We start from the raw sequence: 72,089 nt of genomic DNA, 5'->3' as shown, positions 1-72,089 counted from the left end.
AAAACAGAGTAACTCTGCTTTATTGTGGATCTGCCTGTGCCATGTCTTCTGTCTGGTACTTTAGTAATAGCAGACAGAGAAAGATGAGACATGTTATTTTTCCTCCCTCGTGTCTCTAAGCACTTTTGCAGTTTACAATTACAGTCAACTTCTACCAAGGCAATTAAAACAAGAGCTGGCAGACACACTGAAATCTGCCCCTCATACACACACACACACACACACACACACACTTTCCACTCTGTCTCTTGTTTTAAATGGGAGCTGGCAACCATCGGGACATCCCTCTCTCTCTATCTCCCTCTCTCTTTCTCTCTCAGTCCTCTTCTATCCCACACACCCTCAATCTCTCTTGATTACTTCTCTCCTCCTGCCATCTCTTTTTTCTCTGTTCTGTCCCCTTCACCTCCCACCCCACCCCCCTTCCTGCCAATGCCAATGCCTAATGGCTTTGAGCAAGGCAGCCTGACCCCCCCACTCCCACCTCCATCTGAGAGAGATTCAATTGGATTGGAAGCCAATCAATCACGCGGAGTATCGAGCTGTGATTGGATTTGGCCGGGGCTGACGGGGTGAGATGGGTGGGTGGTGGGGTTCTGGTTTGATTTTAGCTCTGCTCCAATGAAGGTAGATCTGATGTATTATTGCTATGGACGTACAGACAGGGACTGTGTGTGTGTGTGTGTGTGTGTGTGTGTGTGTGTGTGTGTGTGTGTAGGTGGTAGGGTGAATGGAGTGTGTGATTGTGGTTGACATGTGTCATGGTTTGAGGTTTTGAAGCAGTGCCAGCTGTGACTGATGTCTGCAGACATCCAGCACTGGCTATCTGTCATAGAGATGTACTGTACTCTTTGTTTCTTATGTTACATTCTACATTCCAGACATTAAGATAATGTGATCAACAGGGACCGCAGAATGAGCTGAATTTTCTACAATACAGACATTTCAAGAAAATTCTACACAGGTTACATCGCAGGCTTTTTCTTACTGGTCAAATTTTGTTTCCCACAAATTGTGCCTTGTCATAACTGAGAAAACTGCACCCACTGATGAAGACTGAGAGATGTGGTTGAAGGCTAGCATTCAGCATTACTATTTCCAAGTTGAAAAGAAAAATCTTTCTTGATGCTGGAAACCGAGGTAAAACCATCTTACAACAAGGTCTATTTAGCAGCTGTTCTGGAGCTTTTGATTATATGATGTAATCTTCCTCATTAGACTGAGATTGCCCAACTGTTATAGATGATAGATTTAAAAAAAAACGTATTTGTCCATGTTGTCTTAAAAACTTAAATCCATCAGATGTGGAAGATGTGATATAATCAAAAGCTCCAGATCAGCTCTTAACACTTACATACTGTCCATATTTTCATGATTAGTTTCTACACCAATTGACATTCATAAATTCCCCATCAGTCCATACATGTGTGATTAATCCTATGGAAAAATACATTCACAATCACTATTATTATTGTCCAGGAGAACATTTTATAGAATATGATGAACACAACAACATGTTTTAATGATGATATTTCCATTCATTCATTGTCTCCCACTTGAATTCTTTAATAAACACAGGTCAAATTTGTACATTTGCATATATAAAAATGTGTATCAGCTGCACAAAAATGAAATAAATTTTATTTCCATGTTTGTATATTGTGGGTCACATTAGGAAAAGTCAGGCTAAATGAAATGTGTATATGATGCTTTTACAGCTCTCAAATGTTAAAGTGGGTCAAATTTGACCCTGAACAGTGTGTAAGGGTTAAAGCAGGGGTGTCCAAACTATTCCACAAAGGGCCATGTGGCTGCAGGTTTTCATTCCAACCAATCAGGAACACACCAGGCTTGAATCATTTAATCAATTGATATCAGTCTTCAGACAGTTGATTGGCTGAATCATGTGCTCTTGATCGGTTGGAACAAAAACCTGCAGCCACATGGCCCTTCGTGGAATATTTTGGACATGCCTGGGTTAAAGGCTCTGTATGTAGGAATCAGAAATTCCTTTTGCTTAGTGACACCTGTGGCAGTTAATGTTGCCACAGACAAACACACATACTGTACAGAAGCTCCTGCAGCACTGTGGCTGCTGACTGGTGAGAGTGAATCCATGCTGTCCAACCTGTAAAAATATGTGTTAATCAACTACTCAAACCTGACCCAACCTGCCAACTTTTTTTTTCTTTTTTATAAACTGTGTTTACTAAACACTGGTAGGACCAGTGAGTTGTGGCCACAAAGTGATGCACGTTGGCCAGGAAACAATGCACTGTGACTGAGAAGCAGTCTTTGTTGTGTAAAGTGTGCTGATCTACCAACGGAAAAAACAAAGGGTAAAAAGATATGTTCTAGAACCTTCAAATGGATATTGTGTTGAAGTTGTGTCAGTTTACAGGCTTTGTGATACAGGCATTGGTTCTGGCATAGACAATAGACAATATGAGACATGGTATATGGAAATGAGGATTATGATATAATAAGTCAAACTCACATTTAACATTGCTTTTCATTAAAGTTCAACAACCTACACACACACACACACACGTACACACACGTAAATGAGGCCTTTACTACTTACCAGTGTGAATGATGGTATTTTTTTTTTTAAGTATCAGTATCTTGCCCAAGGAAACTTCAACATGTGGCCAGGAGGAGTCAGAGATCGAACCACCAACCTGCTGATTAGAGGACGACCCACTCCACCTCCTGAGCCAAAGCCATACCACATGATGGCTGCATTATGTCTGAAGAGAACTCTATGACAGTTATGATGCTAAAGCACCTTTCTCTCTCTCTCTCTCTCCATCTCTCTCTGTCATTCTCTATCTCTCTCTCTCTCTCTCTCTCTCTCTCTCTCTCTCTCTCTCTCTCTCTCTCTCTCTCTCTCTCTCTCTCTCTCTCTCTCTCTCACTCTCTCTCTCTCTCACACACACACACACACACGCACACACACACACACACACACACACACACACACACACACACACACACACACACACACACACACACACAGAGAGACATTCACATACAAGAATCCAAATAATTTCACTTTAGACTATCAAAAAATGAAAGTGTAGAAAATTGCTTAATTTGGATTAGGGGTGTATTATGTGCTCATTAATCTATTTTACACATATACACACAGACAATCTAACACATACACATACACACACACACAAATACACACATTTTAGCTGTTCTGACACCAGCGGTAAGCTGTAGCCACAGATAATGCTGTAAGGAGCTGGTCAATACTAATTCACTCACCCTAACCTGCTTAGCACTGACCACTCTCTCTGGGTGTGTGTGTGTGTGTGTGCGTTCAACCCATTTAGTGCTCCCCATACATATTTCTTTGCTGTAACATAAGGCGCAGCTGTAGACCAGATCAATAGAAATGTTTCTTTGTTAATGAAGATGTGTGTGTGTGTGTGTGTGTGTGTGTGTGTGTGTGTGTGTGTGTGTGTGTGTGTGTGTTGGGCTACGTGTGTGTGTGTGTGTGTGTGTGTGTGTGTGTATGTGTGTGTGTGTGTCTGTGTGTGTGTGTGTGTGTGTGTTGGGCTACGTGTGTGTGTGTGTGTGTGTGTGTGTGTGTGTGTGTGTATGTGTGTGTGTGTGTGTGTGGGGGGGGGGGGTATCATTAAGCTGACCGCTGCATCTGACCACAGTGGTCAGTCAGTAGACAATTCATACAACCCACAAAAATTCACCACCAACACACACACAACCCCATGCACACACACACACACACACACACACACACACACACACACACAAGGAAGTCTGTGTTGTCACTCCAGGTCAAGGGCATCTAACGACAACTTGTGGTATCAGGGATCGAGAAGAGTAAGAAGAAAAATGAATAGAGAAATGGCAAACTGATGTTTTTTGTAAAGCAGTGTGAATGGTACAAAGAAATATTTTTGAAGTGTAAAGTTTCAGCTTGGAGGAAAATGTGTGTTTATCTTGAGTTGTATGAATGTACAGTGACACACTCAAAATGCTAAGTGAGCTTTCTACTCTTCTGACCACTCAAAGCACTTTTACACTACAAGCCACATTCACTTATTCACATACACACACTCACGCACCAATGGTGACAAGCTACCACTCAGGATGCTTGAGCAGCCATTGGGAACAATTTAAAAAAGTAAGTATAAGGAGTTAATTTAGTTGACTTTACATTTCATGTCAACTTGGGAATGTTGGGTCTCTTTCATTTAAATCTAGGGAGTATGGTCTAGACCTGCTCTGTCTGAAAAGTGCCTTGAGATAATAATTGTTGAGTTGGATGTAAATAAAATTGAACTGAAATTGAATTGAAATACTGTTATATTTTATTTTGTGCAGCCCTGCTTCCAAACAACTTGATTTTCTCCTCTATATCATCATCATCATCATCATCATCATCATCATATCTGTTACTGACAGTCTGTGCAGTATCATTAACATATCTAATTCATACTTTGCTCACATAAAGTGTTGAGTATGCATGAATCCTGACGATCAATATTTCATTTGTGCTCCATTTGCACAATCGCTGCGTTTGTGTGAAAATGTGACGTGCAGGTGCAGTGTGTCTGCTGGTGTGTGTGTACTGTGTATGTATATGTGTAAGAGTGTAGGTGTGGTATAGGGGAAGTTAATGATTAAAGTGTGATTAGATTTGGATCAGGAACACTGTGCATGTGTTAGCCGTCGCAGGTTGAAGTTCAGATTTGAAGGCCGAAGCCTCACGTGGTTTGAGCAGCACTTATCTACACCATAAATCTTTAACACAGTAAATTTTTGCTGATTAAAAATACTTCAGTTATTGTTTCTTTAAAAGACAAGAAGTAATAAAGACTAATAATTCAATCAGTCCCATCTTGGCTTGTTAGGATGCATTACTCACCCAGTTTGTCCAAATCAATGTATGTCAATGTATGTTGTATCTAAAGATCCCCTCCATGTTTTAAGATAAAAACACTCTGCTTTGAATAATAATTTGTATCAGACTTTTTTTTTTCATAAAAATTCTAATTAAATTACATGTTGAAAAGTTCTTAAAGTTCTTCCTATATGTTATATATCATATGCTAATTTAAAAAGTGTTCCTGCTGGACACAAGATGTCTTCTACTTCACTGTGAAGTCCATTCACAGTGTTTGTGTTTCTACATCACACTTGTGTAAGTTGCATACTGGATTACAGTTGGCTTCCAAACTAGTTGTGATGTAACATATAATGTACAAATAGGTACACAACTTCAATTCAGATCCCTCTTCAGCAGATGAATGCACACACATCATTGCAAACAGAAGCTCAAACATCACAGTTTGAGCCAATGAGCACAACACATGTTTAAGTAAAGCAGGACTTTAAACATAATGGAATACAGTACTAAAAAATGACAAATTAGCAATATTGTTTATTTTTCTGAACACAAACCTATACAACCCGTTCACTGTTTGCATTGCAGTAATCAGAAATTGGGTCCAATATTAAAAGCCTGCTTGATTCAATGTTTTCTTTAGTAAGGGTTAAAGGGTCACTGATCCTGAAAAGTGAAGGTCATGTTCTTTTTTCTGCAAAAAAAAAAAACACATAGCCAAAAGAAAGAAAGACAGAAGGAAAGAAAGAGGACTGATAAAGTGAGAGTGGTCATCTAATGTCCTCCCCTCCTTTTTCTTCCCTCCATCCCTTCATACTTCCCTTACGACATGCATCAGTGCTTGTGTATGTGTATGTATGTGTGTGTAACAGTCTCCATTGATCCCCTGTCATCCTGATCACATTACAACCCCCCCCCCTCCGATTAGATCTACATTTTTATTTTTCCTCCATAGATGACAAAAAAAGACGTGCACAGGATGGAGCGGTGGAGAAATGAGAGGAGAATTCTAGATGTCGGATGAATACGGAGACCTGGAGGGGTCACTGGATGTCAGCTGGGAGGGAAGAGAAAGACTGATGAACTGATCGGTGGTCACTAACTTTAAAGAGCAACGCAAAATATTTGTGGAGAACAGAATCAACATTTTTTTTTAAATCTAAAACTAAATAAAAAAAAGATTGTGAAAGATGAATAATTGTCTAAATGAACTAATGATTGTTTTATGGAGGAGCTTTAGTAAAGGAGCTGCATTCACCTGTGAAATCACACATTGTAGCTCCTGATTACTAAACCAGTGTCCTCCAGCAGCCAATAATATCTCTTGTTCAGACTGATTGAAACATTTGACCTGTTCTGCCAAAGCTGTGTAATGCTCTGTATTCTCTGTAATGTTATCTGACGTTACAGATTTATAGACTAAATTCATTTACACTCCACTGAGGATGAGATAAGAAGCAGGTAACATGACCACGTTAATAAAAAAAGCTAAGATAACATAAAGTTATCTATATTATTATTATTATCTATATTAAGTTCTGTGGGTGTGGATGTAATGTGAACGTTACTTTCAGTTGGCTATCTTTCTTGTTTTATGGAGAAATGAGCTTACAGCCTCTGCTGGTTTTTAATGGCGGAGCTCTTTCAAACAGATGGCTCTTGGTTGACCTGTGGAGGACTCGTCTACACTACATCATCTCTCTGGGGTAAACATACTTCACTTTAATACTATTAATAATCCTATGTATTATCATTACAGTCTGTGGCCACTCCAGCCCGCAATCCCTAACACACACACACACACACACACACATAAACTGCATGAATACACACTAGCACATACAAGTACAGGCAGCAGACACAGTAAGTGATATAGATTACAACACTCGTCACTCCCTGCAGAATAAGAGTCACGACCTTGGACCAAACGTCATTAAGTAGATGTGCCATTTTTTTTGTCTAGCGTACTCTTAACTTCCCCCTCTCTGTACACACATTAACAATCTGTTTTTGTTAATGTGTAAAATTTAAAATGATGTGTTGTATGTCTTACATGTTAAATAAAAAAAATGTAAAAATACATGAATAAGATTAAGAAGTGAAATTAAAAATAAATGAAAGTAAAACAACCTCAAGTCTTTGAGAACTTGATAGAGAACCAAGTGCTTTCTATTTTTAATGTAGCTTCAGCAGAGAATAATGAAAAACAGTCATTACATGTTTTGTCTCTCCATTATCCTCCACTGTGACAATGTTTTATGCAAAACATATGGATGATAATTATTATTACATATATACTGAGCTCACTGTATGACATTCAGCAAACACATATGTTCTTTATGTTTCAATTCCAAATGTGTGTGTGTGTGTGTGTGTGTGTGTGTGTGTGTGTACTTTTGCAGTGTGTTGGACAATTAATACACTGTGTTATTGCTCTCTCTCTCTCTCTCTCTCTCTCTCTCTCTCTCTCTCTCTCTCTCTCTCTCTCTCTCTCTCTCTCTCTCTCTCTCTCTCTCTCTCTCTCTCTCACACACACACACACACACACACACACACACACACACACACACACACACACACACACACACACAGAATCACCATTATTATCAGTGCACCAAAGGTTGTTCTGATTCCTTTCATGTGATGGTAATAGCAGTCACTACAAATAACTTTTTAAATTAACTTTTTTAAAGACAAAAAAAGCAAGTAAAAGTCTTGTAGTGTAAGAAAGTCTTGTAAATACTTTATAATACAGGCTGGTACCTGCTAGGTAATGCTGCCTGTTGCACCTCTATTGGTGGCTTAATATAATTGTCCGGTGATGTTTATGGGAAGCCAGACTGAACACTTCTGTGGGGATCAGCTGGGGATCAACAGTCACTGATGAGCACTAATAGTATGTACACTTTCTCTTTCCACCTTGGGAAGTTAATAAACTGGTATTAGATTTGTTTGTGTGTGTGTGTGTTTGTCTTGGAGTTGTCACGTTTGTACTAACTTTTTTTTGTAGATGCTGCAGCTCCATTAAAGGTTGTAGATGATCATGGAGATCTCTGCACAGTGATGAGGAGACAATCACAAACTCAGGATGTCTTGAAACTTTATAATTATTCAACCATCAGATAAAGTTATGTTATTATGTTATTACAGTTGCATTTTTAACATCTTTACAGAGCAACAACATCAGCAGTTCCCAACACAGCCCAAACTCTCTGAGAGGAGAGAGACCCCTCCTCCAACAGAAGCCACAGCTTTACATCACTGACAGTGTGTTAATGTGGCTTTATTTCACAACTTCATTTAGCTGCTGTCTGTGCTGCTGTTATGGTTATTGGCTTTAATTCTTTCACCTTCCATTCTGAGAATGAGACTGTTACTATGGTGAAGTCACTGGCAAAAACACTATAACATCATAGTACTTTTCCCAACCTATACATCCATGACTCAGTTTAACATGATGGTACTTTTCCTCACCTTACTCAACATAAAAACACAAAAGTGTCTCAAGAAAGTTCTGAGTCCTTTAATAATTAAAATATTCTTCAGGTGATAATCTGACTTTGTAATTGTTTTTATGAGGTTGTTGAAATTCTGGTCACACAAATATTTATGGTTTATGGTGTTTGTGGTATTTAACATTACATTAAACATTGTGCTGACTTTTAATCATTCTTTCTTGGCTCCATAAACAATAACTTAAGTTTTATCATCTGGCACATTCAGTTGACTTCCTCAGTGCTTGTAAATTAGTGTGTTGTCTACATAATTACGGTAAAATATTTTGTTTTTTCTATAATCTCAGCAGGTGGGAGCATGTAGAGATAGAACAAAGGATTATTTAAAAAAAAGGTATGCATGATCTACGCTGTCAAATGACTTCTCCTGGTGTAATCCCAGAAGTCCACATTTTGCATGTGACAGTCCAGCTAGGTTCAGCATGTCCCATAGCAGCCCCCCAGCACACAGTGTGATTGATCCTTATGAATAATTGACCCAGGGTGACCTTTCAGCCTGTTTGCCAAAGTCTTAGAGTAGATTTTGAATCCACACAGAGCAGTCCATCAGGCCTCCTTCTGCATTTCTCTCAGATCACCCTACATGGGGAGGAGAGTCAGCACTGCTCATTCACCGAAAACGTCAAAACTAGTCCAATTATTGTCTAGATTCTTTTTTATGGTTAACAGGAACAAACAAGAGCGCAGATAGAGAGAGGTCTTTTGGCGTCAGTTGTGAGATTTGGACCCAATATCTAAAGCACGTTCATTTCCCCCCTGATAACCTTCCTTGTGGCTCTTGTAAATCCATCTTGTAAATTTATTTTTAACAAAAATAAAGTTGCAGCAAGTTGAGAGGCTTGTATCAACTGTGTGAACAATGCATCAGGCTCAGGGTAATCAATCAATCAATCAATCAATCTTTATTTATACAGCACCAAATCACAACAATAGAGCAGGTCTAGAGTAGAGCAGGCTTTTAACAGAGGAACAGAGGAACAGACACAATTGCAGATAATGCCTTCTGTTGTCGGTTGTGAAATGTGGAACTAGTGCAATAAATCTTCATTTAACTTTATTACACTCACTACAACGGGGGAGCTCAATCTGAATATGGTAGGCTATTCAGAAAAGCACAAATAGTTGATTTATATGAATATTTATATCGTACAAATATTCAAAAAGGTTGGGATTACTTAGCTGTGTCTCTCTCCCTCCGCTGTCTCTCTCTGTGTCATGCATGTATAAATAGTTGCAGGTCTGTGTGTCTGTTGGAACTGAGTGGTTAGAGTAGTCATCTGTGGTTTGGGAGACTGTGGTTGGAGACCAGGTGTGGACAATAGATTATTAAAGAACACTTCATTTTAAACACTTTAATATCCTTAAATCAGAAGTTTAATAAAAACCAAAACAGGATTGTTACACCTATTTACACTTTTAATAGAATATAGAGTTTTTGTTTTTGCATGATGTGTGAAATGTCTGAAACATAAAAATTAAGTTATAAATGTGTAATGTGTACAAACATTCTGATCCATAGCAACAGTAAACTGTGATATGAAGATGTTTTCAGGACTGCAGTGACTCTAGATGGTTAACTGCTCTGCTATCTCTAAGTGATCAGAGACATGCAGCATATGAATTTATAATATTAATAATAATATCCATAACTCCTCTAAAAACCCAACAATCTAAAACAAACTAATCAACGTTGTGACGGCAGAAATAATTAATTAAAACCTTTATTTTAAATTTTTCTTTATCTCTCACTTTTCTATCCTCTTTGTGCCCTCCCCTCTATTTTATCCATCTCCCTCCCCACTGATAATCCTGCACTCTTCTTCTACTATCCCTCCCTTCTGCTGTCTTTCTCTTCTTCCTTATTTGTCCATCTGTCTCAGCCTGGCATGGCCATTAACTCATAAATCCAATACAGGCCACCTCAACACTATCTATCTTCTGCCGATGCAGAGCGGGGATGGAGGGAGCAGAGAGGAGGATCAATGGCTCTCCTGACTGTCAGTCCGCTCACTCGTTTTCACATCCATCTACCCATCGGCTCCTCCACCTCCTCCTCCCTGCCTTGCTCCCATCCTCCCCCCTTTTTTTTCTTGTTTTGTACCAAACCCAGTGCTGACACAGCGCCTACACACACACTCACAATTATAATCAGATAGGCCCCAATAAAGTCTCTAAGAGGACATCATTTAACCAAACTATTTTAACTTGCTATATTATAACATATATTATATTTAACACATACTGAGGATTGTGAGGTTCTATCTGGACATACAAGCATAACAGAACTACTTGTTGTAGTGTTTTTAGCTTATATTATTTTAAAAGCTTACAGGCATACATTTAATTTCATTATTTAAAGATGGAGTAATAGTTTTAGTGCTTTATGATTCTTAGCTAATAAAACGCTAAAATCCAGTTTTCATTTTTCTCATATTCTGGAGTCAAAATCACACTTGGAAATCAGTGTGGGTTACATTTAAAATGTCATTAAATCACATCATAACATACTTAAATGTGTATGCAGATAGACCTTACACCTTAACAACAAAATGTCAATACAATGTGGTACAGTTCAAGTATAAATGGATCAGACTAAATGTGTAAAACTGCAGTGAAAACACATTTATCACACTTTTGTAGGATTTACCTTCTATCTCTCTGTAGAAGCATCCTAGTAACAGTGTATCTGTACGTTTATTCATAAAGTGTCATTAACCTTTGTGTTGTCCTCCCGGGTCAAATTGACCCCGTCTGTTTTGACTGTTCCTTCTTTCCTCCCTTCCTTCCTTCTGTCCTTCCTCCCTCCTTCTCTCTTGCTTTCCTCCTCTCTCTTTCCTCCCTTCCTTCTGTCCTTCCTTCCTCCCTCCCTCCTTCTTTCAGTCATTCCTTCTTTTCCTTCCTTCCTCCCTCCCTCATTTCCTTCCTTCTTCCTCTCTTCCTTCCTTCTTCCTCTCTTCCTTCCTTCCTTCCTCCCTCCTTTCCTTCCTTCTTCCTCTCTTCCTTCCTTCCTTCCTTCCTTCCTTCCTTCCTTCCTTCCTTCCTTTCTTCCTTCCTTCCTTCCTTCCTTCCTTCCTTCCTTCCTTCCTTCCTTCCTTCCTTCCTCCCTCCTTTCCTTCCTTCTGCCTCTCTTCCTTCCTTCCTTCCTCCCTTCTTCTTTCCTTCTTCCTTGACTTGAGGGCAACAGGAGGGTTAAAGCAAAAGCATTTAACATACCATGTGTCTGTTTTCATTGGTAGTCTACGAACAAATACAAGTATTTTATTATCACCCATGATGGATATGAACACTGAGGTGGGAAGCCCTTAACATTGAAAATGGTTTGACCTTAACTTAAATTTATAGATAAAGTAAAGATTTAGTTTGCCCAAAAGAAGAAAAAAAAAACCTTTCCCAGGGTTAGGAAAAAATATGGTTACAATTAAAGAAAGCTACCACTACTTATAAGGCTGAGATGGGACACAGCCCCCAATCTCTGGCATGAAAGACAGATGTGCTACCATAACCCTAACCTCCACATTTTTACTTCTCACACACTACTTTGTGCATCTGCAATGTATATCTTTGCAATGCATGCAATGAGTGTATTGGACCACATGTGCTTCACCAAACCAGCTTCAATGCACCTTGGCATTGATTCTACCGTGAACTCTACTGGAGGGATGAACACCTTTCTTCCAAAAGATATTCCCTCATTTGGTGTTTTGATGATGATGATGGTGGTGAGGAGTGCTGTCTAATACATCGGTCCAAAAGCTCTCGGAGGTGTTCAGATTGGTTGTGATGTGTTGACTGTGAAGGCCAAAGCATATGATTCATTTGAATGATGTAGCTGTGTGCGTGTGTGTGTGTGCGTGTGTGTGTGTGTGCGTGTGTGTGTGCGTGCGTGTGTGCGTGCATGCGTGTGTGTGCAAAGCCAGTCCACTTTGACCAACTTGCAATTTTCACCAGTTTTGACATGTGCGCATGAGCATTGAGTATCACAACCTCCTCAGAAATGCTATGATGTACTACTACTACTACTACTATTATTATTACTAATAATCATCATCATAATAATAATCATAATAATAAAAGTTATTTTCTAATATCTTGAAAAATAATAGGTTCCTTGTTGGGCCCCTGGAACTTTGGTGCTTCGGCCCTAATAATTAAAGCTGCAAGCAGCTGATACACTGTGTGAGTGGGTAACATATGTTTTCCTTTGTACTCATTTAGGCTTCACTTCCTGTTGCCCTCAGACAGTACTATCTGAATAAAATACTAATGCAGCAATACTTCTACCAGAAGGCAACTGAAATGGATGTACATTTTCATGAATATTGGAATATATTGGATGTTGTATGTCCACCAGGTGGTGCAAGAGAGCACCCACTAATTATACATCATGTCAGAGTCATTTTAGTGCAGGGGCCACATACAGCCCAATTTGATCTCAAGTGGGCCGGACAAGTAAAACCATTCCATAATAGCCCACAAATAATAAATAATACATATATTATAACTTTACTATAATTGACAACATTTTGCGTGTTCAATATATGAATATGACCACAATATGTATTCATTGTTTTTTGAGACAATTCTATTCTGGTCAGGGTGGAAAAGCAGCAGACAAATTGGAATTACTTGTCTGTAATTTTCATACCTTTCAAAGTTATCAAGAGGGCCGGATGTTTGACACTCCTGCTGTATGATTTGTGTAAACCACACCATGTACATTTCATGTAAATCAGCTGTTTATCACATAAGTCTAATTTACTGTTGTTAGTAGGAAGCATTATGACTATGACTCAGTACTGACATGTAAATGAGTTCTGGCATGGACTCCAATCAAGCAAGCCAAATTTGGGGCAGAACAGATAAAGTCCAGTGGAGTAACGACATCAAATTTACTGGCATGGCAAACAGAAGGCGTTCCATGAAAATGTAAGATTTTCAATTAAACTCTTCTTCAAAGCACTTAAGATGACGACGACTAATTTAGAAGTCGGTCGTGTTAAGTCTCTGGAAGGATTTGTTAAAGTGCAACCTCGCAAATTGAAAAAGTTGTGCAAAAAGTGAAAATGAAAAAATGGCTGACGAAATTTGGGCCAATTTAGATGATGTACATCCAACAATATCCTGTCAAAATTTGCCACATTGCCACATCAAAGGCGTTTGATGAACTGTCAAGATTTTGATAACTTTTCATCACAAATTTCTTTACATGGCATTGACCAAATACGAAGTTGCTCAGGTTAATTCTTTAGAAAGAGTTCATTTACATACAATGTCAGGACATGATACATATTCCTTACCACATTTCCTTCATCTACATCAAATCTCAAGGTAAAGCTTTTAATGTACAAGTCATTTTTACCACACCCATCCTGAAGATACATACATATCACATTTTCACCACTTCTGAAGCATGTGCAGTTACCAGCACATTTATGCCCTCACAATTGTGATTCTTTTGGACATAAAACAATAATTCCTTTAATAATTCCTTCGAATAAAATACTATAATAAAAAAAAACAATAGGTTAGGAGGAATGATTACAGCAAGAAAAATATGTTTCTCATCCACCTGGCACGCACACACACACACACACACACACACACACACACACACACACACACACACACACACACACACACACACACACACACACACACAGAGCTTTTTCTCTACAGGATACTCTTCACCTTACATCAATCCAAATGCTTTTCCTAACAAAATGCTACACAGCCTTAATAACATCAGTCACATTAAGCTGCAAATGCACTCTCTCTCAAAAACACACGCGCACACACACACACACACACACACACGCACACACACACACACACGCACACACACACTAACAGGCCTGTCAAGCCACGTCAACTCAGTTTTTATTCATCAAGACCAATATCACAAATCACAGATTTGCCTCTCAGGGGCTTTACAGTCTGCACAGCAATACAACATCCTCTGTCCTATCCTGCACTCAGATAAGGGAAAGCTCTACACACCATATCTTTGATGGGGAAAAAAAATGAAAGAAAGAAAGAAAGAGGTTCCATTGCACATTTACGTTCTCCCTCCCTCTCTCTCTCTCTCTCTCTCTCTCTCTCTCTCTCTCTCTCTCTCTCACACACACACACACACACACACACACACACACACACACACACACACACACACACACACACACACACACACACACACACACACACACACACACACACACACAGACACAGACACACACACACACACTCTGTCATATCAAACACACCCATCATGCTCTTGCAAAAGCTACCCACACTTGATCTCTCTCTCTCTTTGTCACTCACACACACACACACACACACACACACACACACACACACACACACACACACACACACACACACACACACACAGGTCGTGCCCTTCTCGTGTTTCCTTTGACACATGGTAATAGATTCCGCTGTAGCTCTACGCCTCAGCTAAGTGGCCTCACCTTTCACTGAAAACAAATCACTCTCTCACACACAGACACACGCGCACTTTTCCCCCTCCGGCTCTCTCAAACACTGTCTTCCTCTCTTTCCATTTTCCATCTCTCTCTCTCTCTCCCTCTCTTTCTCTCTCTCCCCCTCTTTCTCCCCTTCTCTCTCCCCTTCTCTCTCCCTCATCTCTCTCCCATGGGTGCTCTCCTCTTCCTCTCTGTCACTCAGCCCACCATCCTTTTATTTCCATCATATCTCTCCTTTTCTATTCCCTCCTCTTTTTCTCACTTTCTTTTGATCTCTAGCTTTTGTTGCACACTACATGCTTTAGCACTCAAAGGGTTCAAATGAATATTCTTATTTTTAGATTTTTTTTTTTATGTACTTACCTAAATGTATGTTAAGAGAGATAAAAAAAAATGACACATGTGAAGGTTACATTATCAGGATTGTTGTACAACACAGACATTATAGTACATATTATCATCAAGGAAGCACAATATATACACAAAAACTTTTATGGCTGGTTTTTGTTATCCTCGACCCAATTTTTGTCATTTATATTAAAACATTTAGTTTTCTTTGTAGCAGGAGTTATATTTAATATTTTATTTGACTGATTCAAACACATTCTTGAGGAGCTAGACATGCTTATAAACACATGAAACTTTGCACATTCCCCAGAAGTGGTGAAAATTGTTATCTTATATGGATCTAGGGCTTGACTGTGGTAAATTAGCTCAATAGCACACCCAATTTTCAAAGTCAAAGCACCCACCTTTAAAATATACGTACATGCACGAAATATGGTAAGCCGATGTAACATCTCCAGACTTACAAAAAAGCTTCTTGGAGCCATATTCTAACTCCAACAGGAAGTCAGCCATTTTTAATTTAATGTGCAATTTTTGCTAAATTGTTGCTAGTTACAGGTGTTGTACTTTAATAAACTCCTCCTAGAGAATTAACCGAAATGACGTCAAATTTGGTTGGTGTCATCTAAAGAACATTGCAATGCTAAATTGCAAAGCTTTCAAGTTTTTATGGAACACCATTGCCATGGAGACGCGACAAATGTCAATGTGTTGTCATTAAAGAGGAGGTTGTTGGAACTCTAATGTACATGTCAAATCTGTCTAAGATGTTTATTTGGTGCCAGGCATGCTAAACCATTACAAGAACATTACTATTATGTTGTTGTTGATGTTGTTGTCTCATTTAGAAAAAAAATGTCTATATAATTATGATAATAATAATATTACATTTTATAATAACTTATAATGCAGGGTTTTTTTTCCATTAAACAGTTTAAGGTGTGAAAATCATTATATTCCATACTATCTGAAAGTATTGTATGTGTCATGTTCTTTTGTTTCTCCGTATGGGTGGAACATTGGTCCTGCAACATGGAAATATTCTACATTTTGCATATATTTGGAAACTGGATATTCACTGGCATTTCAAAAATAGTTATGTGGGCTTGAACAAAGTTTGTTTGCATGAGTTTCAGCTTCTGACTTTCAGAGAAAAATGGCAGAAGTTAGAGTCATGCCTACAATGACAGTTTGACTGACTTCATATTTACTCTTCAGCTATTCAATAGTATACACAAGCTGACTGTTTTGTTTGATTGGTTTAATATGTTTTAATATGTTGGATTTATTATGGTTTACTATTTCGGATTCCCATCTTTATTATACATGATGGTCTGCCATCATTTCAGGTTTTCCATGTCCAACAGGGTGTTCAGATTTCCAACAGAATCCTATAACCTTAAAAAATCACATTAGACATTATGTGTGTACATTATGTGAATGTATTTATTTTATGACCACTGAAAATTACATTTTCAAAAAGAAAATACTTTCTAATTTGAGGCATCCAAATGATTGACTGACAATGGCTCCAACCTGGAAAAAAAATCTTCTTTAGCACTGAATCTTTTAGTTGTTTAAAGATCAATGAAATGAATTCAAGATCATCTCAGTAAGATGACACAGATTATCATTATCATCACATCAAAAACAATGAGGTTTTATGAAATCCAAATTATTTTTGCAAGCCAAAATAAAACCTCTATTGTATTATATTCTTATATTTACACTTTTGAGATTATAAAGGTTCAGGTTTAGGTTCAATTCAGGTTTAAAAAGTTCCAAGAGTAAAATATGTTAACTATAAATACAGGACAGTTTGTAAATAAAAGAAATCAGCAATAAAACATGTGTAAGAATAAATGCATATTTCGTAAATTTTATTTAGAATTCCATGTAACAAGCTGCTTCAGTGGCCAGGGGATGAGGGTTGGATGTCTGCAGCACTGAGGCCATCTATAGGGGAAGCCTGCCCTCTAGAGGGGACTAAAGAAAAAATTACTGCGGGGAAAAAAGTCATATGCTCTGATGCTTTATACTCACTGTTTGAAAGATGTTTGTTTTGTTTTTTAGAAAGGTCAGTTAGGGCAAATATATTTACACCAATCTTCTTAATCTCCTTATATAACACTGAGGTCAAATGTAAGTACTGTAAAAACAACACAAACAACTTTATTTTAGTGTGAAATGTTATGACTTGTCCCAAAGTGATCCAGAATAAACAGGAATGGAAATATTGAAAATTGAAAATTGAAAATTATTCATGATGTCACAAATCCTGTTCCTAGATACACAACTTCAACTCAGATTTTCAGTCAGCACAGAAATATTTTCCTTAAGCAGATGAATATGAAATAAACTATGCTCATACAGTACAGGGAAAAAGCTTTAGGCACTTTAGATGTTTAGATTCTTATCCATCATGTAGAGTGTGATCACAGTCATAGGGTAAACAAAGCTTTCTCAAGCACATTCAGTATTAACAATTCACTTTTCAGTTTCGTGGCAACATCTAGTGTTCAAGTACTGGTATTGCAACTGTTTGGATGGATTAAAATCAGTGAATGTGATGAAACAGTTAGTCAGGATATAAATGTTCTTACTGTTTTTGTTATTGATCATTTCTTTAACATCAGTGTTGGACCTCATTAATGTTCTAGTGACTGAAAGGGAGCAAATCCCTGCAGCCAGGTTCCAACATCTGATGGAAAACCTGAAACCAGAAGAGTGGAGCAGTTACAGCAGTAGTTACTGCCCAAGAGAAAAGAAAGCATTGCTGGTTGGAAGGGAAACAGCCACAAATATGTTGACCATACTGGAGCGACTAATGAAAGCTCTGTGTTTGCTTATGCTGACCTTTCCTTTCTACTTCTCTCTGAAGGAGACAGAGAGATGGGGAGCAGGTGACATGTATTCAAATGAATGAACCAAACTAGCCATCAAGGCTAAAGTGTAATGTGTGTAATGTGTGACGAGGTGAGGAACAGACTGTGCCGCACATGTTCACACAGGATTGGTGGTTAAACAGCTAGAAGTTAAAGAAAAGACTCTACTGTATGAGAGGAATCTCAAAGAATTAAAATCTAATCCCCAAAAACAAAATTATTGCTTATACTTATTAAGCAATGAATCATTCTGGTGTGATTCACTGCTTCCAGCTTCTCAAATGTGACTATTCTCTACCCTCAGCATAAAATGAATATCTATTGGTTCTGGGCTCTTGGTCAGACAAAGCATGACATTTTGGCATGTTTCACTATTTACTGACATTTTTAGAGCAAACGATTAACTGACAAGGAGCGCCTTGGTGAGTGTTTACTGTGCGTACCACATAATGGTGGCACCCCGATTCGATTCCGGCAAGGGACCTTGGCTGGGGGTCATTCCCCGCCCTCTCTCTCCCTGTTTCCTGTCGGCCTCTAAGCCATGCACTTTTTAATTGAATGAATCATTTTAATTAATTAACAGAAACAGGTCACTGAGAGAAGTGATCAACAAGGCCAGCACCACTGTCATGTCCACCCTGCTCCCACGAAAAAACTTTCACCCTTAAACAGTTTTAGGAATCAATGCCAGCATCAATAGTATCCAGCTAAAATACAATAAAAATAAGATACTTATACCGGAACAACACTAATCTCCCCTTGCCTTGTAGGAAATGGCTCATCAAAGCAGTCCTTTTATCAGTTCTAGATTACGGTGACATTATCTATAGACATGCCTCTGTCTCCACTCTAAAACCACTGGACTCTGTTTAGTTACTCCACCCATCATTGCACTTTATATGAAAAGGTGGGCATTTTCATTTACAAAGTCTTGAAAGGCAACATGCCATCATACATCAGCACTTTATTTAATTGTTCTCATAGTAACTACTTAACACGTTCAAGTGCTTGATGCTCAACGTTCCCTGGACTAATACTGAATTCAGTAAAACCACTTTCGGTTTATCTGCTGCATCTTCCTGAAATACTTAACAACAGACACTCAAACTCAACACAATCGGACCAATTCAAAAATTTGATCTCCAGCTACTCCACATTTGTATATAACTGTTTTAACAGTGTTTGTTTTGTTGTTGTTTGTTTCTTTGTTTTTCTGTTCTCTCAACATCATTGAAAATGAGGGATTGCCCTCAATGATCCCCTCGAGATTTAAATAAAGGTTACATTTTTCCTTAGACCCAACATATTCTTCCAATCCAGATTAAATCCATGTCAAACTTTGACTCCTGAGGGATACCACACAGCAGTCCTGTTTCCAGCTTCTGATTGTAGCATTCCATCTGGCCACTGGACTGGGCGTGCAATCTGGAGGCTAGGCTTGCTGCAGCACTCCCTAACGCTGTTATGGTTATTCTGAGGTACGTATAACTCATACTATGTTCAATGATATGATTATTCTGTTGCTTCAGGAGACCCCTGGGCCAGCCAGACCTAAAAGGCCTCATCCTTCAGCTTGACTGTTTCCTTCACAAAGGGAGTAGATAAGCAGGTTCTTTGGTTGTGCACCCGACAGGCACCAATGAACTTTGTGCCACAACTGTTAGCAGCTACCTCCACAATTGAGATACTGAACATGGCCCACTTGGACTCCATGTCCCCGTCCTTCACTGCTATGCAAATTCCTCCAGACCTCGTGGACACAAGCTTCCACCAGACATTCCCAATCCACCCTCACTACTCATTTGGGTCTCCTGGGTCCATGTGGTAATCCCTCCTAACTTGACTTAAAATCTGAGGGTCACCCTGCCCATTGTACAGTATGATAGTAAAATATGGGGTCCACTCAGTCATCACAGCCATACCAATTAGAACAAACATCCAATTACTTTACATGCAGAATTCTGCTGATCATTTTACAGGTACATAGAAAAAACAACAACAAATGCATGTAGAGCAGAATAAGGCAGATACCCACTGATGACATTCAAGAGGTAGCACTCCATTGTTTTCATCCATTTATGAGTAACTTAAACTTTACTGTAAATTCAAGACAAGAAGATCTGCTACTAATACATCCTCTTCAAATTAGATCACGTACTGTATATTTCTTCCTTATTCTGTTATTAAAGCTAGAGCAAATTTCTTTAACCGGGATTAGAGAATAGGATGACCCACTTTTAAAACATTTTTAATTGATCATTACTATATATATATATATATATATATATATATATTTTTTTTTTTTTTTAAGCCAGGGTGCTGGAAAGGATGCTCCGGCCGATTGTAGAACATTTGATTCAGGAGGAAAAATGTGGATTCCGTCCTGGCCGTGGAACAGTGGACCAGCTCTTCAATCTTGCAGGTTTACTGGAGGGGGCATGGGAGTTCGCTCATCCAGTCTACATGTGCTTTGTGGACTTGGAGAAGGCTTACGACCGTGTCCCTCTGGGAGGTGTTGCGGGAGTCTGGGGTACCAGGGTCGCTGCTGCGAGCCATTCGGTCCCAATACGACCACTGTGAGAGCTATGTCCACATCCTTGGCAGTAAGTCAGACCTGTTCACAGTGGGTGTTAGGCTCCGCCAGGGCTGCCCCTTGTCTCCGATCCTGTTCGTGATTTTCATGGACAGGATCTCAGGTCGCAGCCGGGGGGAGGAGAGTGTCCAGTTTGGGGACTTCAGAATTGCTTCTTTTGTTGTTTGCGGATGATGTGGTTCTGTTGGCTTCAACACATCAGCACCTCCAACTGGCACTGGGACGGTTTGTAGCTTAGTGTGAAGCGGTCGGGATGAGAGTCAGCACCTCCAAATCGGAGGCCATGGTGCTCTGCCGGAAAAAGGTGGATTGCCCCCTCAGGGTTGGGAGGGAGTTACTGCCCCAAGTGGAGGAGTTTAAGTATCTTGGGGTCTCGTTCACAAGTGACGGTAGGAGGGAGCGTGAGATCGACAGGCGTATCGTGCAGCATCAGCAGTGATGCGGGCGTTGCACGCAGACTGTCCTGGTGAAGAAGGAGCTGAGCCTTAAGGCGATTTACCGGTCGGTCTACGTTCCAACCCTCACCTATGGTCACAAGCTTTAGGTAGTGACCGAAAGAATAAGATCGCGGATACAAGCAGCTGAAATGAGTTTCCTCCGGAGAGTGACTGGGCTCAGCCTTAGAGATAGGGTTAGGAGCTCGGACACCAGGGGGAGGCTAGGAGTAGAGCTGCTGCTCCTCGCCATCGAAAGGAGCCAGCTGAGGTGGTTCGGGCATCTGGTCAGGATGCCTCTTGGATGCCTCCCTCTGGAGATGTTCCAGGCACGTCCAACTGGGAAGAGCGCCCAGGGTAGACCCAGAAAACGCTGGAGGGATTATATATCCCTTCTGGCCTGGGAAAGCCTAGGAATCCCCCAGGATGAGCGGAACAACATTGCTGGGGAGAAGGATTTATGGGTCACATTGCTTAGCTTGATGCCACCGCGACCCGTTCCCGGATAAGTGGCAGAAAATGGATGGATGGATATATTTTTAAGTTTATTCCATTCACTTGTTTTTTAATGCTGAATTGTTATATATTTAAATGTATGTATATATGTACATATGTATAAATGTGTGTATGTAATAATGTAGTTATGGTTGTACATATGTGTATTTATTGTATATATTTTAGTACTTATATGGTTAATTAGGAGTATTTTGGGGAAACTTGTTTAACCCTCGGTTACCAAAACAGTTAAACAAAGTAATTGGATAATTTAGAAAATGTATTGAAGAAAAGTGTATTTATGTGGGTTTGATTTTAATAATAATATTAATTAATAAAATAAATAAATAATTAATTTTTAAATGTATTAAGTAGACAACCGTTATAAATAACGGCTGTATTAGAGAGTATATAAGCCTGTGTCACCCAGCTGTCAAGGCAGCAGCTGATCCAGATACACAGACAGATACAGCAGAACCCAGATTGATTTGATTAGAGAGATATAAACCTGGAGCAGTCACCCTACTGCTGCTCATCTGCCGTAGTAAATTCCCGGTGAGTTTGAATATAAACCCATTAGTTGTAAATATAGCAATATTCACTAAAAAGAAAAAGAAAAAACGTTAGCGCTAGCCGCGCTAGCATTAGCAACGGTTAGCAGCACTTAGCCACCACTGATGTTGATAGCAGTTGGTGGCTGTTGATAGCTAGCGGTCCTAGCGTTAGCGGAAGTTAGCAACGGCTAGCGTTTGTAGCCGTTTATAGCCGTTGGTGCTAACAACCCTAACGTTAGCAATTGGTAATTAATAACCGATTAGTAGCTATTTTGAGTTGTGTGTCTATTGAAATCAATTTGTATATAAGTCCATGTTAAAGTTGTATTAGTTGTACTGTAATCATCATTGTATATATCTTAAGTTAAATTGATATAACCTGTTTGTAATTCTGTTATCGATTTTTAATGTCTTAATGATTGAAGAGAAAACATGATAAGATAAGAAAAAACATTATAAGATAAGGAAGAAAGCAAGTTTTATTTTGTTTAGTTTATTAAAATTTCAATGAAATGATAATTGGTAAATATAGAACAAGAGTGATTTTGGAAAAAAAAGAAAAGGAAAAAAGTTTTTGAGCTGTGTAGTGATTATTATTATTTTTTGGCTTTGTGGGTACAAGGCCAGGGCCTCATTCTCATCCTCATCCCCATCCTCATCTTCAATCTCGTCCTTGTCTTCACCCTCCTCATCATCCTTGTCATCCCCTCCATCTTCATCATCCTCGTCATCCCTTCCATCCTTGTCCTCCCCTGCATCATCATCTGCATTACAAATTCTTCAGCTCGGCTGGTTCCAGTAGGGACATTACAGTAGGGCTGAAGTGGCGAGCCAACCCTGAACCAGTGGAAACCTTTTATTGATACTTCAGTTTTTTTGATATTGTTATTGTTGTTATTATTTTGTTAGCATTTTATTTTGTTGAATTAGAAAGGAAAAAATAGGGTTGAACGAACCACCTGTTGGGTAGAGACCAAAATAGAAATAAATAGTTTAATTATAGCTTAATTAGTAAAAAGACTAAACAAAGACATTTTAATCATTTAAATTTAGCACTTAATATCAAATTAAATTAATAATTTACAATAATTAGATACTCACCCGACAGGTGGATTTCATTGTATGTAAAGAAAAGAGGGAAAAGTCTATTTATTTTTGTATTTGTTTATTTTTTATACATGTGGTAGTGTCATTGTTGTCTGGTAAATGTTATTTTGAGAAAAGAGAAAGATAAAAAAGAACTGATTAATGAAATTAAATAAATTGTGTAATTACTAATTTTAATCATAACAGTTTGTGTTTGGTGTCCAGATGCTTTTCGATACCCATTTCTCCTGAGCGAATTTAGACTTCTGAGACGCTGGTCCAAATTGTATGTGAGTCCTCTCTCGTGTTTTAGAGAGGCTATCTAATTTTAAAAAAAAAGGAAATTTACTTCTGGTTGTTACACTTACTTCTAAATTTTGTGGATACACTCTTAATAGGCGCAAGTGTGAATGTAAATTTATGTGTGTATATTTGTTTGTATATGAGTATGTGCAAACTGTTTAATATATGTGTGCATGTGTATATATGTGTGGAAGTGGGTGTGCCCATACATACAAGGTTTAAGTATGTGAACTATAACTTTTCTTTTCTAACATCTATTCATTTATTTTATTTGTCTTTATTGCTGAGACTATAATGGGCTATGTTATGTGTTGTGTTTGTTTTCAATTTAAAAATCAACAAACAAACATTGAAAAGAAATCCAGACACCCTCCATTCCAAAACCCTCCAAACCCTAAAGCTGAACCCAGAAAATAATCCCCTACTGTATATCAGTTGGTGCTCAGACTAGCTGCCCCAATTTCAGACACAGAGTGAGTGCACTTCAGTTACCACCGGCTCTCTGAAGAATGTAATAATTTTACTCTAACTGCCTGTAGCTATTAGTGCTGGTCTTTTTCAATATAGTTGCAATAAGGCTCATTTGAATAGAAAGGGCCAATTTTGCACCAAATGTATGTATATGATCTCATTTACATACATGCATCCCTCCATCATGAGTATTCAGTAGTGGGTTATTTGTGGTGGTTATTGGCGAGGTGCTGTGCCATCGTCACTCTGTCAACTTCCTGTCTGTGGGATTAGTCGTCACAGTGAACAACGAAGGAAAAAAAGAAAAAAACATTCTTCTCGTCTTTTGTCGTTTGGACATGACTCTCAGCCTTTCTGTGCCCTTTGATGTGCATCCCACGCTTCTTTTTACAATGTGTGTGTGTGTGTCTCAACCTTTCATCCAAGTTCAAACTGACCTCAGGGTACTGTGTGTGTGTGTGTGTGTGTGTGTGTGTGTGTGTGTGTGTGTGTGTTTGTATACATGAGTTTTCTACGTCGTTTTTTGTTTTTAACTGTTGAATGTTGTGTTTGCGAGCTTTGTGTCTGTGTGTGTGTGTGTGTGTGTGTGTGTGTGTGTGTGTGTGTTGTGCGTGCATGTGTGTGTGAGTATGTAGTCAGTGTGGCTCCAGGCCCTCGTGCGTCAGAGGGCCTTTCTTTTTCTGTGGCCCCTGAGCAAACATATTAAGAACTACCTTATCACTGCTTATACAGCCAGGGCCACACACACACACACACACACACACACACACACACACACACACACACACACACACACACACACACACACACACACACACACACACACACACATTAAATACAAACTTAAACACACACCACATTCACAAAAAGATATCTTTGACTCCAAACACACAAAGCTCAATGCCAAACTCCCCAAATGTCACCAATCCATCGAGGAAGGAGAGACGGGGCTAAGAGAGCTTTCCAGGCCTGCCATTGGTTGACACAGATCCATTGGTCAGACTTCCAGAGGCAAACTCCTGTTTATAAAGGTGAGACTGGGTCCGTTACAGAGAGGAATGCTTCCTACACACTCCTGACAAGCCTTCTTCAAGAGGCGCATCGATGGAAGATAAACAGGCATGAAGGACAGACAAGACTTCCTTTATTATATAGATAACAACAAAGATATATAACTGTAACGCTGTAGAGCTACAGGAGACAAATACCAACATCTGGTTGACTTAGCAAACTTAGCAGCTTCTTGACCTATCACAACTGCAAATAATTTATTGTGTCACAGATTTTGAGGAATTAACAGGACTTCAAAGAAAAAGTGACTACAGAGCTCAAAGATCTCCAACATCACCAGAGAGTGTGAAGAATCAGACGGAACGGGTCGAGCATTAAATGGAACACAGCTTGAAAATCTTTTAGGGAACAGAAACCTGATGCACAGTTTGAAAGAGTTTGAAACTTAAGAGAAAAAGACATTTTTACTGTTAGTGACTATAGTTTGGCACTATATACGCAACTTACCATTCGTTTCAAGTACTCATTAACAGCCACCATGCTTAACAAAGCAGCTGTAGTGACGGTGATGAAAGTTGTCATGATGATGCTGATGATTCTTCGGACGGGAGTGGAGGCAGCACCCACTGATAGAGGTAAGGAGCCTGTGGAGATAAGAGAAAAGGTTTTTTGCAGGTTGCTAAATAACACTGGTGTTGCTTGAAGGACAGACTAGCTGCACTGGCACTGGATAGAAATCCAAAATCATCCAATAATAATGTAATGCTGAGAATACCGAGCACATCCTCAAAGTGCACAAGGTTTGTGAAGATTGATGATAAGTTCATTGAAGGTCACTCTGGGAGGTTTTTGTTGGTGGTTGCTTTGATGGATCTAGTTTTTTTAAGCTTCTCCAGTCTGATATCCCAATAATTATGTTCAATTTGACAATTTGACTGATTTATGTCAACTGCAAATATTCAGTAGCAGCTGTGTATGTACAAAGATTGAAAAAAACTGTGCATAGATCAGAGTGACAGGCGTGTGTATCTGTCTTTAGTTTAGTTTATTACTGTTGATGTATCTACTATAGCTACAGTTCATCTCCAGTCTCTGGGCAGGTAGACACAAAGACTGATACAGCTACAGCTGTCATGCAGGAGGCTGGAGTTTATGTTCTGTCAACAACAAACAGTTAGTTTTTGCATTTGGTCAGCTGTAACCACTCTATCTTAAATCTTAACCAATAGTTTTAGCTTATTAAACCTGACCATACCATTACTGTCATTTATGTGGCATAACCAAAATCTGTCTCTAACCTCTAACCATAGTCACCCTGTGCAGATATTGTTGAATTAAAAAAAAAAGAGAAGAAAATGTTGTTATTGAACATATTCCAGTTTTGGAGATTTGGCCAATATCAAGTGTCTTTTTTGAAAACATTGTTGGCTTTTCTTAGTTATCAGTCATCAACCATCAACAGACCAGCATCTTTTTTCTAGTATTTTGTGGCCATTTTTGCTTTCATGAGTTTGTACACAGTACACAGGTGAGGGAAAATGAGGAGGAACAGAGATGGGTAAGACACACGATAAATCACATGGGACATGATGTAGAAGCAGCATGAAGCTTCGCCTGCGCCTCATTGAACATGCTTTCAGAAAATGAGTAGCGTGCCAAAAGAACCTACTCAGCTTACTCATATAAACGAACTGTTCTATTTGAACTCTCTTTTGTTAACCCATGTTTGATAGTCTACAGATGTAATTACTGCACCAATTATTATGTTTATTTAGACTGTATGCCATCCTACATAAAATCTTCTGAAGGTTGGACTTTAGTCTCTTGGATCCCTTGAAGAAGAGTCGTTGTCTCCATAAACAGATCTGACAGAAGAGATTTTATGAGCATACCGATAAAAGTTACATGAAAAAAAGTTGAACCCAGGCTAATTCAGACTAAACATCAATTAATGTTCATATAAAAATCCAAACACACATTCAGTTAAAGTAGTCACTGGTGTTGCTTTTCAAAGCACACGGTTCTTATAGTTCTTAGTATCAGACAACTGAGCCGCTGTTGCAGAAACATACACGTCATTACGCACACATATAAACTCAACTCATATAACTCTTATGTCACAGCTTAAAGAGCCTCTGCAATGTCTCTAGCAACCACCAATGCCGTGGAATCCCCCATAAATAGTGCATGTTTGTGTATGTGTGTGTGTATGTGTGTATGTAGGACTATTTGAGGGTCATTTGTATGCAGCAGCTATACTAGCCTGTTAAATAATGTGCATGAGCATGTGAAGATGTCAGCTAATCAAACACCTGAACTCTGTTTCTGAATGATGGGATGGTGGCATAGCTGAGCCCCAAAAACTTGAGATAAGGTCGTTTTTTTTCTTGTTAACTTTGTGAACTAACCATTAGCTAGCGCTGATATATTCACATGGCTATATCTATGGCTAATGCTAACTCACGAGCATTGTTGTAATACAAGAGCTGGATACTGCGTCGAAAATGGCGCCCATTCAGTCCAATAAGAACTGCTCGGTTGGTGCACACACCAAAAAGACATTTTCTAGCTTGTGGGACAGAATCATTTCATTCCATCCCAGTTTAGATGAAACCATGCCTGCTACCAAATGCTTTGATGCAGTTGTAATTTTCAGAGCTGTGTATGTGCAATAAATGCATTCAAATGAAAATATCAGTCTGTATTAACTTTCCACATGCCTCAAAGCACTTAGGGGCCATTTCATACCAACACCTACCAGACTGCACAACACCACGGCCCCCTGTACCTCCCACTCCCACTAAAAAGACTGAGGCTGTCCTTACTGTTTAATCCCAGGAACATTGCACACTTGTATCAGGAATTTATGTATATTGCAGATTTATATCATTACAGATTATTTTACACAGATTGTTTATTGTATATTTTATTTTATTTTATTTTTTTTTTTTTAATCACTTTCACCATTAGGAGGCTACTGTTTTGGAATTTCTCCCTAGGGGGATCAATAAAGATACCTTACATTAAACTTTATTTATAAAGCACTTTCATACAAGGGATGTAGCTGAAAGTGCTTTACATTAAAAAAAATTAAAATACAGTACAATAAAACAAATGCAAATATACAACGAAATTAAAAGTAAATAGTAAAGTAAAAATAAGTTAAAATGACATATTTAATTAAAAGCCAAATTAAATAAATATGTATGTACAGTATGTATATGTTTTCAGTTGTCATTTGAAAACATTCACAGAGCCTCCGTCTCTTTTGGTAGAGTATTCTGATGCACATTTTGGAGCATTATTAAAGAAAGCGGCACTACCTACCCAGCAGTAAATGATCTGAGAGCTTGTGAAGGATTGTAAAATGACTCTGTGATGTCCCAAACCATTTAGAGCTTTAAAAACAAGTCAAAATACATAAAAATGTATTTTAAAAGACACTGTGAGGCAATGAAGTATAGACAAAACTGAGGTAATATGTTCATCTTTCCTTGTTTTGGTTCAAAGTCTAAGTCTTGGTTCAGATTTGCTCTGAATAAAGATTTATTCTTCAAGATGCTGTTGGCTGCAGTCTCCTGCACCTGTGTTCACCTCCACTGCATCACATTTGAAACAAATGAATAATAGAATCTGGACTAGTGGTCTCAGACATTTGGACCCATGTATAAACATATTTCCACATTATACAGAATGTTGTATGCTTCTGTATGTGTGTTTTTGTGTGTCATTTGTGCAACACTGTGCAGACATTTACACTTTTATGTTGTTGTTTTATTTCAGCTAATGGCAGGAATTCAGGAAGAAAGAATAAAATGGTAAGTTCCAATAAAAAATATTTGCATTCATAATTTTCAATAGAAATATTTTGCAGACTAATATGCTTATGTTGTATTTTAAAGAGAATTTTTCAATCATTGATTTAGAGATGCTAATTGTTTGAAAGATTATGGTGCATGAAGGGCCAGTATTGAAAGCCTTGGAGCAGGTGTGCCTTTCAGCTCAAAGACAGGCGCTGGAACATTACTGACTTAAAAATATGAAATCTAATAATGATATGACTTGTAGGACACATGTAGTTCAGCATCCTTTGTTCTTTATTCTCTTGCTTCCTGCTGTAATTGAAGCTTCCTGCTGCTGAGGGAGGAGTGAAGCCCACCACTGCCACCCCAGCAGAAGCTGACAGCACTGCGTCCAGAGCCAGTACAGATGTCATCGTCCCCGGCCTGACTGGTCGAAACTCCAGGAAGTCTCTCCCACCACAGAGCAAGAAGACCAACAAAAGAGGTGAAAGTCCAGGAGTTTCATTTTGCCTTACTTTATTTTTTACAGTGAGTTTGAGTCATGGCACTGGGCCTTTAAACACCATGTAAAGTTTACTGTTACCCTTTAAAACCTCCCTCCCACATTTGTGCAGTGGAATATTTAAGTTCTCAGTTCAAATGAAACTGTTTTCTAACCAAATATCTTTTTTTCTTTTTTTTTTCTTCAACAGTGTGTTTCTGGAAGTACTGCTCCCAGAACTGATCATCTCCCACACAGAATTTACCTTCCCATCTCTTGTGTCACTCTGTGTCTCACGTTTAGCCATATATCATCCTACCCCATCCATCCATCCATCCATCCATCCATCCGTCCATCCATCCATCCGTCCATCCATCCATCCGTCCATCCATCCGTCCATCCATCCATCCGTCCATCCATCCATCCATCCATCCATCCGTTCAGTGAATTTGAAATTTGACTTCTGCAACTCTTTGTACTCTTGTATCAAACTGATTAATGGAGGAAAGTATTGTGGTCAGTCTGTCTGTGAGACAGTGCTGTGCTTACCTCAGTTGTGCTAATTCACCAGCTCTTACTGTGGAACTGCATGGGAAAATCTATGTGACAATTTATCATGTGCCAGCATTTCTTTTTTTTTCTTTTTCATTTTTATTTGTCATGTCTCATTTGGAATTGTCTGATTTGCCTGATGCCTCTCCTAAAAACAGACTTCTAAAATCCACAAATAATGGATAATAATGAACTGTTAATTGAGCCGCATTTGCACCTGCAGTCTGCCCCTTTTTAAGATCCTAAACACACAAGTTTTGCACTAATGATATATTGGTGCAATACACCGTCAAAGTTTTGCTGAGTGCAGTTTGCCTTGTTCTGCGTCTGTTTGAGTGAGTGGAGTGGCTTTCCAGTGTTTCAGGCCTTTCTCCACATTTCAGCACACAGATTGGTCCACAATGAAAACTACAAAGAGCACAGAAGCCTCAAATTGCGTGTCAAGAGCTCTGTGTGTGTGCACCTCAAACACAGGTGCACACACACACACACACACACACACACACACACACACACACACACACACACACACACACACACACACACACACACACACACACACACACATGTGGTGAGTTAACACCGACTCTCTGAAGATGCTAATTACTCCACCCTAACTGAGTGTTGCAACGAGCTGAATTTGCATAGAAAGGGGCTAATTTTGTACAAGATGTATGAATATGACCTCATTTACATACATGTGAATGACACAGGTGCAACATGATGCTATATTCTTGGCAGCACAATTTGCAGGTGCATTGTGACTTCCATGCTGTCTTTTTGTCTCAGTTGCACCAGTTTAGCAGATCCACGCAATCCTTTTATGGATTCGGCCCTCAGGCTTCTGTACGTGTCAAATACTCATAATGATGAAAGATATGTTTTAATTAGTGAGCTTTACAGATCCTAGGCATTTGAAGAAAAGCATATTTTCCAAAATGTCAAACTATTCCTTTAACATTAACATGTAACAGAGTTATGTAATGTGTACCCTTCAGAATGATACTGGATAAGTCTGTATAATGTGTTGGTTGATTGGAATCTATTGGTATGAAAATATCTACATTCACACTTGGTAAATAATCTGAAATATCATCAATCTGAAGCTCATGTTGTTTGAACTTTGCTTTCATTCATCCATCTATCCATCCACCCATTCTTCATTCCTCTCCTCTGGCTCCTCTCCGACCTCTGAGTGCTAGGAGACTGTTGCCGTGGTATCAGCAAGCCTGCCCACCCCCCCCCCCCCCCCCCCCCCACACCCCCACAGTGGTGCCGCCAGCCTTGACACCGTCCTTTTCATTCACTCATTAATTAACAAGACTGACGAATCAAAGAAGACGATGTGCGCTGTGTGCATGAACAAAGAACCCTGTTAACCCTTTCTTTCCCTTCAAAGACAGACACATGTTGTTTCTGTATGTGTGCGCCAACTTTAAAATAAAGTTCATAGCCAGCATAGCAAAAGCCAGCTGTTATAATAAAGATTGATCATTTATTTTTCTACACTTACACTCTTTTTTTGATTTTCATTATGGAGACTCACACTCTGAGCTCAGCAGCTGAATCATAAGCTGTGAGACTGACACAACTTCCACATGAAAAAGTACTTAACAGTAACAGCTTCCCTAGGTTTTACTTTAATTCTACACTTAAAGGTCACACTTTATGGGAATGATGAGTATGTTTTATTGTTTATAAAAAAGATACTTACTACTATACTTTACTTTAACCAAGGGTTTGCAGTATTTTCATATTAAACACACGGCACACGAACATCTGCACATAATATCTGTCCACAGTATGGAGTATGGACTTCAAGTCTTCATTGAAATGTAGGCTGCATGAAACTGGAATAGTTCAGACCTCGTTGACACTGCTCCAGGAGTATAACTGACCTAATGATGTACTTTAGGTAATGAATTTATTTCCCAACTCGGAGATAACAATTACTCTATAATGTGTAATTATACAATTATAGTATTTGAGGTGTGACTTTATCCAGTGCTATTAGACCTCAGTATGGAGAGCAGAACATTCTTCCTTCTAGATGTTTCTATGGTATTTGAACTATGTGTATTTGCTGTCTGGGTGTGTAAACTGTGGGTCATTAAATTCAGAGGGTTTCCACAGAGATCACCGTCATTGTCGCCACGGTGATGAGTGTGTGTGTCTGCACATGCTTGGATGTGTGTGTGTATGTTGTATCATTTTGCATTATTTGAGCAGGAAATGATTACATATGACTTTGGCATTGAAGTAAAACAGAAGTGTTCCTAAAAAGTACAGTGGAGTGGTAATAATAGATGGTAAATGGACTGTACTTATAGAGCACTTTTCTAGTCTTTTTGACAACTCAAAGCACTTTTACACTACATGTCACATTCACCCATTCACACATTCATACACTGATGACAGGAGCTACCACTCAGGGTACCAACCTGCTCATCATTCATACACAGTCACACATATTCATACACCATTGGTGCAGCCATCAGGAGTAATTTGCCGTTAAGTATCTTGCCCAAGTATACATCAACAGGTGGACTGGAGGATCCGGGAATCAAACGGCCAACTTTTCAATTAGTGGACACCACTCTACCTCCTAAACCACAGCCGCTCCAAATCTGAAATACCAACGCTAACGAGGTACAATTTTCGGCGTACCACCTGAATAATTCTGGACTTTTACAGTGTTTAGATATTATCACAAAATTTAATTAATTAACAAATATAAATATTTAAAGCAAAGAGTGGTATATTTTTAAACTTTGGAGAAGAGCTGTCTCCTGCTGCTTGTTGTACATGAATAATCTATGATGATCCTAGTGACACACTCCAGCTTCCATACTATTACTGCTGCTGTTGTTTGAGTCCTGAGGCAAATGTAGGTCTTGGAGGACTGTCTGTTAAAGACTTGGTGCTTCATGGACTGAACTCATTCTTTCAACCCTTACATACTTTTCAGGTTACATTTGATTCATTTTTACATCTGACAATAGTAAATAACAGCTGTCTGTTAGTCTGACATTTAGGGTGCTTTCCTAAACTGACCCAAAATATACAACTTTAAAAAAATAAAAAAAGTTGTACAGCTGATACATTTTGTTTGATTTGTGAACAGATGATCTTACAGGTGAAATTTGACTTTAAATTTATTCAGAAATGACTAAAAATATAAACCCCTCTTGAACAACAAAAGTCCATGATGTTATTTTGCATAAACTGGAAAACAATAACATAGATAGAACTTTTAGGATTTTTACTTTATAAATAAATAAACTTCATAAACACCAAGTTTGAGTCTGTGGAAAACATGGTCGACATCAACCAAAATATATTTGCAAAGGGCGGGGTTTAGCAAATATTGGCCATAACTCATAAAACCAAGAAAGTGTGGCCTATAACATCTGCTCATAACTCAAGATGCCTTGAAACAATCCTCATTAAACCCACTGGAAACATCCTGAACCTTCACACAAACCTCAGTTCAAATGAATATCAGAATGCTGAGTGTGCAATTACTCAACTTTCTGATGATGAAACAAGTGTATTATTGCTTGTGCTTTTTTTCTTTTTTTTGTCCATAAAGAAATAATATTAAACCTAAAAAATACATTGCCTGTCTTCTGAAACCATAATTAAGGATAAATAATCCAAGTTATGATTGAAATATTATTATAAAGCCTCTAATTTGGTATAAAGACTGTGAAACTGTATTATATCAACTAGTCCTTCATGGCACCAAATGATAGCAATAAAGGAAGAAACACTGTTACATGATTTGGATTATAACCTGATTGTACACCAACTTCCCTTCAGAATCATTTTCCTGTGAAATAAACTAAGGATGACACATACTGTAATGATAAAATCAGTTTAATAAAGAATCTCCCCAGAGAGGATGTAAGGCTGGTGTTAGGGTTGGTTATGTTCAGATAACACTTCTTCACTTCTGATGATTCACAAAAAACATACAAAACCACATCTCAACAACAATTAAACAAGTGATTTTTTTGAAGTTTAAATGACGATTTAGCTCATTTTTTAACTAATAAAGGTAATTCATATATGACATGAATGCAACTTTCTGTTGTCCTGGAAATGGTGGATACTACAACAGACGGACTATAAACCCAAGTAGACAAGATGAGGGTAACGAGGTGACTTTGGATAAATGACACAGTGATGGTCTTTTTTGAACTACAAAATGTCTCTAACACTAGATAAACCAACCAGCACCAAGACCTGTCCACACTCAGCCTCAGTCAGTAGCATCAGATACAAAAGAATTGCATCAATAGTATCAATATAAAGAGTACACATGTTTATAAAATGTACACATAGAAAAAGCTCTGAGCCTTGACATTATACACTTTTGACTATATAACTATTTGATCATTAACATCAAGACAGAAGTCATCAGATCATGTTTTTAATACTAGACTTCAGAGTGAGGATCATAACACAATGAACACTTTCTCCAAATAAATGTAAAGGTGTTATATTCAGTTATGTCTTTAGGTTTTGACTGGCATTTTCCACAAAGCAACATGTGTTACTTTAGGCTTCAAGGAAAATTCCAAATGTAATAAAATGCAGCTAGCAGACCCTCTAAAGCTCACTAATTAATACATTAGATCTTGTTTTTTAATCCAAGCTCAAAAAGAAATATGCTGGAAGAATTTCTTGGCTGGGTTAGTGACTTCCAGGCATGACTGATCCAGGCCTGCTCTTTCCTGCTGCTTCTACTTCTTATGCTAAGCTTAAGTAATCCGCCTCCAGCTCTGGCTCTGCATGAGGGTGGTATCAATCTTCTCATCTAAAGCTAGTCAAGGAAGTAAAAGAGTACAGTTCCCAAAAATATGAAATCATTCTTTTATGCCAATTATTGAGGGGCCATAACTGATAATACGTTGTGACTGATGCTCTCTATAACAGAAATGTGTCACAAAAAAAATCAATAAAGTTAGATCTCAGCCTTATTTATATTTTAATGGCTATGGGTCAGGTGGTAATTGTTATACTTAAAAAAAAAAAAAAAAAACATTAGGTAAAAACTGATACAGTAGTACTGGTAGGTAATGTTTGTTATATGTGTTGTGTTACTGGTCCGGCCATTGTCTGAAAAAATGAAAAATGAATTCTGCAAGCAAACCTCTAATTTCTGTTAATATCATCATTATTTGTTATATGATTAGTATAAAGATACAACAGATCACTGTGCAGTCCAACCTGTGAACGCACACACACACACACACACACACACACACACACACACACACACACACACACACACACACACACACACACACACACACACACACACACTGTAGAGATATATAGAGTTAACAGATGTTTTAGTATCAGTTTTAGTTTAGTTTCGTACAGTGTGTACGTTCTTCTCCTTATTTGATTCGTTTTGCAACATCCAGATAGGCAAACTCGATCTCCCTCTCAGCTGGGCAGGTGCTGGTGAACTCGTCCCTCTCGTAGGCGCAGTTTAAATACCGCCAAACCCCTGTCATCTCTGCTGGGATCTGAAACCCACGGTATTTCTTTGCCACAACCTGGAAAGAGAAAAATATGAGTAGGGGTGAGTTGGCACGAGTTTGGAGCATTGGTTGTGCTCCTATGTACAAAATCCACATAAAATCTCTCTTCAATGTGGAGAAAATGAAAACCTTACAGATCATTCTTTTTCCTACAATATGAAAATAGAGCTCAAAGAACCTTCAGGATGTGTAGTTTAGGCAGCAGGTTGCAGTCAGCCAGACTGAGCTCAGGCCCATCTAGGAAGCTCCTGGTGGACTCAGGCAGGTCTCCTTCAGCATCAGCATCGATCTCATCAGATAGTTGAGTCCTCAGGAATTCATCGAGACGCCTGAGAGACTTCAGCAAGGCTTTCTCTAAGGCTGCACACACAAATGAAACACAAATGAAGTCTGCTTGATCAGATAATAAAGTAGCTTCCTGAGGGAGACTAATGGGACAAAGAAGAGTAACGTGGCCTTAAAAAATCTCAATCACTAAAAATCACCCTACTCATTTATGTGTATATATAGACTTATTAATGTTTTAATAAAAGGCTTATCTCATCTTAATTTTACAGTTTTCTAAATATCATTCTGGTGCCAGCTGCTGCAGCTGAAAGTAGTTATACATTATACAGATGTTGCACATATCCTCATTGTGTTATTAATTAATACAATACAGTTTGGCAGTACTCCAAAAGAATCTTTATTTGTGCAATACTAAGGGAAATTGTGCAATAATGACAGCAGAATGTAGAGTTTCTTGTGTTGTGTGCACTTTTTTAACTTTACCTTATGGCACCAATAAGGATTGCTTTCAATGTTATGTACAATGACAATAAAGCCTATTCTATTCTATTCTATTCTATTCTATTCTATTCCATTCCATTCCATTCCATTCTATTCTATTCTATTCTATTCTATTCTATTCTATTCTATTCTATTCCCTTCCATTCCATTCCATTCTATTCTATTCCATTCTATTCTATTCTATTCTATTCTATTCTATTCTATTCTATTCCATTCCATTCTATTATATTCCATTCCATTCCATTCCATTCCATTCTATTTTATTCTATTCTATTCTATTCCCTTCCATTCCATTCCATTCCATTCCATTCCATTCCATTCTATTCTATTCTATTCCATTCCATTCCATTCCATTCCATTCCATTCTATTCTATTCCATTCCATTCCATTCCATTCCATTCCATTCCATTCCATTCTATTCTATTCCATTCCATTCTATTCTATTCTATTCCATTCCATTCCATTCCATTCCATTCCATTCCATTCTATTCCATTCCATTCTATTCTATTCTATTCTATTCTATTCTATTCCATTCCATTCCATTCTATTCTATTCTATTCTATTCTATTCTATTCTATTCTATTCCATTTTATTCCATTGTATTCTATTCTATTCTATTCTATTCTATTCTATTATATTCCATTCCATTCCATTCCATTCCATTCCATTCTATTTTATTCTATTCTATTCTATTCCCTTCCATTCCATTCCATTCCATTCCATTCCATTCTATTCTATTCTATTCCATTCTATTATATTCCATTCCATTCCATTCCATTCTATTTTATTCTATTCTATTCTATTCCCTTCCATTCCATTCCATTCCATTCCATTCCATTCTATTCTATTCCATTCCATTCCATTCCATTCCATTCTATTCTATTCTATTCCATTCCATTCCATTCCATTCCATTCCATTCCATTCTATTCTATTCCATTCCATTCCATTCCATTCTATTCTATTCCATTCCATTCTATTCTATTCTATTCCATTCCATTCTATTCTATTCTATTCCATTCCATTCCATTCCATTCTATTCTATTCTATTCCATTCCATTCCATTCCATTCCATTCCATTCTATTCTATTCCATTCCATTCCATTCCATTCTATTCTATTCCATTCCATTCTATTCTATTCTATTCCATTCCATTCCATTCCATTCCATTCCATTCTATTATATTCCATTCCATTCCATTCTATTCTTTTCCATTCCATTCCATTCCATTCTATTCTATTTTATTCTATTATATTCTATTCTATTCCATTTTATTCCATTTTATTCTATTCTATTCTATTCCATTCTATTCTATTATATTCTATTCTATTCTATTATATTCTATTATATTCTATTCTATTAGCCAAATAGTCAAGTCTATTCAGATTTTTGCCTTTAAGTCTCAAGTAAGTGGAGTCTTACAACAGAGTCAGAGTCAAGTCACAAGTCCTTATTTTTGTGTCTTCAATCTAAATCAAGTCTTCATCCAAGCTATTAAACGTTAAAGCTGTGATAACTTTTTGGCTGCTTACAGGACCAGGGCTCTGTAGAGCTGAGGGGAACTGTGGGTTTATCCATGCAATAAATACCCATTACAATACAGTCAAATGATTGATTTTTTTTAACATAAAAATATTTATATGTGCAGCTTTGAAAAAACTCTGGGTTAAGTGAATTGAAGGTGTCTCTCTCTTACCATCATTGGTGTCTTTTCTTGGGTTCTTGATGTAAGCTGAGAACTTGGCGAAGACATCGATGCCAGCTGTGTTGGCCTCACGATGTTTTGGAGCCAATTTTGGGTAACTGGTGTTAAAAGACACATGGTCAGTGGAGTAAACCTGCATATTGATTTATTTTCTCCAAATGATGCTCATAAATTTTGATATTCAACCGTTAATGTGAAATACAATGTGAAATGAATTCTTTCTACAGAGCCACTGATGGATCATCATTATTAATCATTTATTCAATCACATGCTACACATACTGTTTGATATCTGGATATTCGTCCTATCAGCCACTACCTTTATGATGAGAGGCTCTCATCCATCTTTGCTAACTAATGCCCCCAACCCTAATTATTATGGGATAAAACAATACAACTTGATCATACCCCTTTAAAAAAACCTTCAATTTATTTGTGTAAGCTTGATTGATAAATAAAATCTACTCTGGCCAGCGATAAGCCAGTAAATGTGTGTTTGTGTACCGTGGTGGGGTCAGTTTCTCCTCCAGGAACTCCTCTATCTTGTTGACGTCGACCTTGACCTCACCGTTAAAGGTCACAAAAGGGGGGTTGGTTCCTGGAGCGAGGTCCTGCAGGTCAGCAGGCTTCCTGACAGCATAAACACAAACATTTACACAATCACAAAGGCTGTACTGTAGCTTCACACAGGTGAATATGAATGTGTGAGTTTCACAGAGTGTTACCGCTTGAGGTCGACGGTGGTGACATTGAAGACGACTCCTTTAAGTAACAGGATCATGAAGAGCCTCTGAGAGAATGGACAGTTACCAATGCTCTCCCCATCACTTCCTGCCTACACACACATCCATGCATGCACATAAAAACAGACACACACAAACAGAGGAATGAGAGAATGATTATGATCAACTTTGTGTCAGTGCTAAAATGAGCTACAAAGAATAAGTCATTCATAATTCACGTAGTAATATATTTATAGGATTTAATCTGTATATAAACCTAAAAGCAAAGACCTGCAAGTCCATTCATTCTCATATTAGATCCCATCAGCCATCAGTGAGGATCCATCAGTGCTCAAAACAACACTTTTACTATTGGAATGAATTGATCAAATAAAGGGAGAAAAACTGTGAACACAATGTGCATTAAGGATAAAGATTGTTTTTCATATAAATCCCAGTTTTACATCCCATTCTAGCATGGCCAGTGACACCAGTTTGATTATTTTAACAACTGATGAAATGATGATGTGTAATCACTAACTCTGCAGTTCTATCAGATCTATACTGCTTTTTAACCGCTTTTAGCCGATTATTTTGTTTTTAGGTCTTAACAGTATGGTACTAATCAGTGGTAAGTTAATATAGAAAATAGAGTAAGTGAAAGATGCAACATAATTTGAATATTTGAATGGTAGGGTTCATTATAACCATTAAAACCAACCAACCAATCAACACTGACTCAGCTACAAAAAAATCATTTTGAAATATTTTTGAAATATTTTAGAATGTTTGTATTGTCTGGGCCACTTTTGGAAAAAGTCATAACATTTCAGACTTAAATAATTTCATTATAGGGTGTTTTCATTGCTTTCAAAGGTCAAAAATAAGTAAAAATGGGTCAAATCTGACCTGAACAGTATGTAAGCGTTAAAAGCAGAAACTACCACAGTCTGAGGTTGAAGCCAGTGTCTGTCTGTATGTATGAATGTATTTATGTTTGTCCCACACATATCATACATACATGTGTTGTGTTAAAGGGAGTGTTGTGTCGAATTTCGTGCAATTTTGACATGCATTCCATTTGAATACATTTGAATAAACTTTGAATAAACCAGCGATCAGTGAGCTGCTGTGCTTCAGAATGGACACTCTGAGTGTTGAGACAGAAAGCATAGTGCAACAGGTTTAGCATATCAGCAGTGAGTGACTACAAAGGAGGCATTCAGGTACATGGTTGAGTGTAGGTCACCTGCATTTTGGAAGCTCTCAGAGTCCAATACACAATGACTATAGTTACACGTGTAAAACGGAGCAAATACTTCCATGGGTAGTTCAAAACCACTGTGTCTCATATGTTCTGAGAGTATGATGATTGTGAAGTATCACTACAGACAAAGCACAAATCTTTGGAGCAAACATACCCACTCTAATCTGAACTGAAGACACAGGAAATAGGAACGATTGAAGAGCCCAATATGCCGTTCTGAACGGGTGCATTGTGATTGGATACTGCACTACTGGTAAATAATCCTAAATAAAATTGTGCTTTAAAAATAAAATAAAAACCTGGGCACTGGTTGGTTTCTGATAACCTGGTGCACCAGATCCTTTGTTACACAGAACCATGTGTGAAGTCATCCGTGGAACTTTTTGAAGAAGGGCAGGCACTTTCACAAAATAGTTGACAGGTGATTGGATGACCCACATATCTATGTCTTACCTTGGGAGGCAGCTGGATTTGCAAGTTTACGAGATCATGACATTGGTCAAGTGCGCAACTTGAAGCCTGACATGATAGGATGTCATGATGTTGTGATCTCGCAAATCCTCCTGCAATGCAAGGTAAGGCTTCTGGGGCTCTGTTCAGCTATTAAAGCTGCCATATCCATAATCTGGTGTGTGTACTGTACTTAATGGGACCTTGGTGTTGACCGGGCACATACACACATCACAGAGGGAAAATAACCATATGTTAAACATAAGCTGCCAAAGAGAGAAAAAAAACATGACTGTGACAATAATAACAGATTTTCAGAAATGTACCACATATCTTACCTTGACAAACAACTCAATGGTAGGGAAGCCTAATTTTTTAACTACAGTGTCATACCAGGACATTATGAACCATCCAGTTCAGCATTCCAAATGAGCTGAAAGTTTGATGGGACGTTCACCAGGGTCCTTTAAAAACACTTAAAAGACAGTCTCTTACTCCAATAGAGACTGTTCGAGAAAACAAAAAAAAAAGACCCAGAAATGATGTTTTCAACTCAGAATAAAGGTATTATAATCCAGAATTAGTTCATCCATATTTCCCAATAAAGCCATGACAACCAGCAACTAACAACCAGTCTGTCTGTGAGTCTGTCCATCTGCCTGCTCCCTGGACTGGTTGACAATTTTTTTCCTGCTTTCTCTGGTATGTCAGTGTTTCCTTCACACACAATCCCTCTTTGTCAGAATGAGTAATAAACACAGTCTCAATGAAGATGTTTGTGTGTGTATTAATAAGACTGTGAGGAGAGGAAATCAGTTAACACAGTCACATTATGGAGATAAAATAACATCTAGGGATAAAAGACTAAGCATTACATTTCAGGAGAAGATGTTTAAAGGTTAAGACATGGGTTGTGGTTCTATAGTGGTTACAATTATAGACAGTAAATAGGTAAAATACCAATATATAGGCTGTTATTTTTTTTCCATCTATATCATAATACACTGTACATTTACGTCAAAACAGGGATTTCTTTTCTTGAGCATCCCCAATGTGATGACTGTGGGTCATGATCTCTCTCTCGGATGTTCCTTTTAAAATCATCTAATAAACATCGTTATCTTACTTGAGGTCAGTTTTTTGTGTGAATTTCAGAGGCACAGAACAGTGTTGCATTTCCTTCATATCTCAGAGGAGTGTGGGTGGTAATGGAATCTCTGTTTCATTACAAACACACACACACAGACACACAATGTATCCACTGTGAGTGTGTGTCACAGCAGTGATGGAAAGGTCTACTTTCACCCCCGCAGCAGCTAAGAAATCTCTCTTGTTTTCTCTCTTTTATTCGTGTTGATTTCGTGCGACGTGGATTTTTTTGCAGTCTGATTTGTTATTACACATGAAGCTGTTACTAGTTTTAAATTTAACCCAGATCAACTTGTCATAAGACAACATCTCCCAAGAAAGTGTAGATGGAGGTGCTCCATTAGTACACACTGACACCTGTTAATTAATTGACTCTTTTCCTCTTTGTGTGGTTCACATGTTTGAGTTTTTGACACAAGCCTGAAATATTAACGTAGTGTGCAAATAGCTGCAAAACCATGCCACATTATAGTTGGCCCCTTCTCTCAAAGTAGCATTAAGTATAAATGTCAACAAGGAGACCAAATTGAATGACTGAAATACAGTATATTGTTGGTGCATGCACTCAAGAACAACACATTCAAGCATTTTCTGATCTGATACCTCAATCGACAGAACATTATTTGTCTGTGCCTTTTAACAGTGTTACAGTTTTAAAATGTTGTAAAGTGAAAGTGAAAGTGAAAATGACAATAACTTTATGGAGCTTTGGGGTTTATTGTATAACCATTAGAGCCATCAGTCTTCACTGCTACATCATAAAAAGAAATCCTTATAACTACTATCTTATTAAAACTATTAACTATTCATTTCACTAAAACACATGTCAATAGATACGGAGATAATTTGACCCAGAACAGCTTCAATGGACAAACATTTGTAGCACCTATAAAAATAACTTTTTTTAAAATATTTTCATTTTTGTGCATTTTGGGCCACTTTAGGAAAACTCATCAAATTTCAGAGTAACGGAACATTTGGGGTGTTTTTAAAAATGGGTCGAATTTGACCCGAACAGTATGTAAGTGTTAAGATGTGACAATGCTATGGTTAAGGTTCAATTGGGTTAAGACAGCTAAACTTAAATGATGAGAAATTAAGTTAAAATGACTAATCTGTTAAAGATCCCCTTCAGACATGTTTTAAGATCTTTTTTTCCCCAAAAAAGTTCAATTACTTTGTTAAACTTCTCTGAACAGCCCAGTCTCAGCACACATGTACTGGAGACTTTAGGTTTCCACATCGTGTGTTGCATACTCAACCATGACTGGATCTAAAATATGATTGTGATGTCATAAATCATGCTCACTGATACAAGCATTAAATTGTGAAGAGCACAGAGAAACATTCCCCCTTCAGCAGATGAATGTGAAAACAAATTGTACATACATCATTCTGCACAGTGAAGCTCAAACCTTCAAGTAAAGTAACTATAAGCAAAACACACTTTTTTCAAAGAGGGGGTCTTTAAAGTTAGTCATGGTTACAATGATACCCTTGTTAAGGGATTATCGTGGTCCACAATAGGACCTGTATATGAAAATAGAAGTAAAATAAACATATGCAAAATCCAAGAGTAGAAACAGTAGGTCCATAAAAATGTCAATACTTGTTGTACATCAATTTAGTCCACAGAAAGGGGGGCCAAGAAGTGGGTGAGGCTAAATGAGGGTAAGTAGAGCGGACAGCTCAGGTCAACAGATCAGTAGTGACCGCTGCAGTCACAGAGACATATCTCAGCTGTCACATCTGCTGTACATATTAAAAAAGCGAGTCAGCATTCATCACTCAAACCTTGGTCATTGTTGAGCTTGATACCTAGCTGTTAAACATAATGTACATGAAGTATTGAGTGTGAGGATGTGTTATTTCCAGCATCACTGCACCCAGAGCTCTAAGCACCAAACAGCTAATCAGCTTACAGAGTGAGAATGTAGAGATTAACCCTGCATGCTACTGGCAACAGCATAGCACTGCTACGCTATTCATTAATGCCTGAGTTTAGATCCTTCAACGCAAGACAATGACACAAAGTACCCATACCATATTTATGAGTCAAAATGAAAGTTAACCTTCTGTTGGTGTGTTGTGACCATGTCATTTTGAAAGAACTACTTTCAAGACATTTGATGACTGACTGATCAAATGTTTCAACCCTTCTGTACCTCATGTGCTGTTGGCTACAGCAACTCAGAGGGACGCTTGTACCTTTTTCCATAATATTTCCATCTACTTCGGTCTGTGCTGCCAGCAGTGCCCCTGACAAAGGAAGCCATTGTTTGAATGTGAGCTCCCACAGAGAACAAGCTTGTATGTGAAGCAGCTCTCAGATATTAGTGCATTTTTTCTTGGCGTTAAACCTCTCTGCTGGCCCTTAGCATGCTGCCCTCCTTTATTCTTACCTCGGTGAGGAATGTGCTGCTAAACCAGAAAGAAAAATGTGTGTGTGTGTGTGTGTGTGTGTGTGTGTGTGTGTGTGTGTGTGTGTGTGTGTGTGTGTGTGTGTGTGTGTGTGTGTGTGTGTGTGTGTGTGTGTGTGTGTGTGCATGTCATTATTAAAGTATAAATGCACACCTACAGAGGACGGAAAAATACAAACCAAAAGAAAGAATTATAATCTTCAGAAGGATATATTATAATATAATATAACCAAATGTAATATCCTTCGGATATTGCATTTGGTTATATTATATTGTAACAATGTGTTCCTATTATTTTGTCCACAACCTTTAGAATTCCATGCATGGAGAAGTGTAGGCTACCATGCCTAATGGATTAGGATATCACTGTCTAAATTGGATAAGGTAAGTAGATCAAGATGGGGTTACTCTGTCACTTGCTCCCTCTCTGTATCATGCCAGACACACAGAGACACTTCAGCCTCACCTCACTTCAAATTTATACTATTTTCAGACTCATTTCTGAGGTAATTATGTGAGATTATGTACCAATAAAGACAGCATCTATGCCTAAAACAACTGCATCAGTAGGCAAATGTACTTCACATAACCATTGTGGTGTTAGATTTTATTTTTTAAACTTATGTCCAACCTTACAATAATAATTTTCTTTTTCATAATGTGCTTTTCATAGTACTCACAGGTGCTTTACACAGAGGAAGTAAATACATATTATGTATACAAAAATACACTAAAGGCAAGATAGCACACTAAATGTACACGAGGTAACAGGGACCATTAAATCATCTATTTTTTGTATTTTTTCCAAATTTTCATATTTCCACAAAATAGTAATTATACAAAAATAAGTGTTTCATGTTGTCCTAGATATAGAAAATATCAGCAAAAACAGCCAGTCTTCTTAAACATTAGTTGATAACATCATATCTACATACTGAATATAGTATCTGTGGTGCATTGTATCTGCTAGCTAGTGTGAGTGTCAGGTGGCTTTACACAATACTGTTTATTTAAATGACTGTTGCTGGTAGAATAACTTCTAGCTAAACAATCAATTATATTGTTTATTATTGGTTTTGTTACCCAGCTATTTTGCTACACAATAATAACAAAGCCATAACCGGTATGTTTGCAGATGAAAGGGTAAAGATAATGTATATATGTGTATCTACATATGTGAATGTATGTGTAGTTTGGACAGTTTTTGATGTGGTGATTATGGAAAGCCTGTGTGCTCTGTCATAGAGGTTATTATATATTTGATAGGATTCTTAAGACAAAATATTCACTAAAGCACAGTTCTTCCTAGTTGTACCTTTTCTGTACCTTTACCTTTCCATCAATCAACAACTAAACATTTTAAACCACAAGACAACAAAACCCCTATATTAAAAAAAAAGAATAAATGAAAGATGTATTTAGTTGTGAATAGTTAAATATATATTGCATTGTATTATTTTGTTCTGTTGTAGGGTACAGTGTCTTTGCCAGATAGCCCTATGTGCCACTGCTCTATTTTCCAACATGCCACAGGACAGCCAGCCTGGGCTTATGACCACACCACCCGAGCCAAAATGGCTTGGCTCAACAGCTGCCTAAATCCAGCATATGTGTTTGCTAGAGTCACACCAGTCTCATGATTAATTATGTTTTAAAATTAGTCCAAGTGCACTAGTCCAGGGCTGTTCAAGCCTGCTAATTGGAACACTTTGATTCTTAGCACAAATTGTCACAAGTCCACGTCGCTCAAAAACCTGACGTTAAGACAGCCATATATGCAGCCTGCTCACATTTGGGCTTCCAGTGCAGAGCATGCAAGTGGTCTGAGACTCAGCTGCAGTTGGCCTAACTCAGCTGTCCCTATGGCCAGATGTGTCTCTGGGTCTGGTACCCAATGATATAATACAAGTACATGAGGATCTGACATGAAGCCCATTCAAGAGTTTTAGTCTATGTCAGTGTTCAAATCTGTATCAGTTAGCAGGACTTCAGAGCAAAAGTAACAATGTGTTGAAAAAAACATTCTGTGGACTGCTTTGCTCCAAGAATGATTAAGTTGATTAAAATAAACCAGGAAGTCCAGATTGAGGGCCATGCACACCAGCAGTGTCTCAACACACCTCATTTCAGGTTGAAGCGTGGCACCTCGTCATCATACACCATTGTTTCTATTTCCAAGAATTGGTGCACGTCAGCTCTCTAGAAAATCAGCTCCCGGGATCAGCACATTCTGGCTTTTGTTACCTTGACTACCGCTTCAGTTTGTATGACGTATGTGCTATGGAGCTGATTGAGGTTTAATGCTTATTGTTGGCCCTTAGGACAAAGCACACATAAGAGTGCTTTTTTAACTTTTGTATGTGTTTGTCTTTTAATTTGTTGCACTTCTGGATTTGAAGTGTATTTCACTTAATGTTTGTACTTGCATTCTTGTATGTTCTTTGTCCTTAGGACCCCCTGAACTTATCAGATATCAAAACACTGTGCAACAGTTTATAATACTCTTTTGTTGTTCATTATGCATAAACCAACAATATGATTATGCTATCCACGATCAAAGTAAACTACTAGAAATGTGGGTGATTGGCCCATGCAGTGAATTGCAAAAGATGCAGTAGATAGGTTCAATATATTTGCCAAATGACAAATTTTTGTGGCCAACTTGAAATGAATAAGGAAGCTCTGGTCTTTTAATCTGGGCAGGTTTAACACAGTCTTAAAGTATACTAACTAGATAATTCATTTTCTACTTAGTATGGTATGGTTTTTAATTGCAATGTTGTGTCTTGAGTTCAGTTCTCCCCTATGACCTCAGTCAATGAATGTAGATACAGTTCCATAAAGTAATTTTAAGTTGCTAGAACCACTAACACTATTATGGTCTGATGCCTCGACCGAAGAACCATGGAGGAATCCTCCTTTCTCAATGTACATGAGGTTTTATTGACTCAGGTTGGACATACAGAATGTGCACCATACATGCGTAGGAAAGGTTGTATGTATATGTTCCATTACCTTAACATAAAGTGAGACATCATAGTCCTGGTCCTGGTCTGTTGTGCTGTTCCTGCGATAAGGAGGCACAGGGCTCCCCACCCTCCTATGGGAAATCAGTTTCACCTCCTGTCTCCTCTCCTCTTTCATCTCCTGGTGGGGGATGTATGAATGGCCATCCTCCAGCAGCACCACTCGCTTTTTCTTTACCTGCTCAGTCCTCTTTTTGGGCTGGGAGTCATCTTTGATCACTGACTTCAGCTCTTTTATCCAGTCCTCCTTCCTTGGCGGACTTTTCTCTTGTGTTAGTGGTTCTGTCTTCAACGATTCCTTTCTCCCCCTCTCAGATTCCCAGATGTCTTTTTTCACTGGCTTCAGGTCTTTCCTCCAGTCTTTAATTTCTGGAGCACTCTCTTGCTCTGGTTGATGTTTTTTAATCCAGTCAGTATCTTTTCTCCTGGCCGGCAGCACTCTTGCTGTCCCCCATCCTTCCTTCCTAAATGGCTCGGGACTTATGATCCCATTCTCCATCGCTTTCTTCAGTCCTTTAACTTTTCCATGTATATCCAGTTCCTCTAGGTTTTCACCTTTTGATTTCTTGTCCTTATCATCCTTCTGCTTCTCTTTATTCTCTTTGTCTAGTTCAGCCTTCTCTCCTTCCCGCTCTTGATGCACTCCGTCTTTTGTCTTGCCTATGGTATCTTCAGAAGGCTTAAGTTCTCTACTCTGACTCTTCTCTGTCTCTTCAATCTCATCATCTAAAATAGTCACAGGTTCTTCTGCCATCTCTACCTCTCCCTCCATTGCTTCATCTTCTTCTCCTACTCCTTTCTCATCCTCTACATGGGCTGGCTCTCTTAGCTGTTTCCACAAGGTATCTCCCCAATCTGTCCCTGCTTCTTTGAGGAGCTGCAAAGGATGTTCTTGCTCTGTTGTGGACTCAATCTCCTCTAATTTTACCTCTCTTGGCTGGTTCACGACAACTTCACCCTCTTCCTCCAATTCAAGGGCCTCCTCTACCTGGTCTAAATCCACATCTTGCTGTGTTTCTAAAGGTATATCCTCCACAGACTGAAGTACTGGTTCTGGAGGAGCTACCTTAGCCTGGCTTTGAAGCTGACCAATCTTGTCTTCCTGCACTTCCAGATCATCTCTTCCTCCATCTTCTTCCTCGACTGTTAACTCACTAACAACATTATCACCTGTATTTCCCTTCTCTTCTAAACTCTGCTCTCCTCCATCCATCGTTGTTAGCTTCTCATCAGTGTGTTTCATTTCATCTTGATTGTCATTGCTTGATTGGCTGGTCTCATTGGCCACCGCCACAACTGTAGCCATTGCATCAAAAGGTATGATACTGTCACTGACAGTTGAGGTTTGGCAAAGATCATCTTCAATTTTGACTTGTTCATTTACCTCCATGGTAACAGAGGTAACATCTATCATTGAATCCTCAGATATTTCTGTTACCTCATCATTGGTTGGCAATGTAACAACCGCCACAACTGTAGCCATTGCATCAAAAGGTATGATACTGTCACTGACAGTTGAGGTTTGGCAAAGATCATCTTCAATTTTGACTTGTTCATTTACCTCCATGGTAACAGAGGTAACATCTATCATTGAATCCTCAGATATTTCTGTTACCTCATCATTGGTTGGCAATGTAACAACTTCTGTTTTGTCTGTGTCATCAGAAGACAACTCTGTACCTTCTTCAGACTTTTGTGCATCAGCTCCTGAGTTCTGAGAACCCCGGACAGTCTCTTGATCTTCTGTGGTAGATACTATGTGGTGTTCTTTTAATCCCTGATCACCCTCTTCAGTCTTCTCCTCCCCTACCTCTATTTCTGCACTTTCTTTCACACATTCTAGATTATTTTCTTCTTTGTCACTGTATTCTCCATGTTTTCCATCACTGTGTAATATCTGCTGGCTATCTTCTTCTACTTCTACCAATGCTGAAAAGCAAGACGGATTTTCAATTACTGTGTTTGTGTCTTCTGACCTTTCCACCCCTTCACTTGTACCCTCTTTCTCAATCTGTTCATCTGTCTTTTCAGGCTCTTCATCCCCAACTTCTTCACATTCCTCTCCATTTTCCTCCATTTGTTCACCTCCTTCCTCACCCTCTGTTATTGCTTCATTTGGTAACGGGGCCATATCAATAATCTTCACTTCCTCCTTTTCACCCTGCTCTCCACTTTCTCCTTCAGCTTGCACCTCTCTTGCTTCACCCATCATCAAAACATCTTCCCCTACCTCTTCTGCTAGTTCCACATCCTCATCTTCTTCTTCGTCCTCATCCTCTCTTCGACTCTGAGTGTCCAAGTCTGAACTAAAAGCTACTGGGTTGTGGACAATGGTGCCATTTGACATTTCTGAGTTTGGGCAGGATTCTGACTGAGCCATTGATTAAATGTATTGAAATGATCAGACACTTACTCAAGATGAATTGGTGACCAAGTTTTCAGGATCAGTGTGCAGTTCTATAAGATATCAAGTTTTCAAATTGAGCCCACTATTCCAGAAAAGGTTGAATAGGGAATTAGGAAGTACCTAGGATTAATATTGCAGAATGTTCCAATTTCCAGATTAGGTCCAAAAAGGAATCTCGGAGTGTTTTTGAGGACACCAAGGATTGTAGATTGTAGAATAAAGAGTAGAATAAATCCAATTCCCCAGACAATATTCCAAAGTCGGTCACAAGGTATAGGAATAGATAAGAATACAACTCTAGAATTCCAAAATGCTATGTGAAGGCTGTGATTTTCAGATTAGTCCAGCTTTCCAGGTAGGGTCCGAGATGGAGCTGAAAATGTTCAAAGGCTCCAGTTTGTGAAATGCCTGTAGGATTCCAAGGAACTTCCAAATATCCAGGAAAAATAAAGAAAATCTGGATTTGGAGATTGCAATTCCAAAATAAATAAGACAATATATATATATTTCACAAGGTTTAAGGTTTGAAGTACACCATCTTTTTACTCCTTGCTCGTGGCTAAGGAGCTCCTGAGTAAGCACTGCACTTAAAGCAGTTAGACATCAAGAAACCTCTCTCTCTCTCTCTCTCTCTCTCTCTCTCTCTCTCTCTCTCTCTCTCTCTCTCTCTCTCTCTCTCTCTCTCTCTCTCTCTCTCTCTCTCTCTCTCTCTCTCTCTCTCTCTCTCTCTCTGCTGATCCCCACATGACCAGGAGCTTAAACCTCTCTGCCACCCAGTGACCAGCACCAATAGAGATGCACTACATACGGTACAGACACAGATGGACATACAGGTGTACAAGAGTCCAGCTTTCACATTACTTATGTCATGACTGTCAAAGTAACAAGCAAGAGGACTCAAATGCAGACACTAGTGACTGACAGGTAAAGTGAGAAGGGCATAGGTAGGTAGGTAGACTACAGGTGGGGAATCAGTCCGAATAAGGCAAACAAATCTAAATGGTGCAAAGCTCAAAATCACTCCAAATGTTGAAACTGCAGGGACAGGTTAAAGAACAGTTAAAACTAAGCAAATATCACAAACACCAGGACACAAAGGCAAGGAACACACTGGGACAGGAAGTTAAGTATCTGAAATGAGAGGAGGAATGAGTATTTCAAAGTAAAACTTAAAAAAAAGAAAGAAGTATTTCTACACTAATTGGTCACATCTTAACCTCATATTCATATAACACATCACATTCGGTAATAATAACAAGTGTTTTTTTGTTTTTATCTTCATTGTTCATTTTTTAAATCTAAATGCTTTTTGGCAGAGTGGAGCGTGTGTTTTACACTGTGCTCCTTCCCAGCCAATAATGAATCTAGCCAATAATTGATTTACTGCTTTCATTTTTAGAATATTCAAATTAAGTAAATCATGTCACTTTCTACATGCACTTACTAGACATGCTTATCTTCTTTACATTCAGATTACAGTGACAACTGTTTCTAATGCCTGTAATAAGTAGAGCCTGCCATGGGAGGGCAGACTGTTGACTGCAAATAACACATCTGACTGTAAAATAAGATGAGCAACAACCAGATTGAAATGCAGCTGAATGTTTTGAAACGATTGCCCCTTATTGTTAGGAACATTACTTTAGGTGATCAAACATTTCCTTTCTTACATAGCTTGGGCTATATTACAAGAAAACCAAATAAGTCGATTTGTGTTAAGCTTATATATTATATTTTTTTCTGTAAAATTCTGTAATATTGACGAGCAATATCAAGCAACTTTTCTGCTACTTTTGTGATGGTAGGTTTTTGAAAGTAAAGCTTGATATATCCAGCCTATTTTAATACTTTTAATATGAAAGCTGCATCCGCTCAGATGGTGGAATAATGTCTCTGTAGCCATTAGTGCTTATATTGCATCTTGTATTGTAACTCCATTATATGTAAACTATTTAAATATTTCTTATTGTCACTGTTACCTATGTTGTCTAAAAACACTTCAAACACCTCGGCTATGTTAAAAAAAAAAAAAAAGTAAAAAAAATTAACACTGGAACCCGGAAATGGAAAACAGCTGCTCTTGCGTTTACGTCATCTCCTTTATCCTCTGCATCAAGCTAACACAATTATCCAGGGGGGATGGGGGGGTTATTACCACTTACAGGCCAAATAGAGAATATTATGCTGTTTTAGTTTCAGACAGTTGTAACTACCAAACGACTGTCTTCACTCATAATAACCTGGGTGGAGATATAACTGGAATATCGTGTGTTTTCCTTGTTTAGTGGCATCATTCAGGTCCCAGGTTAGTAGAAGTTGCTAGCTAGCCAGCTTATAGCAGCTTGTACAGTCCGCTAATACAATGAAAAACAGCACGACAGCTTTGTTTCTGTTGACTGGTCATTGAAATACATCGTAGATAGAGCTGTTTAACTCCATGCTATCATTAAATAACGCACATAGCTTTATAGGGACGTAACCAGAGCTATATCTTAGCCACCCTCAGCTAGTAAGACATAGATGGTGAGCTTTAGCGAAGTCAGAATCATGTCTATGTGTTTGCTCTGCTCAAAGCGGTTTTGTTGTGTTTCCAGAAAACTGTGTAAGTGAAGTGATCATGCAGCAGTCAGAGAAGGCGACGGTAGATGTCCAGTTTACGGATCTACCTAACGCCCTGATCGCCTGCAGAGTACCGGAGGATTTATTCCATGAAGGCAGCAGGCAGGTAAGGTCAAAGTGCTCTAAACCTGAGCTCACATCTGCACCGCCCCCCAGTGTGGGACTCAGGTGGACCATTTATGAACGTTGACATTTAAAGTGTATAGTGAAGCAATTTACATGTTTAAATCATTTTATTGGCACTGAGTGAAGTAGCACTAATGTAGGCTATCTAAAAAAAATGAGACCATGCCTCATGTTCTTGCTTGTCTGTAACAGCCTGTGCACTGATTTCTATGTGAAAATCAAAGTGCCTCTCTCCCACTAGTGTCACCAAAGATAATAAATGGCTGGTTGTGAGAGATGCTTTACTGAAACATGGTGCAAAACACAAAGTTAGTCATGTTTTATGTAAGTGTGAGAAGTGTAACCAAGGAAAAAGACATTGTGCTGAGAGTGCGAGCAACAGGAAGTTAACTTGAACTCATTTAACAGCCACGGGTGTCGGTAATGAGAAGGAATGTCTGATTCTTACAAGCAGAACATTTTGCTGTATTGGATGTGCTTTGACATTAAGAGTTGTCTCTTCTGTGATATATACACTTATATGACACACTGAATCACCTGTTTTTTTGAATGGAGTTTGTTGCTATACTGAATGTCAATTTGACACACATTTCCACCCACTGATAAACCCCTCTACCTCTAGTGGATTAAGACCACTAGATGGAGGTAATGGTTAAGATAGCAGGGCTATGGTTATGACTGAGCTGATATGAATATACACTTCCTGGTTATTTAGGTATTATGAGTTATTCAATACCTGCATGCTGATCTGCAGCACTTTATTTTTGTTCCCACATGACACACAGAGCTGCAGCACTGGATGGAAAGTACACTCCACATATGGATCTGTGTTAGAATAGAAGATAATAAAATAGAATAGAACTTTATTGTCCCCTGGTGGAAACAACTTTGGCTCACCAATGACAGACACACAGTAGACAGAAAATACATCAACTACATAAATACATAGAAATATGTAAAGTATTAAGTACTTATAAGCTGTATAAGAGACTTAAGGGTTTGCTTGCATTCCTGTGACTGTGAGAAATGCTGTAGTGCTGATGATAAAAGAGGAACATGTTTAAACTGAATACTGTCTTACAAAATGTGTATTCTTAGTCCATACAACATATTTAAAGTTACAGTTAAACACAGTTGAAAACATTGTGAAGATGTATGGTGTTGCTCTGTGGGTTCATGGTTGAGACACTGATTTAGAATGTTAGCAGCAGCCAGCAGGGCGTGTTCCCTTCAGGTCGACAATAGCTTCATATTTTATCAATGACCTCGACACTGGCATCTGCATGTACTCCCATCAGCAGTCTCCATGGCAACCAAGGCGTCTATCTGAATACACAGTATAGATAAAGCAGCCAGCAGTGGTGTCAGGGTCATAGGCAAAGTCTAAGTGTTGACCAATAACTTGTCTCTGTTTAGGCTGTAGAGAATCAGAAATGACTTGATTGGGTAATATTTGCTGCAGTGTGGCGGCCAGAACACGTGAGAATCAGAGGGGATTAAATACGCCCTTCTTCCAGGACAGCCTCAGATTTTGGGGTGTGACTGCACTGTTCACCTTTTAACATGTGATTACATTGTGAAGTTTCCTCAATACTGAACCTACATCAGTACTTCTGTCAGTCAGCTGTGTGAAGTGTGAAGTAGAGGGTGTGTGTGTGTGTGTGGAGGAGGCATCAGGACCATCAGGGTGAAACAGTCTGTAAAAGAGCTGCTTTGTTCAGCTGCACAGATAGGAAACACATAAACAGGATGTAGCACTCTGTTTAAAAAACACTAATTGGTTTATAATGACAGTTGGCATCCAGCATGTTAGGTGCATTATGGCTACCTTCTGCTTCAGAGTGTGGAGCAGATATTAAATTCTTCCCATTAATCCCGACTGTGTAATAAACGCATAAAAAGTCTAATGCTGAGCTCCTGAACTCCTGAACAGTCTTCTTCCTTTGGCCGTGGCTCAGGAGGTAGAGCGGTCGTCCACCAATCAGAAGATAGGTGGTTTGATTCCCGGCTCGTCCGGTCCACATGTCAATGTGTCTTTTGGCAAGATATTTAACCCCAAATTGCTCCTGATAGCTGCACCAACAGTTTTTAAATGGTTAGACTCCATCTGATGAGCAGGTTGGCACCCTGTGTGGTAGCTCCTGTCATCAGTGTATGAATGTGTGTGAATGTGACATGTAGTGTAAAAGCACTTTGAGTGGTCATAACGACTAGAAAAGTGCTATATAAGTACAGTATATTTACCATATATTGTCTTTATTGATTATACTTTTATACTAAAATCTATGATTGCATGCATAACAGTCTCCCTGGCCAGGTGGAAAAAATTGTGCATTTATAAGTATAGGTATCAACAATCAGCCAAAATGAGAGAAAATATCGGCTTATCATACATCGGCAAAATATCCAATACCGTACATTCCTATCTCCAATGAGACATTAAATATTGCAACTATTGTGCTCTATCAGGATACATATTGTTATAAGGATATGAAATGGTCTATGTTGGGATATGACATTTTGGTCATTCGCCCAAATTCGCTGACCAATGCATTAAAAAGAATAAATCCATGTGCTGTCTCAAAATCCTGTAGACAGAAAGTACCTTAAATATATCATTTCTGTTATGTTAAGTTCAGTTTTTTAGAGCCTAACTTTGGGGAAAGGGGAACAACCGGTTGTGGACAGTCTTTTGAGAGCATGTGGCATGTGTTAGTAGCTCAGTGTTATCTCTGGGGAACACCCCCAACTTTGGGACTGATGTCCTAATAAGGAGATGTGCGTCATGCAGCAGGTGGATGTGACTCCCCTCGTTAAGAGCTGCTAATAGACTTAACACAGCGGAGCAGAGGAGAGAGATATAGAGATGTAACTGACCTGCGTGCTCTTATTTGACATGGTTTATGTTTCCTGCCATAAGCAAATCATTTAAAAGTAATTGTATATAAAAAAACGTAATAGTTTTGCTTTTGCGAATATTGTCCAGATTCAGCTCCACCCTGCTCTGCAGTAACATGAGAAAGTGTATGGTGGAGTCCTGTAGGGGTTTACTGATGTTGATGGAAAAGAAAGAATAATAGAGGGGAAGGTCAAAGGTCATCTGGTGAAAACAGTGACTTGTGTTGTTCTTTCCTTTCTTTTACCTTCCTGACATTTTTCCACCCAGCAAGGTCAGTTTGTTTTTTTTTTTTTTTACAGTGGAATATTCTGTGTGTCATGTATTGTTGATAAGGGATGTAGGGGAATGGGCTGGTGTTAATAAGGCTGAAGGGATCATTTACAGACGTGAAGGATAAACTGTGAGCGTGATATATTTTCTGTAGAGAACAGGAACATTGTCGCATTCAGATGGAATACAGCAGCGTGTGTTTCCAGCTTGTGCAATCAGTCAGTTAAAGTGTTGTCAGCACTCAGCATGAATAAAGCAGCATGGAGGAACAGATGTAGGTCAGGGGAAATTCTGATGTAGGTTCTGGAAAGTCAGTGTCCTGGACTTTTCCAACAGGACACACCCAGTGACAAAACATGACATCATCATGATTTAAGTTAATGATTACAATTCAAATCTCAGTCCCACTATACTGACGATGTAGAGCTATAGAAATCATCAGGTTTAAATATGTGTGATCACAGTTTCCACAACAACAATATTGCCAAAGAATCAGTAGTGAATGACTGTCCTTCAGGTTCTGGCATGCTGACACATATTGGACTATTTTAATGCTGTGTCACACAGCAGGATAAGCAGCTTAAACATGAATAGAAACACTCATTTGAATTTTTTCCGACCGTCCTCATAAAAAATGTCAAAGTGTCTCCTCTCTCTTAGGTCAGCAGCAGCAGATTAACACAGTTTTCTCCAAATGGAAAGTGTGAGCAGTTTTCATTTAGTTTGACCTGCGCTGACTCACTGTGAGACTGCTCTTATTGTGAAGGTGAAGTTCACTGGTAGGCAGATGGACCTGGAAAAAGAGAAGCATGTGTCAGTGGGCTGCTTGACTTTTCCTGTTCACATGTATGATTTACATGTGAGAGTAAAGGATGTGCCACGCCAGTACTAACACTGGATATCAGATCTGATACTGACTCAAGAAGCTGGATCATGTACTGGTAACAATGGGGCTGATCTGATGGGTTTTTCTCACACTAGAACTAGGTTGTTGGTGTTGCAGGCTCTGACATTGTAGTGACTAAGCCCTACACTTGATCTGCTGCTGGCAGCTAATGGGAGGTACTGTTTAAACATGTACTCAACAGAATGATAGGCTATTCAGTCTTTTCCAGTAAATTCATGTATACTGCGTTTATTTTCTTACCAATGTCCATGTTAGGTATTGTCCATTACTTTTCATGAAACTTTTCACATAAAACTAAAGCAAATACAGTCAAACATACACAAGCACAGTCAAAAACTGTCTGCACCTGTGATCATGGCATCAACTTAAATAACCTGTGTCCAGCCGGGCTTTTACAATGACTCTGACCTGTGTTCACTGTTGCTGTCTGTCAGCAGCAGCTCCTCACCAGCCCACTAACATGCATACAACAAATCAGCAGTGTTTGTATTTATTGACTCATTGAGTTTATTTATTTGCCCAGTGTAGTGAGTGAATATGCTGGTAGTGAAGCAGGCGAGCTCACAGACAGATTGGAAGCATTAATCAATCAATGTAGAGGCCACAAATGATATTGATTTCTGAATCAATGGATATTTGTTGTTATTTTTGGCTCATTGATTAAAATAAACAGTGATAAAAAAAAAAGCTGCAAGCCTGAGTGTAAAAATGAAAAGCTTACCAGCAGCAGCTCATGCACATTGAGGATCAATTATCCTTTAACATTATATCCCTAGAAAACCTATAATATACTGTGAGGTGTCTAAATATTTAATATTGTCACATAAACCTGGAAATAATCTGAAAGTTTGAGGGTTCAGAAACATTTAAAAACACAGGAAGTCATGACATGTAAAATAAATAAGAAATATGTAAGATTCTGCTAGTTCTAGATCAGAAATCAGATCAGGTTTCTTGAGTTGGATCACTTCCATTGAAGTGTTCACATGACACAGTCAGTGTTCACCTGTTAATATGCCTTTAAGATATTAATACAAATCAATATAGAACTATGCTTTCTTTCCTATTTTTTCTTTGTCGACTTCTTTTAATAGTACGGCATATGTAATTGTCTTCCTGTATTAAAGTGTCATAGTGAAAGAAGGCTGAATTATGTTGTCTTTCAGTCTTAGTCACAACACTGAACCACTCTGATTACATGTTGTTAGCTTTCACTGCTGACACACTTAAATCTCCAGTTTTTAGCATTTCTTCTTCTCTTTTATGGCCTCTGATGATTCCTCTCAGTTACTGAATGATGATACTATACATGTACTACTGCATCAGCAAACTAAAATCATTAGCTGTTGTACTGTGTGTGTGTGTGTGTGTGTGTGTGTGTGTGTGTGTGTGTGTGTGTCTGTGTGTGTGTGTGTTCCTGCCTATCTGTGTAGTGAGGGAATGGAAAACATAGGAAGATGAAACAAAAACATAGGGATGGAAAAAATGCAGGGCTGAGCGTGTGACTGACACACACACAAACACACACACACACACACACACACACACACACATACATAGCAGCCACAGCAGGGTGACGTTCAGGTCTGGAGATGATTAGCACCTACACACACACACACACTCACACGGTAATGTTTAACATCAACAAACAACACTTAGATGAGAGCATCAGTTTCACCAACATTACACCACTTTATTTTCCACACACAGTTTCCATCCAGCACACACAGGACACACACACACATTACTCATTTCACTGCATCTCCACCTGCACTCAGGCCACAGACATGACGAGCTGTGTGTCGACATGTCAGTCTATGATGGACACATGCCTTCCACACCACCTGTCACATATCACTGCTGTATTGTAGTACAGTGTGTGTGTGTGTGTGTGTGTGTGTGTGTGTGTGTGTGTGTGTGTGTGTGTGTGTGTGTGTGTGTGTGTGTGTGTGTGTGTGTGTGTGTGTGTGTGTGTGTGTGTGTGTGTGTGTGTGTGTGTGTGTGTGTGTGTGTGTGTGTGTGTGTGTGTTACCCGAGTGTCCTGAGGTCAAACCCAGCTGATGCCTTTGTGTTTGTATGTTGAGCCTGCATGAATTCCCTCCAGCTGCTCCTGTTTTCCTCTCATAGTTCAAACACATGCAGCAGGTGGAGGCTGAACTGTTAGTACATTTAATGCAGGAGTGCAGTTGAACCCCACAATATTAATTTTGCTTACAAGTAAGAGTAATTTACTTAACAGGTTAATTGTTTGTGGATATGTTGTTGTTGTTGTAGTAGTTAGCACAGAACTAGTGGGCTTAAAGCAACATACTGCTTTATTTTGGTAGTGCATAAATAAAGGATGTGCCAGTTGTACTACAGTCCAGTCAGCCACAGCTCAGTATTTTGGTACAAACATTAACCCGTCAGTGTTAAGACTGCACCACATGGACAAATGATCGTATCTCAATATTGAAGCCAGACATCTCGATATCGATACAATATGACTATGATTTCACAATTGTTTGAAATGTTAAGTGTAGCAACAGTGAAAATGAAGCATTATTAAACCAAACAGAATAATAATACCAAATGGACATTACAGTGCAGTTACTCAACAAAATAGTTTATTAATCACATATTGACAGTCAGCATTTTTATCGTTCATCAAATCGCTCTGAAAGTGAGTTCTCCTCTATCGTTATGGTTATAGTTGTGGTGTGGACTCCTCCATCCACTCCAATTAGAACGATCATTTATAGTTATGGTTCTCAGTGTGGACGGTCCTTTAAGCTGCATTGAAATAAAAAAAAATGTCTGCAACCTTTACTTTGCAACAATGCTTTAACAATATTTAAAATGTGACAACAGCGAAAATGAAGTCTTCGCCTGCAGTAATATAAATACATCGAACCACTGAGACGCTCTGACATTTGATATCGTCATATTGTTGTACGTTCATATCTAGATATAAATACCATAATGATATATTGTTCAGCTCAGTGTGGTGGAAAACCTTCTAAGATTAACTCACCAAACAGAAAACCTGCATTTGGTGTTTGGCAGGTGTGTTCTGACTCAGTCCCACCTGGCACAGCCACCGCAGCTGATCGTCCACTGTTGTCCAATGCTGTGATCCTACCAGAAGTGACCCAGAAGTGGCTCTCTGCTCTGTTACACACATGCATGTCCAGTCTGTTTTTTCATGGAAGCGTCAGAGCAATATCACGCTGAGCAGAGTTGAGCTGGGCAGGAAGTCATACACAGTAATTAAAACACCAGATTCCTGAGTGTATACCAACAATAAACACAATACCCTGCTGACCCACAGTAGAAGCACAAAAACCAATGACCTCATCAACAAAATCTGAGCAAGTTAACCAAATCAGCCCATTTAGTTGTGCTGCTACTGCAGTAATTACGGTAGGCTAAAGCTCATTCAGCTTTGAATAGGCTGCCGTACTCATTGTAGTAGCAGTGCAGCAGAATTTAAAAAGACTGGCTCGACCACAGTCCAAACGCTGTGCTCCCAGTGGGATAGGAACACCGTGTGGAGGATGGAACAAATCCACATCACAGCCAGTATGCCGTGCAGCTACGCCTGCTGGGAGCCTGGCTGTAATGTCAGAGCATGTGTAAATGTGAGTGCACCTGTGCTTAACCAGGAATTCAGACCAATAACAGCAGTGGGTGGGTGTTGGTGTGCAGCTTATTTCCAGGAAGGTCTTTTTTTATTTTTTTTAAAGAAAAAAACAGATCAATGAGATTTAAGATTCATCAGATGCTAAAAGTACACAGTGGTTAAAAATACAACAGGGAAGGATTTTACAACAATGGAAAGTTATCATTTAACTCTCATTGTGATACAGTCATCTACCAGGAATATGTGTTTTCTCTTCCAGGAACACCTCTCTCTCACACACACACACACACACACACACACACACACACACACACACACACACACACACACACACACACACACACACACACACACACACACACACACACACACACACACACACACACACACACATTGCTGTTTGAAGCTTCATTTACTGCAGTGAAAAGTGAACCAAGTTCAACATTTTTCAAAGCTTTCTTTCTTTGTTCATAAGAGCCATTCAGATAAACACGTGGGCTGCATTTCTGCACATATTGTGAATGTCAGCCTGAACACAACAGAGCCCAGTTTACACTCATCATGTTAAGTGTCTGCTGTCCACATAACGTCCACGTCAATGCTTTTCTTCTGCTTATTATCACACCAGTCATTTTCCACAAGTATAAAATGTTTTTGAGGTATGGAGTTTATCTTCAGTTCATCAAACACAATAACGAGCTGCTGTGTAAGAGCAAATGTGACACACACGCAAATGTTCAACAGCTGAAATGTCTGCAGCCTCGTCTTGTTTTTCCAAGTGTTGGCAACGCAAACACACACACACACACACACACACACACACACACACACACACACACACACACACACACACACACACACACACTTCACTGCCACTTCAAGCCTCTCTGCTATTAATACCTCATAAAAGCATGTTATCAAACTGCATACTTTCCATTAGCACCACATCTCTTCCTCCTTCATCCTGCATTCTTCCTTCCAGCCATGTCTCTCTCTTTCTCTTTCCACTCGTGTTTTTTTTTTTTTTCTATTCTTGCCTATCTCCTCTCTGTCTGTCAGTCTCCCTCGCGACTTCTTCCATATTTACTAAGACTGACGTGTTTTCCATGTCTTGCTCCGTGCAGTCAGCTGATCAGTCTTGGTATGTGTGTGAGATCAATAGGTGAAAGGCTCATTGTTGCATGTTTTCCATTGGACAAAGGTCTTTTGTTGAGTTTAAATGCAGCTGAAAGCTGATTAATGAGTCAGTTTATTCACTGGTGATGTCATCATTTTCCATATTATCTATTTTTCTCTCTGACACACACACACACACACACACACACACACACACACACACACACACTCACACTGTTCTTCTTTCTGTATGATTAGTCAGCATTGGGTTGTATCTGTCGGTAGAGGGATAGGAAGAGAAAAAAAGGGGGAGGGGACTGTGGGTAATGCGTCATCGGCTGGCAGGGACTCATTTAAGCGGCTGTGGAGCGAGCAAGAGAGAAAGAGAGAGACTGACTGAATGACATTTTCGGCACTCCACACCCAAATCTCTGGAAAATTCCTTCAGTTTGCAGGTTGCTGCAGAGCTGGATCACTGATGGACGCATAAAGGACATGAAAGACTGAATGGTGATTGGACAGAGCACTGAAGCAGAATAAGGAGAGAAGGCAAACGTCGACTGTTGGATTTGATCATTTTGTTGCAGCAGGTGATGCAGAGTAGTTGAATGTAGGACAGTCTATGTGTGACATTAGGACTGATTCACTGTGAAGACAAAAGAAGACACCAGTGTTCTACCACAATCTGAAAAGTGCTAGTGGTGGGGGAAAAAAACGAGTCTGTTTCCTGTTTGGGAGCATCTATCACTCTCTGCTCAGCTGTCACCCTGGGGAAGGCAACGCTCCTCCGACCCCCCCGACTCCCCCCTTCCTCGCCCTCATCATCGTTGCCGTCATCCTCGCCGCCGCTCAAGTCCGTGTCAACGTGCCGTCACGCCTTGACCTCAGGTATCAGGTGGAAACGGTTCAGACTCTTCGGATCGCCCATCATGCACATCAAGACCACCAAGTGTAATCGCTTCTGCCTGGTCGCCTCGGTGACCAACCAGGAAGTGTTCAACCGTCCTGAGGCACAGGTAAGAGCAGCAGCAGCCTGCTGTCTGGAGCTGCTCCTGATATCCAGATTCAAACACTGCTCTGTGTTGCTTGTATGGTTCATCACTGCAGACTGCTACAAACACTGATATGTTTGAGTTGAATCTTTAGCAGACCTCACAGAGAGTCTTCTAAAGGGATTCAGAGAATAGAAGCTATTGATAAAGACGAGCAGGATTAGCTGAATTTCACCCAGAGCACAGAACCTCATGAGGTCAGCTTTAAGTGTGTTCATGAGCAGCTTGAAGACCTCCTAAGGCCAGACTGAATACTCCTTCCTCTTTTGATTTCAGTATGACTCACTGCTCCAGTCAGTGACCAGTGATTGCTCTTGTTCTGTAGTGCAGTGCAGCAGTGGTTACAACACTGATTGTTCACTGCAGGGGACACAGATGACTGGAGAAATGCTTTTTTTAGACTGATATTCATTCATTTAATACTTTCAGAATGCTTCAGCCTGGGAACATTCTGTATGTGTCTTTTGTAAGCTACAATTATCATTTCCTATTTTTCAGTAATCTGTTGCTATATAATAAACCTCAAACCTATATATATATATACACACACACACCTTAAATAATCTAATGAACGTGTTATAAGAAATGTACAGAGGTAACATGTATATGATATAATAACTATGATTGAAATGTAGAATCTTTTAAGCAGATGGTGTGCTGCTTCATTACATTGTGTTATCTACACTGTGCTTCTTACATGAACCTTTATGATCCATCAGTGCAGTCATGAAGGATCATCCTGGTGTTAGTCTGACCTCTCCACCCAGCCTGGCTGAAGATGTAAATCTGAAAAAGCAGCAAACAAATGATTCTGATTCCTCTCTCTCTCTCTCTCCCCCCCCCCCCTCCCTCCCCCTAATGTAGGTCATGACCATTTCCACCTACATAGATTATCTGCCATTTAGAATTTTGTCCAAATCTGTTCCCCCTCAGATTTTTTGCAATCAGTATCAAATTAGGTACACAGCCTATCCAGACTGAGCTAGAAAGGAGTGTTTTTGTTATTTTGATACCATACCATTTAGAAAATGCTGCACAGACCTGTGATATTGTGACACTAGGGGGCGCCACAAAATGGGAAAAGGTGATTTTTGTAATGGGCTGCATGGACATGTACAAAATGTGGTTTGCCTGATGTAGTGTGACGACTAAATCAATGCATAAAGTTTGGTTAGAATCTTCACAAGTATTCATTCACATGCTACCAAAACTGACACAAGGCCAGACATCCTCTAGAGAAAGTAGATATCAGGCATTCTAATAGTGTTCAGATTAGTCGAGCAGTTAAATTCACTAAAATATTTGACAATACAACTTGTTAAAACAGACAAAAACACTACTTTGCATGTGTAGTGGTGCAGTCTGTAAGTCAGCTTCTCTGTAGACACAAAGGTCCAGGGTTCCAATCATCAGGTGGCCGATTCAAAGTGACCGACCATGTGGCATGTTTTTAAATTCGTCTGAAGGTCCGATTAAGTTGAAGGAGTTCATTCATTGATATTCATATTTATTAAGACTAAACATTGCTTTTGATTAACGGTTTTCAGTGTGGCACATTAATGTGTGTTCAATAGTATTAAGAGAAATAAAATATATCAGGCTTTAACTCACACATGATACTGTTAACAATGAGAACAGTACAGGATACCATTAGTCATTTAAGGTGTGTTCAGACTTCACATGAAGCAAATCTTTACCCTCCATTTAGCAGTACTTATTCATTTTGTAACCCTCATATGATTCATACACTTGACTGCACTGTTGTTAGTGGTGAGAGTGTGTGACTGATCTCAAAACCCTCCAGAGACTCCACTTCTTCCAGTCTCTGTTTTCCCTCCTTTCACTGCCTTCACCTGCACCACACCACTGTGTGTGCACAGTACTGTATACATGAGTTTTGGTGAGTAGCTTGAAACAGTTGAAAGAAGATTAGTTTGTTACTATTAATGGAGCCAGACTAGCAGGTGCACTGTATCCAGTTTCTAAAGTCCTGTTTCCATTAAGGAAGTTCCGGGTAAAAATATAGGAGGCGGGAACTTTACAGGAACATCTTCTCACTCAGTCTTCTCGGCCGTTGTGTCTCCATTGCAGAGTAGGACCTTGATAGGACCCATCGTAAATTGTTGTGCGACAGTTTTGACCGTGACGCCAATGAGGCGACGTACCAAAAGCATAACAAGTCAACAAAGAAACAACAACCTCATCGTCAGTCCACTTATCATACGTCTTCTTGTCCATCTCCATCTTCTACCCCGAGGCAGGGACTCGTTTTGCCCCCCGTAAAAGCCCCTTCAGAGCTTGTTCCTGCTATGGAGACACGCGCCAACAGTCACGGCCCCGTGAAATGAGCCTGAAAGTTCCTGCGGTGGAAATGGCCCTAAAGCCTAACATTTCCTAAACACCTCACAGGCCTCTCTGTGGACCTGACATTCAGAGATGAATAGAACACTCATCTTCCCATTTGGCTTTTGAGTTAGAAACAGTCACGTTTCCCACAATGTTCTCAACTGCATGATGTGTTTTTGAACACATTTCGCAGGTTTGAACCAATGCACTTACATCACAGCAGCTGAAGTGAAAACAACATTTAACTGAAGCAGGGAGTCATTTCTGTGGCTGAGCGGTGCAGACGTGATCATTATGTGGGAATCCTGCTCATCATGGGATCTTCTAGAGATCATCATTTTGACCTAACTAGCCTCAGATTGAGCAGAAGGGTTGGTCACAGTGACAATGTTCTGCTTTAATAGATGCTTCCTACCAGAGCAACTGTTTGAGGAAACTGTATGTGAGTGTGTGGGTGTATAGATATGCTTAAGTAGCATCTATAATTGCAGACATGCTGCCATCTCAAGAGTGTCTGTGTTAATGGAATTCTGTCAGCCATCTCTGTGTGTGCGTGAGTCCTCTTAGAAGCGGTTGCCAAGGTCAGCCGTCTAGCTCATTTTTCCCTCTTAATTAGCCTCGATAGAAATAATTGGTCATCTAAAAATGAAAACACAGCCTCCCTCGCAAGCAGCACACGCAGTCAGAAACACAGACTGCAGCCTCTCTGGAGCAAAGAGGAGGGACAGATATAGTGTGTGGTAATATAAGCTATTTTTATACATTTTATTCATAGCAACTTCAAGTCTCATAACTGTATCCATGACTGCCTCTGGCTCACAGGATTTAGTATTTTTAGAGAAAAAAAAAAGAGATTTAAGGGAGCAAATACAGGGAAACTGGAGGAGTCTGGTCTGATTCTCCTCAATTCAATCATCATGTTAATCTTGGCCTCCTTTTCTGACAACTCTTCCTCCACTTTTCCCTCCCCTCCTTTCTTCTCTTTCTAGGCCAGCTTCGAGGCCTTGTTCCATTCGTTCGACCCGGAGGTTCAGTTCCAGTACTTCAAGTCTTTTCGTCGGGTCAGGATCAGTTTCAGTGACGCTCTGGCTGCAGCTGAGGCCAGACTGAGACTGCATAAGACTGATTTCAATGGCAAAGAGATGAGACTCTACTTCGCCCAGGTAATGTCTTTAAATCCATCTGCTCTGTGCTCTCATCATTCACACTGAGAACTGCAACTGGGTGCTGGGAAAGTCTGTAGTGTTTCTTCCAGCTCTCCGCATTCACTCACATTTTCCACAGGAAAAGCATTTCTGTGTGAATGCTGACACATTTTACACTGTTCTCTTCACTCTTTATTAATGTGACTAACTTGGCCAATACCCTTTCATCATTCAAATTCAAAAGCAAGCCATCACATTTTATAAACTAAAAAAAAAAAAATGATATCAAATATACTAAAATCACAAAGTAAATTATAATTTAAGATATATCCATACCTCACTTAATGTAATATTTTATACCCAGCACTTTCCCCACATATCTTCATAAAATATTACTGCTGTAGAAACGTTTTCTGCAGTTCTTGCCATACAACTGCTTTTTTTGAAGTGTAATGTACTATCTATTTCCGATATTAATATTTTTCAAATATGTACTTTTATTTTAAAGTTGAAATACATAAGTACAGATTAACTTAGAAGTTTCTAAACATTTTATATTTGTAATTCTCAGGTACACCAATATTCAACTAGACAAATCAATAACTGCTATCACTGTGGGTGTTTTTCTTTTCTTTCTCAGCTGTCACTAATAATGGTGTCTTCTCTTCTGTGTCAGTCCGTTCACATAGGGAGTCCTCGGCTGGAGCCTCCTAAACCTGACAAGCAGTTTCTGATCTCCCCCCCTGCTTCACCTCCAGTGGGCTGGGAACAGTCTCAGGACGCCACGCCAGTCATCAACTACGACCTGTTGTGTGCCATCTCCAAACTAGGACCAGGTACATTATACAGTATATGAGCACTCTGTCATATTCATATATCATAAGTACACTCATCTGTGTTTTATACAGAGCACAGCCTGTGTTCATTACAAAGTGAAAAATATATAGACTGAAAGGAACATGATCAAAGGAATACTAACCTAACTTTTTATGTTCACACTGCCCAAGAACATGTAGTCATGTAGACAGTGGCTTTGAAAGTGGCTAAGCTAGCTTCATTTTATTATCCAAAGATGTTTGATCAGGTCAACACACTACCTTATGATCTAAATATGGCCTCAGAACAGAGCCAGGGCCGTTCATTAGTGTAGAGGAGCAGGAGGGGATTTGTGGAAACTCTGAGAAAATGTTCACAGATATTAGAATTAGGCTTCTCAATTCACAATTCTCAGCCAGTTTTACTGGACACATTCTTGGCCTCACAGCTCAGGTCTTAAGGACTCAGTGGAGTGCTGGAGGTATCAGGCCCCACACTCAGAGGTCACTTTATTCCATGACCTGTGGGAGCACCTGCTGATCCAAGACTTTTGGAAGTCTGCCTACAAACGTATTACACAGATTTCTGAGGACAGTTTTGATTTGAACCAAGGCTGTGTGTACTGGGTGATCCTCTACAAGCTGCCCCATTGTAGTGCATCCAATTACATGTTTAATTGCTTCATGGTGGATAGACACATTTTAATGAGGGGGTCTGCAAGACACCAGAAAGCCTGTTCTTTCAGGACTGGTCTACCGAAATTGGTAAAGTCTCTTATGAGCAAATGTCTTATAGAAACACTGAAAATGAGGAAAATATATTCTATATTTGATTTATTTATGCAAAATTTCAAATATATATAAAAAAAAAGAAGAAGGAATCTCTTGAATTGTTCACCTAAATGACTCCACACTTGGTGGTTGTATAGATGGGGAACAAAAGGAGTGCCTTGTTGAATTTGGTGCAATTTGGACATGCGATAAGTTTAATATTAATAAACTTTAAATAAATGAGCGAGCTGCTCTGCTCTGTACAGCAGCAGGGTGGAGCTTCAGGACTCTGCTGACTGACTGGAGCATGTCAGACAGAGCAGAGACAAGGTGTGACATCACTCAGAGGAAAGTGCTCTAAAGAGAGAAAGTACACCACAAAAGCAGAGCTTTTAATGTAGAGTGTGTAATGTTAGCAGGACGTTCAGAAGATCATCAGCGAGTGACACAGGAGGCGTTCAGGTACATGGTTGAGAGTAGGTAACCTGTGTTTTGGATGTGCTCAGAGCCCAATACACAATGGAGGACATATTTTCCACAGGCAGTTCAAAACCACTGTGTCTCATGAGTTCTGAGAGTATGATGATTGTGAAGTATCACTACAGACAAAGCACTAATCTTTGGAGCAAACACACCCACTCTAATCTGAACTGAACACACTGCACAGAGAATAGGAACAGTCTAACATCCTACATGAAATGAGAAAAGAACATGTATTTACTATTAGAGTACTTATTAATTTTATAACGTTGTAAATGTTCATTCACACCTCACATCAACTGGATTCATTTTTCTTTGCATTGTAGTAGAAACAGGAGGTCAAGTAACCTGCCTGTTAGAACAAGCACTTCACTGGTTACATCAATAAATGTAAAGAGCAGGGGACAAATGAATAGTGAGATGGAGAATAGGCATAAGCACATAGATAACAAAGTGATATTTAACATGTTTCCCTTTAAAATGATAAACTCACAACACCAGGTCCCTGAATCTGAAGCAGCTACATGGAATTCATCCATTATTAATTTGATTATTTACAGATGTGCTTTTCCTACTGTGAAAAAGGGACAACATAGTGTAAGAAAGCAGTAAGAAGATATAATATTAGCTGGTCCTGTTCTGTTACAATCTACAGAAAACAGATGTATATTCCTGGATTTGTGTGTTTGATTCCCAGGAGAAAAGTACGAGATCCACACAGCCACTCCCACCACCCCCAGCGTGGTCGTCCACGTGTGTGAGGACGAGCACGGTGACAGCTCGGCCCAGGACGACAGCGACCAAGATGACAAGCCCCGCCCTTCTCGGCCGAAGATCATTCAGACACGGCGCCCCGACTACACGGACGGTGTGAAGCAGTGAACAACGACAGGCGGGGCGTGCAGTTGACAGCTGTAATATTTCATCCTGAAGTGAATGGTTCAAAAGCAGAGCATGCTCTCGGAGCTTTATGAAGAAGGTTTTGGGACTTTGGGGAGGCAACCGCCAGTGCTGCGCTGTCCCGTAGACGAGCATTTCATAAGCTGGAGAGAGAAAACATAGTGTCCAATGCTGCATTCATGTCCCGTGGGAAAGACAGGAAATATGAACTTCCTCATGGAAATTACTGTTGAGTTTAGTCATCAGGTGATACACGCTTGTGAATTTGAAGTTTTGAGATGGAACTGAAGGACATGCTAGTTGTAAAATAATGTATTTTATTATGATGACCATGGCAGGAGAACATGTCTGCTGTATTTGTGGTCTGAAGTTGATATTTTGCAAAAACCCAAATGTACTGTGTGTGTGTGTGTGTGTATGTGTGTGTGTGTGTGTGTGTGACATGAAACTGGTAACGGGAAAATAAAGTCTATACAAGATCATCAGAGTGATTTAGGTATGGTTATTCCCACATGACATGAATGCAGCATCATTCTGACAAGTCCTGGTTTTCTTTACGTCATGTAGACTTTTGGACAGATTGAAGGAAACCCGTTTTGAAAAGAATTATTTTGATCATAACTTTGCGACTGTTGTTGTTTTTTTGCTAGGGTGCTAAACATGTCATTCAGATGTATTGGGGGGGGGGGGGGGGGGGTGGGCAGGCTGCAACTCTGTATCTGTGATGTCACAGCCTCACCGTCGCAGCTGTTTTGTGGTGGATGTGTAGTCAAGTCAAAGTTCACCTTATTCACATTGACAGCAGCCTCTGCAGTGTACCGCTTAAACTGACACATTGTTTCAACATGAGGAGTCTGCAGCCTCAGTGTTGTTCCTGTAATGTTCACTAAGTGTTATATTTGACATTATTTAAGTTTTGGAGCTATCTGTGTTTTGGTTGTAGTGTAGCAAAGAACTGTACTGTTAGACATGCTATGAATTTCAATGCTTTACATTACATTATTGAATGTAGGACACACACACACACACACACACCAAACTCTTGTTAATCTGGGGGCTTTGACTACACCAACTATCCAAACTGTGGCATCCTGTTGGTAAAATAAAGGAACAAAAAAAACAAAAAAAAACAGGTGGAACTTTTTTTGTTCATATTTGGGCTACACGAAAAGACTTGAAATAGTAAAGTTAAAGTTCTGTTGAGTCTTCAGATCAGTCAGGGAAAACACAACTCAGGTGCACTCTGAGTGTTAGCATGTTTCATGGAGATAAATCCCAAACAGCTGAGAAGTAAGATGCTTATTTAGTGTTGCATTAGTAGGAAAATGTACACCAGAGGCATGTCAAACTTTAGTGTAGTTCAACGTGCTCTACAATGAGTTGAATGACAAGCTGATAATAAGACAGAACAAGTGACAACATAAAGAAAAGGAATAAAAACAAAGAACAAATAAAAGACAAAAATTGAGTCCAATGCACGCAAGAGAAAATAAGAATGATACAAATATTTAGAAATTTTAAATAAAATAAGTAAAACAATTAAATAAGTAGAATACGAAAGAAAAAAGTAAAAACTAGGTTAAAAAAGACAAAAGTAAAATAAAAGTTTAATACATGCTGAACTAAATAACTAGTTTAAAAAGAGATTAAGAGACTAAAGACAATATAATAATAAAATGTTAAAATAAAGAATAAAAAGATAATTAAAAAAATGCAAATTTGTAATAAACATCAAAACAAATACCATCAAATAAAATAAAAAAAAGTCTATCAAACAATTCAGCTTTTAATCAGAAGCCAGGCTGAACAAGAAGGTTTTGAGTTTCCTTTTTAAAAATGTCCACACTTCCAGCTGTTCTCAGACAGATGTGTACTGTTCCTCTCCATCAGCAGTGGAGGAGCTAAAAGTGCTCTCATTAGTGTTCATGATAGTAAGGATGCTGAAGGTAATGTCACTGATGACGTGTCCATTGAAAGCTGTGTATTTAAAACAAAAAGGAGTGAAGAGTATTGTTTGTAAGTATGTGGATTGTTTTCAGATTCGTTTCCATCTGGTGTCCATTTGAATGGAATCATGAGGAAATGAAATAGTGTAAGATGGTTTCAGTGTCTCTAAAGCTCCTGTGTGAATGGATATTGGCAATATTTCTCAGATGGTAAAAACAAGATTAGATGAGTTAATAAACATCTACAGTACATTTAGTTTTTTAACAGAAAGTTTGCTATTGTTTGTGGACAACAATGAAATATGAATTAAAATGAAATCAATACAATTGGCAGTGACCATCAGCCTTTACAAATACAGTCCAGCAACAACACTAAACCTTGTGGGCTTAGGTTAGCACTGTCGCCCTCTAGAGGAGAAACAGTTTATTACGTCAATGTATTGATAAATGCTATCAGAAGGTTTGGGAGGGTTACTTTAAAATTGCATTCTGATACTATTATTAATTATCTGTTAAAAATCTATCACTAACCTAATCACAATATTAAAATTATGTAACTTGATTACTTTCCGTTACGTTTGGATAACCTCAATACCAAATATGTCATAATAAAGATATAATATGAAATAATAACGCCAGTAGAAAAGATGACATTTTCACTTAAATGTATTCTTTGAGACAACAGAACAAAGGACATTCTCAGAGAAATCTCCTGAAGAAGAAGCACTGGCTCCATCATCTACTAACACCATCATGGGTCAGTGCATTATGTTATCCTCTCATTCATGCTCTGTTTACAGTACATGGTAGTTTATCAATTTTTATTTTAAAATGTGTTTTAAAATCATAATCCTGCTAATAATCCTATTTTCACTGACTGTATAATCTGATGAAGTCTTTTTTTTCTGTACCTTTAACAGAATACAGTTCCCTCTTTTTGTATCTTAATTATGTAACACCCTTCCATGTCTTCAGTTAGTCCCAGAGCTTGCCTACCAGGCAGGATTTTGTTGACTGTTTGCCTAAATGGAAGTGAAGCCACACCACTGCGTCAGGATATGTCTGTATTAAAGAAGTGACCAGCGCCCTCTGCTGTTTGAAGAGACAAGTGAAAAAACTTTGACTTCCTGTTATTTGAAGGCGGTTTTCCATCTAAGTACTAACCAGGCCCTGCTTAGTATTTAAGATCAGACAAGATCAGGCATGATCAGAGCAGTACAGCCATAAGTAACTGATAACCTCTCATGCAGGTCCTGTATCATCACTGTTGTTATGTGTAAAGATGATATGCTGGTTATGGAAACCTCAGACTGAGGAGAAATAGAAGAGAAATGAGGGGAAACAGAATGTTGTATGGTTCTGCACAGATAGGGAGGACTACAAGTGACGTATTCATTAATAAGTACATACATAAATAAATATTGAATTATAGCATCAAATAATCATATTTTAATCAGTTTGATAAGAGAGTAAAACCCCCAGAGCACAGCACTGTCAGTGACCCATGACCTGCTACTGTGGTAAGACTGTGCCTCTGTGTTTATGTCCTGGTTTGTTAAAACAGCATGATGGATCAGAGTCTGGCCTTTTCATCAAAGAAGAATACATCAGTAAGTAGTAACATTATTTATGAATTTAATGTAATTTATTACTGTAATGCAAATATGAGTAAAGAAAAACATTTTGCTTAATGT

The 72,089-nt window shown here is 38.9% G+C and overlaps 2 protein-coding genes across 2 annotated transcripts; one reads left to right on the top strand and one right to left on the bottom strand.

The window, feature by feature from the left end:
* Positions 1 to 33,761: 33,761 nt before the first annotated feature.
* On the bottom strand, positions 33,762 to 38,769 carry LOC134006639 (chloride intracellular channel protein 4). The gene is made up of 5 exons (XM_062445581.1): positions 38,666 to 38,769; positions 38,445 to 38,570; positions 37,932 to 38,038; positions 35,626 to 35,807; positions 33,762 to 35,462 (listed from the first exon to the last, which is right to left on the bottom strand). Exons 1-5 carry the CDS (start codon positions 38,719 to 38,721, stop codon positions 35,301 to 35,303), a joined length of 633 nt encoding a protein of 210 aa, XP_062301565.1. The 5' UTR covers positions 38,722 to 38,769; the 3' UTR covers positions 33,762 to 35,300.
* Positions 38,770 to 51,502: 12,733 nt separating this feature from the next.
* On the top strand, positions 51,503 to 68,931 carry rcan1b (regulator of calcineurin 1b). The gene is made up of 5 exons (XM_062414663.1): positions 51,503 to 51,686; positions 51,976 to 52,106; positions 65,328 to 65,501; positions 66,160 to 66,319; positions 68,247 to 68,931. The coding sequence occupies exons 2-5, from the start codon at positions 51,999 to 52,001 to the stop codon at positions 68,429 to 68,431; spliced, it is 627 nt and encodes a 208-aa protein (XP_062270647.1). The 5' UTR covers positions 51,503 to 51,686; positions 51,976 to 51,998; the 3' UTR covers positions 68,432 to 68,931.
* The last annotated feature ends 3,158 nt before the right edge of the window (positions 68,932 to 72,089 follow it).

This window comes from Scomber scombrus, chromosome 24, assembly GCF_963691925.1.
Source record: "Scomber scombrus chromosome 24, fScoSco1.1, whole genome shotgun sequence".
NCBI lineage: Eukaryota > Metazoa > Chordata > Actinopteri > Scombriformes > Scombridae > Scomber > Scomber scombrus.
Note: the sequence above shows the minus strand (reverse complement) of the source record. Positions and strands in the feature narration are given on the sequence as shown.

What these genes read in the sequence shown, in the direction of transcription:
- LOC134006639 (XM_062445581.1), bottom strand. Translation starts at nt 38,721, where the DNA reads ATGATCCTGTTACTTAAAGGAGTCGTCTTCAATGTCACCACCGTCGAC. An exon ending in GAGAAACTGACCCCACCACG is followed by an intron (nt 38,039 to 38,444) that starts GTACACAAACAC and finishes TTTTAACACCAG; the next exon opens with TTACCCAAAATTGGCTCCAA. An exon ending in CTAAACTACACATCCTGAAG is followed by an intron (nt 35,463 to 35,625) that starts GTTCTTTGAGCT and finishes TTCTCTTTCCAG; the next exon opens with GTTGTGGCAAAGAAATACCG.
- rcan1b (XM_062414663.1), top strand. Translation starts at nt 51,999, where the DNA reads ATGCAGCAGTCAGAGAAGGCGACGGTAGATGTCCAGTTTACGGATCTA. An exon ending in TCCATGAAGGCAGCAGGCAG is followed by an intron (nt 52,107 to 65,327) that starts GTAAGGTCAAAG and finishes TTCTCTTTCTAG; the next exon opens with GCCAGCTTCGAGGCCTTGTT. An exon ending in CATCTCCAAACTAGGACCAG is followed by an intron (nt 66,320 to 68,246) that starts GTACATTATACA and finishes TTTGATTCCCAG; the next exon opens with GAGAAAAGTACGAGATCCAC.